The sequence below is a fragment of the Phoenix dactylifera genome, chromosome 13, assembly GCF_009389715.1.
Source record: "Phoenix dactylifera cultivar Barhee BC4 chromosome 13, palm_55x_up_171113_PBpolish2nd_filt_p, whole genome shotgun sequence".
Classification (NCBI taxonomy): domain Eukaryota; kingdom Viridiplantae; phylum Streptophyta; class Magnoliopsida; order Arecales; family Arecaceae; genus Phoenix; species Phoenix dactylifera.
Genome location: NC_052404.1, coordinates 10048132 through 10116378, shown reverse-complemented (window position 1 = coordinate 10116378; position 68247 = coordinate 10048132). Strand labels below are relative to the sequence as shown.

The 68247-nt window shown below is 40.9% G+C and overlaps 6 protein-coding genes across 8 annotated transcripts in view; all 6 read left to right on the top strand.

Moving 5' to 3' along the window:
- Nucleotides 1–774, top strand: part of LOC120112903 (protein transport protein Sec61 subunit beta-like) — a 904-nt gene extending 130 nt beyond the window's left edge. Inside the window, exon 1 of the mRNA XM_039133030.1 lies at nt 1–774. This exon is cut by the window's left edge and continues 130 nt beyond it. Coding sequence (XP_038988958.1) covers nt 108–437 — 330 coding nt within the window. The 5' untranslated portion in view covers nt 1–107 and the 3' untranslated portion in view covers nt 438–774.
- Nucleotides 775–10745: 9971 nt separating this feature from the next.
- LOC103706675 (dnaJ protein P58IPK homolog B-like) lies at nt 10746–20814 on the top strand. The gene is made up of 9 exons (XM_008790868.3): nt 10746–11080; nt 13844–14009; nt 14835–15036; nt 15139–15299; nt 15638–15731; nt 15822–16034; nt 18792–18872; nt 19250–19468; nt 20200–20814. Exons 1-9 carry the CDS (start codon nt 10981–10983, stop codon nt 20395–20397), a joined length of 1434 nt encoding a protein of 477 aa, XP_008789090.2. The 5' UTR covers nt 10746–10980; the 3' UTR covers nt 20398–20814.
- A 1349-nt stretch (nt 20815–22163) lies between these two features.
- Nucleotides 22164–23716, top strand: LOC103706676 (fasciclin-like arabinogalactan protein 12). The gene has a single exon (XM_008790870.4). The coding sequence runs from the start codon at nt 22801–22803 to the stop codon at nt 23524–23526; it is 726 nt and encodes a 241-aa protein (XP_008789092.2). The 5' UTR covers nt 22164–22800; the 3' UTR covers nt 23527–23716.
- Nucleotides 23717–31172: 7456 nt separating this feature from the next.
- LOC103706677 (phosphoinositide phospholipase C 2-like) lies at nt 31173–39543 on the top strand. 2 transcript variants are annotated; one of them, XM_008790872.4, is made up of 9 exons: nt 31173–31729; nt 34732–34928; nt 36473–36608; nt 36700–36945; nt 37037–37275; nt 37569–37686; nt 38484–38636; nt 38737–38823; nt 39058–39543. In XM_008790872.4, the coding sequence occupies exons 1-9, from the start codon at nt 31409–31411 to the stop codon at nt 39349–39351; spliced, it is 1791 nt and encodes a 596-aa protein (XP_008789094.2). In that variant the 5' UTR covers nt 31173–31408; the 3' UTR covers nt 39352–39543. The 2 variants fall into 2 exon arrangements, with proteins under 2 accessions (XP_008789094.2, XP_008789093.2); XM_008790871.4 differs by having other exon boundaries at nt 37034–37275.
- A 2581-nt stretch (nt 39544–42124) lies between these two features.
- Nucleotides 42125–59840, top strand: LOC103706678 (phosphoinositide phospholipase C 2-like). Of its 2 annotated transcripts, XM_039133028.1 has the most exons (10): nt 42125–42264; nt 42748–43182; nt 53621–53817; nt 55866–56001; nt 56074–56310; nt 56402–56637; nt 56900–57017; nt 58845–58994; nt 59085–59171; nt 59408–59840. In XM_039133028.1, the coding sequence occupies exons 2-10, from the start codon at nt 42862–42864 to the stop codon at nt 59699–59701; spliced, it is 1776 nt and encodes a 591-aa protein (XP_038988956.1). In that variant the 5' UTR covers nt 42125–42264; nt 42748–42861; the 3' UTR covers nt 59702–59840. The 2 variants fall into 2 exon arrangements, with proteins under 2 accessions (XP_038988956.1, XP_038988955.1); XM_039133027.1 differs by lacking the exons at nt 42125–42264; nt 42748–43182 and adding an exon at nt 51377–51935.
- A 5691-nt stretch (nt 59841–65531) lies between these two features.
- Nucleotides 65532–68247, top strand: part of LOC103706681 (putative serine/threonine-protein kinase-like protein CCR3) — a 3530-nt gene continuing 814 nt past the window's right edge. Inside the window, exon 1 of the mRNA XM_008790877.4 lies at nt 65532–68247. This exon is cut by the window's right edge and continues 814 nt beyond it. Within this exon, the coding sequence (XP_008789099.2) occupies nt 66536–68247 (1712 nt within the window). The 5' untranslated portion in view covers nt 65532–66535.

Here is a 68247-nt window from a genome sequence, read left to right as displayed (position 1 = left end):
GAAGCGGTAAAAGAAAGCTAAATCAAAACCATCTTCCGTTCTCTCTCAAATGTCAAAGCCATCTCCTTTTTCTCTCTCTTCCTGCCGTCATTCCAAGAAGCTCAACTATGGCGAGGGGTTCGCAGTCGCAGGCATCGTCGAACGCGGGGGGTGCGCGGCCGGTGACGGTGGGGCCGCGGGGGTCGGCGGCGGCGGCCGCGGGGATGCGGAGGAGGAGGCTGGGGGCCGGCGGCGGCGGCGGGGGAGGGGCCTCCGCTGGCGGGTTCTCCGGCGGAGGGAGCAACATGCTGAGGTTTTACACCGACGACGCCCCGGGGCTCAAGATGACGCCCACGGTCGTGCTGGTGATGAGTCTCTGCTTCATCGGCTTCGTTACGGCCCTCCACGTCTTCGGCAAGCTCTACCGCTATCGATCCACGGCTACCGGCGGTTCTTGATCCGCCCGCCGCCTGATCTGTCTGTAAAAGATCTAAGCTTTCTTGTTTTCGTTTCCTTCCTTTTTAGGTCAAGCTCAAGCTTTCCTTTTGGACGATCCTTCAAGACTGAAATTTTCTGTCCTAGAATAGATCGTTTCCAGTTCATGGTTCGATCTAGATCTTTCTTTATGCGATAAAGATTCTGTCTTTTTTTTGTGTCTATCATTTTGCTGATCGGCTTACGTTCTTGGATGGTGGATTTGCTTGCAATTTATGGATGAGATGATGATTAATAAATGTCAAAGGCTGTAGATATACCTGAATTCGGGCTTATGTATGTGTGGGAACGTTATGATGATATTTCTGCATATAGAAAATAAGCAATGAATTCATTAGAAGAGCATATTTGTTAATTTATCTATGAAGCAATAAACCAATACATTATTTTGCAGTCTTCATCATCTAGCATTTAATAAATCTCAACATTCATGATCCCCGTTTGCAGATCTGCTGGCTTTTATTATTATGGATCTGTTAATTTGACCTCCTTTATTTCTGCATTGATTTGTATATAACTTCGAATCTTAATGAACCAAAATCCTTTTATCATTTTCTTTCTCGTGATTCTGCTGCTCTCTTTGGGGGAGTTTGCATTTTTTTCCCCCCTCCAAAAGCCAAAAAATTATTAACTAGATATAGGTCAAGTAACAGCAGTTGCTATGCAAGTGATGAAATAATTTTGATGCAGTATTTGTTGTGAATGGTTCCCAGATTAGGAGTCCTGAATATTTAACCTATTGCTTATCAGCTTTAGATGCGAATGCGCTTTGCGACAGAGAGTGGTAGGCTTGCATTTTTGCATAAATTTGAATAAAGCAGAAATTATATGGGATTATTAAACTTCCCAATCTTTAGAGTGCAATGGCTTTTGAGTATCAAGGGCGAGGACATGCCAAAATGGGAGGCTTGCAAGGTTGTCACTGCCAGGTCACGTTTACCTATTGATATAAGAGTGTGATCTGAGAATCCCATCAAAGAGTAAAGAGTTTAGCTAAATGCCTATATCAGGAGGATAATCCCATGTAACAACCATAGGAGGTATCTATGTTGAAAGCAACAACTAGTAGAGTCAGGGGAATAGGAATTACTTCCTAATCATATGTAATTCGACCTAATCTATTGTCTGTATTCTATGGCTTGTAGGCTCTTCCTTCACTTACTGTGGTGAAGAATTGGTTTCTACAAGTGGATCTCCTACTACTCACTCCCGTATCCTAAACAGTTAAATGTATGGAAAGTGAGAAGAAAAGAATTTTACTTGCATGCAAGGCCCTCACATTTTTTCCCTTTTTACTTTTTATCTTCTTGCCGGCAGGTTTATATTAATGTTTTCTGCTTCCTCTCACCTGCTGGTGCATTGTTTTGCTCAATTTTTTTATTGATTTGTTTTCTCTTCTGTTGTTTAATATCTTTTGTCCTCTTCTGAGGTGCCCTTGCCTTATTATCCTCTTTCTAATTGGCATTTTGCTCCCTCTTTTCCATCTTATATAGATTTGTCTGTTCCCTTTTCTTTTTCTCTTTTAAAATAGAGTTTATCATTTTAAACAAGTAGTCCATTATTATGTTAATTTGAAGTATGTTACAGAGAAGAGTGTGAATGCATGCACAATGTATTCGGTAGAATTATGAATATTGAGATGGACGTTCTGTGAAATTGGGGAGAATAAAGAGTATGATGGAGGAGGAGGCTTATGGGCGGAGTTGCTGAGAACTTAGTTATGGAATCCATATATTGATGGTTTGGCCCCAACTACTGAGGGATTAAGTTAACATGGATAAGAGAGGAGGGGGGCTATAGAATAATGGACTAGAGTTGTCATGAATGCTTTTCAAAAGTCATTAAGTGGAAAGAGAAGGACTTATGCATCTAATCCTGTATAATTGGATAAGAATTGTTGCTAATTGTCATGGTATGCTTTCCTCTCAGACTTGTTCTTGACATGGTTTAGAGCTATTAAGTCAATGCAGGGGATCAGAATCCCAGATAGAAGGTTTCATCTAACATCTGTTGGAGTTTGCTTCTTGGTAGTGATTGATCTATATATAGAAGACCTATTGGTTCTAGATTACCAGGCCTTGAAAGAGTTTACAAAGAACAAGAAAGCAAAGTGCTTTACCAAAATTTTATAAGAAAGTCAATAGGACAGGAGATAGCATTCGTATGCTTCTGCTTTTCTATACACAATAAGAAAATCTCTTTAGGGAGACATAAGAATGAAATTTGGTAATGGATGCAAAATTGTTTTCTAAAAATGTCCGTGGACCAAGCTAGTTTCCATGCTTTAAATGAGTACCCGTAAAAGCAAATTAGACCTAATTGTTATGATGAAATTGCATTCAGTTCTCTGTTGACATTTTTGAACTATGTATGGATAAGTTCTTTGTTCAAGATGTAGATTGTCACAGTTTTTTTTGTCCCATTATCATCTTTGATTAAAAGAAAATGCTAATCACAAGTTCTTCCAGATTGCCTTTATGGAGTTCTGGAATTTCTTTTTGGTGCCGCTTTTCATTTCTTTAATCATATCAATTATTTCTTGCACACCCCCCTTCCTTCCACTCCCCCTCAAAGCATTTAAGTCTAGATTTTGACAATACTGTAAGTTTGTCAGAAGAAAAATATATCATATGATGGCAGTGGGAATAACTGCACTGTGCATGTGAATGTCTGGTTTGCTTGTACTCATAAGACTCGGACATGTACACAAAAGACAGAAACAGAAACATGCATGCACATCTACATTTTTATTTACTCTTATTGATGAGATCCTTAGAGATTTACCTGAGTATCATTTCTCCTGTTGAGGATGAAGGTGAGATCCTTGGGCTTTTATATTCAATTGTCATTTCTGTTGCCTGGAATAAAAGAGATATTAAAACAATTAATTGGAGCCATGTCCATTTTATTGATCATTGCCATAGATCTGTGACTCTATCGGCAAGGTTTGCCATGTGTGATGTGGAAATGAATGCTTAACCTGAGATCAGTAGGGTGAAGAGGAGGCAGAGAGTTCTTTTGCTTGGCAACTTATTTTTTTCCCCTAAAGTATTTTGTTTTGCAATTTTTCCCCTGGTAAGTCTGCAGTATCTTTCCCAACTTAAATTAGTCCTATTATCCAGTGTGGTCTTTTGCTTTCTATGTAGCTTTAATTTTCCACGTTTCGTCGTTGATCCCTCTTTGTGCATTTGGTATTTAAGTTTTGTCTGATCTCTGTTTTGTTATTTTACTTTTATCTATATAGCAGTTATGTTCGAAAACACTGATTCTCTATCTGGTTAAAATTCTTCTTTTGCCTATTCTGTAAAAAATGTTCGGATCAGATCGCTTAGGATTATCCTAATCTTTTTTTCCTGCCAAATCTGTCATCCTAGCCCAGATCCAATTTTTTTCCATCAAATCTTGGATTATCAATCAATCGATGGTATCATCAAATATACATCTCCTAGAAATAAAAAGAAAATCTGACCATTATATTCTCATACCAGGTATCATTTTTTTGGTTCCCATCACCTAGAATTGCCCTACTTTTAGTTTTGCTTTCATTGTATAAATGCTTTTTGAGGGAATTCATTTTATAAACGTGTTCTTTGAGTAGAAGCCTGACCTGCATATTATCTCAAGCACCCTTGCACTTGCACCTTCTTTGAATCCGCACCTTTCTCAGAAACTCAGGCATCCAGATCATTTTGCTCGGCAATTCCCTATGCTCTGAAAATTGAGGAACAGGCTCCTGAGATTCAAATACAGCGAAAGCCCAGGTGAGATTGTGATGCAGCACCAGTGCGGGGGAAGAGAAGAAGAAGGAAGAACAAGAGAGGAAGAAGGAAGAAGAGGTTCTAGAGACACAGGAAGAAGAGAAGGGGAGGAGGAGGAGGAAGAATAAGATCTGGGGGAAAAGAAATTCTTAATCATTCATTAAATCCTAATCATGAAAATAGTTCCCTATATATAGGGCCCAAATACACAACTTGCATAAACCCCCTTACACAGAAATAAATCCTAATGAACCCACAAATAACACAAATAAGCCCTAAAATGCAAATAAGCCCAGAAATAAAATAAACCACAAATAAACCCTAGAATGCAAATAAGCCCAAAAATAAAATAATAAAATAAATATGCAAATAAACGAGTCTGGCTCAATCCGGGGGCTCAGGATCATCTGGATGAAGGGCTCTGATGTCCCCATCAACTCCTCCCGGGTGAGAAAAACTCGACCCCGTCGAGTACAGGTCTGGCCGGCTGTCGTACCGCTCCAGAAGATCGGGGTCAATGCGCTGCAACTGTGCTTTGGAAATCCACGTCACATCAGACTTTGGTCGACCTTTCCACCGAACAAGGTAACGTTGGTAACCACCGTTCCTGCTTGAAATAACCTGCTCATCCAATATATGTTCTATTTGTTCTCTGCGTGCATGAAATTTGGGAGGTGGTGGCTCAACAGCAGGTAATAGGGCAGGGTATCCAACATAGGCAGGTATATCAATAAAGGGGTCAGAAGGCAGGGATATTATCTTTTTGTATGGGACTAAATCTTCAATATTAAATGTCGCACTAATTCCATAGTCATCAGGAAGATCCACAACATATGCATTCGAACTGGTTTTCTTTAAGATTTTGAACTGTTCTGCACTACAAATTTGCAATTTTTTAAACGTTTCCGAAGAAAGTCGTTTAAACCTAATTCTTATCATGATGTAATCTCTTTCACTTAACTCATTATAACGTCTGTGTAAATCAGCAAAGAATTTATATTTTAAGTTATTAAAGTGACTACAATTGCTGATTTCTCGATGCAATGAATGTGGATGTGATACAATTGATTGTCCAGACTCAAAGACTCTATACTGATGAGACATGAAAAACAGGTCTATGGGTTGCCTAAGTTTGTAATCATGCACTACTTCGAATGGACTCATACCTATGGACTTGTTAACCGAACTATTACATGCAAATTCAACTGTCGGTAACATTAAATTCCAGGTCCTAGCATATGCATTCGGTCTGAGCCTATGATGTAGAAGGTTGGGCAGAGATGCTCCGGGAACTAGATCGATTGCGCGTTGGATATCATGCATTGGAGAAAGTGCATCCGGAAGATCATCAGGGAGTGCATCATGAAACTCCTCTAGAAGGGAAACTACTACCGGGGAATGTTCAAGGTTGGACTCCGCATGGGTAACTTTAGCTACAAGTGCCAATTCAGATGATTGGCTCTCAATATCTGTCACTACCTCTTCCACAGTTGTGATGTGAAGTGGCTTGGTTGTACTTAGATCACTAGTCTCCCTTTGGGAATCATTTTGGACAAAGTCTAATTCTGTAGGTTCGTCTTCAAAGTCTTCTTCATAGTCTTCTATATTTGGTTCATAGACTTCTTCGACATATTCGGCCTCTTGGTTCCTAACTTCTGGTTCAGTAATCGAGTAGGTTTTAGTGGAACATTGGGGCGCTATGTGGCCGAATTGTTGACACCTAGAGTATTGGGTTTGGTGCCTAGGAGAGTGGGGAAGGACTACAGGTGGTGCGACAAATCGGTTGGGCTGTAACAGGGGTTGGCGATTTAGGGGTCCTAGAATGTTGCACGAGCTCACGGATCTCTTGTCTGAATTCTTTGTATCCAGCCCGTATGGCAACGATCTGTTCTAAGACAGACCTCAAAATGTCGGAATCTATGGTAGCTACAGGGGTTTTAGGTTGATTGAAATAGTACTCCATATCACTACAGGTTGGCATGCAATGATGACACTAGGTGAAGATGTGAAATGCAGTGTCACTAATGAAACCCTAATAAATATGATGCAAGATCAAATTTGATGCAGGACAACCTACTAATGCAATCTATTATGATTTCAGAAATCAGCAAGTCCTCACAATAATAACTTAAAATTTAAATGTTGCTGATTTTTACTTTAGTTATTCAGAATTAAGGATTAAGATTATTCAATTTAAGAAATTAGATTGCAATCAAGTAGTACAGTTGTTCTGATCCTAAATCAATCTGATCGAAGAATGTTGAGAAGCATCCAGTTGTTAGGGTGTGCTAATTTAATATTTAGATTTTAACAAGGCAAATAGGATGGGTTTGAAAGTAGGGGTTCTATGTTCTGAATTTTGACAACAATATAAATTTTCAAGTATATGGCTATCATGCAAGAGAACTAGAACATAATTAAATGAACAAGCCCAAGAAAAGCGGAAACCTTATTACCTGTCGCGAAGTAGGCGACCAGAATGTGTGCTCGTGGGCTGGGGCGACGATCGTTGCTTGGTTGCAGCTGATGGACCTTTTCAATTGGCTTAAATTGGCTTCTATTTGGATCTGATCACAGCACCTTGGCTAGTCTGCTGGGCTTGTAAAATGGAGGAGAGTAGACCTGCTGAGTTTGTGAGATGGGACCAGGCCTCTGTAGTGATGGCCTGCTGGTTTGGGCCTGTGAGGAGGCAGTGGGTGGCCAGGCCCAAAAGGAGCCTGTCTGGGGGTCGATGGAGAGGTGCTCGGGTGAGTTGCAGTGGCCAAATAAAAAAAAAAGATGAGGGGAAAGGGAGAGCGGCGAGCTGTGGGTGCGGAGGCGGTGGTGAGCGGTGGAGGGGTGCGGTGGTGAGCAGTGGAGAAGGTGGACAGTGGGGCCGTGAGGAAAAGAGGGCGGCGGAAGGAGGGCGGCGTGCGGCCTGTGGAGTCGACCGGTGGTGAGGGAAATGGGAGGGGATGTACGAGGAGGCCGGCGGCGTCGGCTCGGGCCCCGACGGGATGGTGGCGTCGACTGGAACGTCGGCGTAGGCGGTTGCGGAGGCGCAGACGGTGCAGCTCGGCGGGGAGTTCGGGGCGGGGCGGCACCGGCGGACGCGGCGGAGGCCTCGGCGGCGACAGAAGGCGGACGGCGGCTCGGGCTCTGGCGGCACGGCGGCCGGACTCAGGTGGCGAGGCCGGAGGGGCGATCGCTGCGGCGACTTGGGTGGAGCGGCGCGTCACGGGCGGCGGCGACGGCGGACGACCCGAGGGAGAAGATGAACAGAGGTAGGGTTTTTTTTTTTTTCCTTTTCTTTTTTTTTCTCTTTTTTTTTCTTTTTTTTTTTTTGGGCACGTGCGGTCACGTGCGTACTCCTCTTTTTTTTTTTTTTTTTTTAACTCGGATCCGTTAGGATCCGGGTTATCGGGTTTGAATCTTACCCGCTACGCTGGCCGTCTTCAATCTCCGACGGATTCGTTGGGGATGCGCCGGATTTCGTGGCGTTGGCTGCGAGGCGGGGCGGAGATCGCGGCAGCGGCTGCGGGCTTGCGGCGACCGACGGCGACCAACCGTGGGACTCCACGGCGGCGGTCCCCTCTGCGGACACGACGCAGGCGGCCGGTCTCAGGCTTCCGCGGGCGGCAACAGGGTGCCCGATGGTGGCGGAGTGCTCGGGGCGCGCGGCGACACTTCGGAGGGGGCGGCGCTCGGCCTGGCGGTGGCGTGATGCAGCGGCGGTGGAGCGTGGGAGTGGTGGCCGCGGGCTTGGCGGCCGGCGGGACGGGGCCGACGAACAGGGGTCTTCCCCTCTTTTTTTTTTTGTGTGTGAAGCTGACAGAGGGAAGGAGAGGAACCGAGAGAAGCTCGGTGAATCAGGGTTGATCCCTTTGTCCCCTTTGTCCTCTTTTTTTTTTTTTTTTTTTTTTCTCTGGTGAAAACCGAAAGAGGGGGGGGGGGGGGGTAGGGGCTGGTGAACACCGAGAGAGAAAGGAAGAGAGGAAACACTGGACCGTGGCTTTGGCAGCAGGGGCAAAACCAGCCTTGCTCTGATACCAAGTTGATGCAGCACCAGTGCGGGGGAAGAGAAGAAGAAGGAAGAACAAGAGAGGAAGAAGGAAGAAGAGGTTCTAGAGACACAGAAAGAAGAGAAGGGGAGGAGGAGGAGGAAGAATAAGATCTGGGGGAAAAGAAATTCTTAATCATTCATTAAACCCTAATCATGAAAATAGTTCCCTATATATAGGGCCCAAATACACAACTTGCATAAACCCCCCTTACACAGAAATAAATCCTAATGAACCCACAAATAACACAAATAAGCCCTAAAATGCAAATAAGCCCAGAAATAAAATAAACCACAAATAAACCCTAGAATGCAAATAAGCCCAAAAATAAAATAATAAAATAAATATGTAAATAAACGAGTCTGGCTCAATCCGGGGGCTCAGGATCATCTGGATGAAGGGCTCTGATGTCTCCATCAGATTGGCTGCCAATCACCAGCAATAAGGCTATCCGCTTTTGTAAGCTGCCAGCTAGCTTGATGGTAAGATCTTTTGGTGGTTATGCTTGAGACTTCGGAAGTGATTTTGGTCTGCCTTAAAAAAAAAAAGGAGCTGAGTAGCCAAAGATCATTAAGATTTAATGTTTCCTTTCTTTCTTTGCTGCTTTTTTCCCTGAGGGCTGCAGAAAAACTTTTTTGAGTATGTTGGAGGATTTAAGCCATCGATCATTGGATTCAGTGTTGCATGCATGCTAGCCTGTCAGCTGTAAAATCTTATAAAGATAACAGAAAATGGCTGCACCTGAAAAAGAAAAATCTTCACACAGAATGAAACTTTTATGAGTATGGATTGCCTGGATATTATGAAAGAGTTTGCATAAAGCTATTTCATGCGTAATTCTATGGAAGTCTGCTTTCTCTTTTCTTTGATAATAGTTTGATATGTCTACAAAGCTAATCTACGAGCTCTTTGCTTTTTTTCTATACTTTTGCCATATTTCTCCCATTGTCCAGTCATCTTTGATCTATTTTACATGGAATACTACTGTAAAGGCATTCCGGTAAAATATCCTCTCATTGCTTTCTGGTTTTCCAACCATCTGCGTTTCCACCAATAATAACACAGCGAGTCTCTATTACTGTATGATTTATAGTCTATTGATTCTCTGTTCTTTCACAGGATACCACGTTGATTGGGGTGGTTCTCTTTGACAAAAAAAAAAAAAAAAAAAAAAAGTGAAACTCTTAAATCATTTCAAGTATTTCTTCATCTCACCACCATTTGAGCAGTAGCACCACTTAAAATTTTGCAGGATTGTGCGCGGTGAACGTTGCGGGTCCACCGTCGCCAACTTGTGAGCCTCGACGTAAGCCGCAACTCCGTAAAGTGGAGGGAAACATCTAGCCGTTAACTTTCAACGTACCCTGGAAGTCCTCGTTGAACCTAATTGCCAATCGGTCTACTTACGAAAGCTTTTTGGTAGGTTGAGTACATGGTGGCTTCACGTCTCCGATCTGGATTGGCTTTGCCATTCTGGATGTCTTGGTCCCCAGCACTAATAGCGAGGTTGCTTGTAGGAGGTGAAGAGGTTTTCTTCTTCTTCTTCTCTTTCTTTTTTTGGGTGGAGGAAGAGGTTTTCTTGTTTCAAGAGTTTGTTAGGCCAAAGTTAAATATTTAATAACAAGAAAAACCTCATAGTCATAGATACTATTGTTAAATAACACATCTTTTCCTTATATAGAAGTCCGACTAAATATTGATCTTTCGTGCATCTTAGTGTTTATAAGCCTGGGGCAGGTTCCTCACCTGGTAGTTAAGTGTTCTCCATCATGAGTTTGCAATAAGTGGTATTAGAGCTGTGCTCAATGTCTGACACAATTATTATAAAATTGCAAGCTTATTTCTAGTTGGGAAGTGCCATGTTGGCTTGGTGGCTAGCTTAATTATAGTTTCGGGTTTTCACATTTGTATATTAACTAAAAACCACTCCAAAATCTAAATTTTATGATCTGCATTCTTGAATTGTATTATCGTCATTTTTAGCCAGTCTAGATGAAATCAACAGTTTCAAATCCCAATAAAATTAGCAATTTCAAATCCCAATTAGTCGAGGCTTTGGTTTCTGTATTGCAAAATCTTTATGATATTAATATATATAATTTTAGATTCCAATCACAATTAAGATTAGATAGATTAGAGCGTATGCATACCTAACGTGAACAAACCTTCCGATAGATTCAAGCAGCTAAAGACATGATCATACTCGACTCGACTGATTCTCAACCTTTCCATCATTTTGAATCATATAAATGAATCTTTAAGAATGACCATCATTTTGTTAACCTTACAATTTATCAACTACATCTACCAAGGCTTCTCATCCTTCAATCAACATCTTCCAAGATTTTTCAATGCCCCAACCGGGACTACTTGCTTCAAATCTATTTAAGTGGGCTGGTCTTGTGACAAGTGAACACCTGGTTTTCCCTGAATCCGGACAACACGGGGGAAGAGAAGCCGACCTTGTCCTATCTGAATCCACGTGGCACACAATCATTGGTGTCTGCGACGTGTAATGGTGAGAATCCGGAGTACTAACCAGGCGTATCAGCATCCGCCCGTCCGATTCCGAATCGGATCCCGAAGGTTGAAACAACAAGCCTTCAACGGCGGCATCCGGTCGCCGGGTGGGCGGGTCTTCCGAATCGTTTGGGGACTTGGATTTGGGGCTTCCTTCTTCTCTTCGCTTCGGAAACGGGAAGGAAAAGATGGCGGCGAAGTTCTCCGGCTCTGGGGGACTGGTCGTCGTGCCTCTTCTCCTCCTCTACTTGTGTTGTTCCTCCCAACCCCCCCTCGTCTCTGGCCAAGGTAGGCCCTTTCCACCCCCGTCTGATGAATCTATTGGGATTTCGTTTTCATGAGCTGATCCGGGATTGATATGGATGATCTTTATGTTAGATTGCTGTAACTAGGATGGTACTTTTCAGGAAACGATTCCGTCCAAGATGAGGGTGATATACCGCTTTGGATCTTTGAATTTTCACTGTTTTTTAGGTTTCTTTAAATCTGAAAGATAGAAGTTCAACAAAGATGAATCTTGATTCTTGAAACTCTGGATTCCTATTCTTGATTTTCTTGATTCAAGTCGATCTGGTCGATTCTTTACCATCATTGTTCCTCATTGGACAGTTTACGCAACTGCATTGGTTGTTCGTGGGTTAATATGGGACGATTTCAGTGTTCTGAACGTATTGGAATTGATGAGAAACCTTCGAGATTCGGAATTAAGGGCGTAGGTTGACCTTGTCTGCTGCCATCGGTTTTTCTTTTGATCGGAAAGGAAGGTATGCTGGTATTGGGAGGCGGATATCGCTGGATTTTGCTTTCTGGGCTGAGTTTTGGAATCTGTTTCCGTACTGGGATATTTCTGTGATAATGCAGTTTTCCGTCTTATCTTCTTGGATCTGATAGGGAACCATAGCAAGACTGATCTCTAGAGTCTTGCTTTCTATCCACTTTCTTGGTGCATAACTCTGTTACTCTTTCTCATTCTCAAATTCTCTTCCATACCTGTTCCTGATTCGAGTAACCTTCCATAGGCCTCTAACGTAATCCTAGAAGCTAGCTAGCATGGTTAAAAATGAAGCATTAGGTGTTTCTTGTCTTTACCTCCCTGAGACATATCTAACTGCATTGCAGCAAGAGGATACCGCTAGAAGCACTCAAAGATTTTATGTCAGCAATCCCCTTGGGCCAAAACTAGCTAACATGGTTAAATATGAAGTCTCAGGTATTTCGTCTTCCCCATCCCGAGACATATCTAACTGCCTTGCGGCAAGAGGATACTGCTAGAAGCACCCAAGAATTTCATGTCAGCAGACATGGTTAAATATGAAGCATCAGGGGTTGCCTGTCTTCACCTCCCCAGGTCATTTAACTGCCTCGCAGCCAGAGGATACTGTTAGAGCACCCAACAATTTCATTTCAGCGAACATGGTTACTATGAAGCCTCAGGGGTTGCATGTCTTCACCTCCCCAAGACATTTAACTGCCTCGCAGCAAGAGGATACCGCTAGAAGCACTCAAAAATTTCATGCCAGAAAACATGGTTAAATATGAAGCCTCAGGGTTTGCCTGTCTTCACCTCCCCAAGACATTTAACTGCCTCGCAGCAAGAGGATACTGGGTACCACTAGAAGCACTCAAAAATTTCATGCCAGAAAACATGGTTAAATATGAAGCCTCAGGGTTTGCCTGTCTTCGCCTCCACAAACATATCCAACTGCCTCTCAGCAAGAGGATAGCGCTAAAGGCACTCAAAGATTTCATGTCAGAAATTTCCTTGGGTGTCGCACATTTAGAATTTCATACACCTAGTTACCAACTTGAGGATGCTTTATGCAAGCAGTAGATACATATCATTAGCGACAAAAATCCAAACCACTTGCTTCCTCATAGTGCTACATCATTCCTGATACACATTATATAACTTCTATGTTTTCCCGAAACAACACCATCTGCATTTCCTCCCTCAGGGTTTTGTTTTATGCTTAAAAATGATGAGGTATTGTAATTAGCCACTCCCTTCTGCCTTTTTTAAGTTTTCTATTGCATCAATTCATTTTGCCAACTTCATGGCCTCTCTTTATCTTACCCGCCCAATGTTACCTGGACAGTTCAAATTCTGAGTTTTTGCTGTAATTGGACACTTAAGACACTTGGACACTTTGTTACCCTTCTTGACAGTTCAAATCAGTGCACCATTATATCATCATAATTACAACTCAACTTTTGGCACTTATACCTAGAAATTTATGAGCATGGTACACTGTACCAATCGGTATCGGTGCGTACTAAATATACTGTACTGTATTGGTGCCGAACCGGCATATGGTACAGAGGGCGTATCGAGTGTCCGTATGCCAAATGACCCTCATACACCGAGCATACTGACATTGTGCCAAGTTATTTTCAGTACAGAGTTCGGTGCCGAGACAGTAAATCTTGTATACAAGTCTAACATCATAGAAGCAAAATTTTACGAATTCTATTGTGCAAAATAATTGGTCCAACAAATTAGTCTTTATATGCATACATGTGTGCATATCCATAAACATATCTATATAGTATTGGATGTATCCAATTTTTTTTTTAAGATTCCATGTTCAATTGGGACAACCATGTCATGTATCCAGGTAACACTGAACCCCACCTAAGAAGCCTTGTAATAAGATTAGGAAGTCAGCCAGCAAAATCTGTTTCACGCACATAGAGCCTATCATGGAAGTGCCTTCTTTTGTTTTAATAATGCATTCTATCGAGTGAAGCAATCTTGCAAAAGGACACTCTCCATTTGCAGCATTGTGAACTTGAATCCATTATTCTATATTATATATGCATTTGAAAATAGTTTTAGGTTTTCATAACTTTTCTAATTAGATTATATGAATAATAATATAAAATGCCAGTTTCTGGACATTTTGTACCATTCTTTCCTCTTTAAAGATCAGTATATATACCTTATTACACAGAGTAATGTCAACGAACTTTTTCTTTAAGATGTTTTTTCAAATTTTGTGACGGATATGTTGATATCTATTTTGATATTATATTGGTTTGTCTAATATGCAGAAAGCCAAAAAGATGATGCTATGAGTTTATTGAAAAGAGCTTCTGACATGATAAAGGTGAAGCAGTATAATGATGCACTTGGACTTCTCAATGGCGCAATAGAAGCAAATCCATATCTTTCAGAAGCTTATTCACAGCATGCATCTGTTCTTCGTCACTTATGCAGGTGTTTTTCTGCTATATGTAATTTTTGACAACACTTGCATGTATTTGAAATGTCTGACTTTTTGTTTGCAATGTAGTATACATGGAAATTGGGGGGGGGGGGGGGTCTGTGCCTTCATTTGGTCTTTTTTTCCCTCCATTTTTCTACACCAGAGGCTTGAGGTCTTTAATATGAATTCAATGAACTTTGTCAATTCAGAAATTATCAGTCCAATAATAGTTTATGCATGTACAACATGATGTTATTTTGCTTGGGATCCTATGATAGGGGCATATAATTCTTAACCCATGGATTTGATAACTCCAGGTGTTGATACAAGTAGCTATACAGAAAAATCGAACTATCAATTTTACCTTCATTTAAAACCCGTGCATGTTGCCATTAATGCATAGAGCTGAAGAATATGACATTATTCTTTGTTTGAAAAGGTTTTAAGTCAACTTGAAGGTTTTCTGATGTCAAGCTACTAAATATGTTGAGTACATCGACAAAATACCATCACATAGCAAATATTGTTGATGTAAATTGTGGGTTGTAGCATGCTCTATGTGGTGTGCTTGATACAGTATAATGATATTACCCCCCCAAAAAAATAATAATTGACCCATTCTTCATGATTATATAGTTGACCATATGCAATTGACACTCTCATGTATACTAAAGTAAATGCATATTAATTGATAATATAAAGGACAATGTTATAAAGACAGAAATTGTTTACTTGGGAAGATTTAATCTGACAGAATTGTCTTAGGGAATGTCTCACTTGTGCAAAACACTATGATTTTAAAATAAATGCTATCTAACTCACGTATTCTGATGCAGATTTGAGGAATCTGAGAAAAACTATAAAAAATTTCTAGAGCTAAAACCTGGGATGTCTTCAGTGGAGAAGGAGCTCTCTCAGTTATTGCAGGCCCAAAGCGCATTGGACTCCGCATACAATCATTTTGAGTCTGGTGATTTTTCAAAAGCTTTGGATTATATTGACAAAATTGTCCTTGTCTTTTCTCCAGGATGCTTACGGGTACCATTTATGGATTACTGATGTTTGTCTGTGCTTGTTAAATTAGATAGAGATTGTAACAATAAGCTGCAATCTTACTTCAGTGAAGCATGTCCTTTGCAGGCAAAAATTCTCAAGGTGAAATTGTTGTTAGCACTGAAAGACTACTCAAGTGCTATTTCAGAGACTGGATACATACTTAAACAAGATGAAGATAATTTGGAGGCACTACTGCTTCGTGGCCGTTGTTATTATTATCTCTCAGACCATGATGTTGCTACAAGGTTTGATTCATGAAACTTCCTATACATATGTATGTTAAAAGTTTCAAACTTTGTGTTATATATGCACTCTTTTGCACTTTGCTGCAATGATGTTCTCCTTTTATTTAAGCTGCAGTTATTAGCTCAACTCTGCAGACTATCAATTCCAAACATTTGCAATGTCTAATGTCTACACATGTTTAATATTCTGTTGCATACTAGAGCTAATTTATTCTAGTGCTTTTGGTGTGTCAAGAAAAAGTGAACAAAAAGAACATGACAAGTTGTCCATTGTTCAGAAGAAAGCTTAAGATGCAGGCAGTACTATATCTATGTTGGTAACTATGCATATTGTTCAGGCACTTTCAGAAGGGACTCCGTCTAGATCCAGAACATAGTGAACTGAAGAAAGCATATTTTGGATTAAAAAATCTCCTAAAGAAGACTAAGAGTGTAAGGCTATTATTCTGGAGCTTCTATGTGAATCTGAATATTACCATTTATTGTATATTCATTAAATGTAAGTTGATGGGACTATTGCAGGCAGAAGACAATGTTGCGAAGGGTAAGCTACGATTGGCTGTTGAGGACTTCAAGGCTGCCCTTGCAATGGACCCCGGTCATAGTGCTTATAATGTACATCTTCATCTTGGTTTATGTAAGGTCTTGGTTAAACTTGGTAGAGGAAAGGATGCTATCAAAAGTTGCACAGATGCACTGGAGATTGATGGAGAGCTTGTTGAAGCATTGTCTCAGGTTTGCTATGGCGTTTCAAACTTCAGCATCTTCTTGGAATGCTTTGATCAGTCTTTCCGAACTAAATGCGTCCTGAGCCTTAACAGGATTTGGTTGGCTTTTGGATGGCCTGAGAACTTTGATGTCTAGATCCTAACATCATTAGGTAGCATTTTTGTGCTATACTAGTGCCTTCAGCTACGCTAGTGCCATTTGGTCCGGAAAATGAAGCCAGTCTTTGTTCAAGGTTGAAGCAGTAATCACCATAAATATCCATGTATTACATTGTGAATCTTCTGAAGACATTTCATAAAAGGTTAAGAAGTCCTGTTCTAAATAGTAATAGGTCTTGTTTAAGGACAGTTTGTTTATGAGATACGAACTTGTGCAGAGGGAACGTCAGGCCTTGGCATGCCAGCTCCTATCCCAGCTCTTCATTTTAGGGATGTGAGCATAGTGACTATAAGCTTATGTATCCATTATCTGCTGTAGATTCTGATTACCCTAATTCATCTGGAAAGTTGACCTAATTATTGCATACCCCTATTTATACTCACTATTATGCCTTGAGATGATTCTTTATTATTCACAACCACAAAACCTGCAGTGTTCCACTAAGTTTGACTGTCACAATCTGTTGTAATGAGTGTGCTTAAAAATAATGGAGCCTTCATTTAGTCGGTTGTGTTGGTGAGGCAACACCACGATAACTATAACCATTGAGCCTTTTCCCAACTATTTGGAGAAAAGTTATGGACATATTTTTATGACTGGCTGTCTAACCTGACGTTCACCCTCCTCCTTTCTCATCCAGGCTTGGGACTAGCCACGATGGTGGCAATTTTTTCTCCAACCTCCTAGCTGGGCATGCCTTTTGCTAAAGGTGGCTTTCCTACATCATTTTACTATCAGCACCCATCTGATTGTCCCTTTATAATAATCATTCCCCCTTTAGTCTAATTCTGTTTGTTTTGCTGCCAATATCCAGATAATTGTTTCAAATATATGGGTTTGAATCAATTTTACCATTCTGTTTACTTTTCTCAAATGTTGTTGCCCTGCTGCAATACTTCTGCTGGAAAAGGATAATGATGGTTCAGTAGATTTTGAGTTGAAAATGGGTGAGCCATTTCAGATGAGTATATTTGATATGAAGGGAAGCTCTTGACTATTTGCTACAGCATATTGTACTTACCCAAACCCCAGACTGCTCCTTCCCAAGGAAGAAAGTTTGTTTTTCCACATTTGAATCTATGTGCAATATTTTATGTGATTATGGTTTGGCCATCTAGTAAGCATGCTGCTATATATAGATAAATATTTGTGTCTATGCATCCCCATGTCATAACATAAAACCTATAGGTACATTCCCTAGTTATTATATATTTTTTCTTCTTTTCAACTTAACATATTAGAAAGAAATCATGCCAGCATGTAAAGGAAGCAATAGTCTTTATTCTATCAGTTTCAAAAAACACTGCAGCACCACCTACAAAAACAGCCTAAATCATTTCTGAGTACATTCTCAACGTGGTGCCTGCTCATCTAACTCTTCCATTTATTGATAAAAGTTTAAAACTTTCCACATGTAAATTTGGAGGAAAAAAAAAAAGCAAAACAGTAACATTCCAAATTTATAATGTTTTGCATGAGTCCTTGAGGTTCACATTTATAAATGCACTGTCCATTAGTTTGTGCTGCCATTTTCTTACTCTCTCCTGATAATGTTTAAAAGAAATAAGATCTCATCAATCAAAAGTGGTAGTGTACTCATCAATTGGCATTAATAAAAATCAAGGGAAAAAGTCTAGTCCTTAACATTTTACTGGCTGATGAGCTCTCGCATATCAATCAAGTAGTCCTTCCTTTTTGAGCCAGACATTTAAATATAAGTGTCAAGTGCTAGCACCAATCAACTTTGGTATGGAATGTGTAAATAGATTAATTGGAGTTTAAACTATCTGTTTGCTTTCGAAGAAATGAGGTAGTGAAGTTTTATCACAATTGACCTTTGTGGAGCCAGAGATGCAGAGTCAAGTGAGCTATATATGTTAAACTTGAAGTATCTGTCTGTTTTACTGCTCAACATTCAGGACACCAATACCACCTAGTTTAAATGATTTTCACTGTTGCAGAATTGAAATAAGGGCCTATACATTAATGGGCCCTTTTGCCTTCCAAATGTAGCAGTTTATGGTCTTGCATTTTTTAGAATATTGTTGCTTGAGAAGACCAATCTGTTGAATAGCAATCTAATGGCTTTTTTATAATTTTTTTATGGACATATATATCATGTAAGCAAAATAGGATTAGGACTCTCCACTATGTGAATCCACTACTAACCTAGTGGTTTAAACACCATGAACGTCTTTAGTTTTAACAAACTTAGATGATGAAAGTTCTGGAGGTTAAAGTTTTGTTGGTCCTTTGCCTTTCTGCTAACATTGAGTGCAGGCATCTTCTACTATTCCTTACAGATAATAACTGCTCCATGAGTCTGATCCTGTCCTTTCGGAGAAATTGTTTATGCATCTAAGAAGGATGAATTTGCGAAGATACAAAATACTTCTGTGATTAATTTTTAATTACTAGTTGGTGCCACAGTTCATAGTCTGTCTAATAGATGTGTTAATTGTGAAATGGTAGAGTTTGGATATGTCAGAATTGCCTAGCACATCATGAATACCTTGTCTTCCACAAGTTATACATCTACCATGACAATCTTTTGTGCTTGAAATTGGTGATATTTATCTGACAGGCCTAGCTGTCTCTCTGCAGAGAGGCGAGGCTAAACTTATAACAGAAGATTGGGAGGGAGCTGTAGAAGATTTAAAAATAGCTGCTCAAAAATCTCCACAGGTTCGTTATATAGTTCAAATTTTAATTGAGCATTATTGGAAATAATATAACTCTTTTTTTACTACTACTACTTTAGAAAAAAAAAAAAATCCCTTTTCCTCTTTTCTAATTGTTGGCTCCCTGAATACTTGACATTGTATTGATTAAAACTCTGTTGATTCATGTTGTGGTTACAATACTTTTCCTACTGCTTGATTTAGGAATTAGGGTATCTATAGCATGATTATTACGTGGATCTCGAGCTCTTCTTTATCTACTGATTGTTTCTCTCATTCTATATGCTCTCTCTATTTAAAGTTATTCTTTCCCCTGAATTTGTTTCAAACTAATTTGAATAGATGGACATTGTCAACTTGTAATAATTTACAATTTTTCAGGATATGAATATTCGAGAAGCACTTTTGAGGGCTGAAAAATCACTGAAGTTAAGTAAACGCAAGGACTGGTACAAAATCCTGGGGATTTCAAGAACTGCTTCTATTGCAGAGATTAGACGGGCCTACAAGAAACTTGCTTTACAGTGGCATCCAGATAAGAATGTTGATAACAGAGAGGAAGCAGAGGCCCAATTTCGAGAAATTGCTGCTGCCTATGAGGTAATATAAACATAATATGTTAGCAGTAGTCTTGTTTATTAGCTTTTTAGCGGCTGTACTAAAGATGAACGTCCCGTGTTTTATCATCCAACAATTAACCATCTTTATTTTAATGCATCATATTGAAATGCATGAAATTGACTGTGCTTGTATCTATGCCCAATATTGTAACAAAATCCAAAACAGCATTGTCTTTCATCTGTTTTGCAACAAAGAATGTTTAAACTTGTATATTGTAGTTGGGCCAGAATTTTCAATGTTCAAAATTATTCGAGAAATCTGTCCATATGCTGCCAATTCACTTTAGAAAATTAGATAAACCTTGAAAGAATGTAGAAAAGGCAGCAAGATCAGATAAAATACCTCTAGGAGTATGGGGTTATGGGGGGGAGTCGAATTTGGTCAAACAGCTAACCTGATATGAAGGATTGTTATGGTCTTTAAGCTTGTTGAACAAGTCCTATCTGAAGATATACGATAGTTTGTTATTTTCAAAATTCAAGCACTTGCAGTATCCAAGATGACGTTGTTTCATTTTATCTGGCATAAGCTATTGCCTGCCCCATTTTATTGAGGTGCTTAAGTTCGCCAATTGTTCTTGCTTCACTTGTCTTATGCAAAATTTGCTTTGAAGCCGTTCCTATCATATGCATCATATTTCTGTTTTATCTTTGTTTGATTCAGAATCTTTGCTTACCTGCTATTCCGACTCTTCTAATCTCCCTGCAAAGGTACTTGGTGATGAAGAAAAACGTACAAGATATGACCGAGGTGAGGATGTAGAGGACATGGGTATGGGAATGGGAGGTGGAGGTTTTAACCCTTTTGCTGGTGGAGGACAACAATTCACTTTTCACTTTGAAGGCGGATTCCCAGGTGGAGGATTCCCTGGGGGCGGTTTCCCTGGAGGATTTGAGTTCAATTTTTGATCACACCCATGTGTTATTTCATTCTTTACTCAAGTTTCTCAGATGTTTACTGACCCAAAGAGGTGCTGCAGAAGTCGGAGGTTGAGCAACGAAAGGAATTGAGACATAATCGAGACAATGGTTTATTTGAGTTGGGTGCTGACTGCTAACAGGTATGGGATTTTGGAGGAAAAACCCAAGTGAGGCTTGTTAGAAATGAGATTGGGTGGGAATTAAGTTAGAAGATGTTGCAACCCATGGTGCCAAAACCCATGTTGTTTATAATGTATTGATTTTTTTTTTGGAAGAAGGTCTCACTTTGTTATAATTACTTTCTGGGGATGTCCCAATGGAAATGCTGACTTGTATAGAATTTGCATCAGTAATCACATAACAGTTCTTATTCCAGAAGCATAATGGTAGTACATGCCTTTTTTCTTCTCTCTGTCTCCCATTGGATCATTTGTGTTCTCATGGTTATATATTTGATAGATCTTCGACTCGAGGCAGAAGGCAAACCAAGCAGCCTAACAACTGGAATTTTATCAACACCTTGTTTTTTACCTTGAGGGAATCAATTAGGACGGTGGATCACCTGCAGGTCGTCTTGCACTCCTGCGAGACCCACAGTAATAGGTATCCTCTGGCTGGGAAGAAATTCAGGAGTCAATTATAGTGTTAAACATCACAAATTGGTTCGCCCTTGGGTTGTTAAAGAGGGTTAGTAATAATAGTACGGTATTGCCATAAGGTGCTGTCACAAGACTCACAACAATTCTCATAAGAAAATAAGCCTTCTATCAGTCTTATGATGCCTCACCACCTCCCTCATCTGTAAAAGACCCCAAAAGATCATCACTTATAAACCAAAATACATTACAATATATCCTAATAATGGATAAGCCAAGCCATGCAAGAGGCTTGAGGAATGCTCTAATCCTTTAAGCTGCCGCTGCCTTTTCTTCTTCTGCTGCTGCTGCTGCTTCTTTTTTATAAATTAGTAGCAGTCAGAAGTCAGAACTCAATTTTCTAGTTCATGTTTCTTCCAAAGCAGGTTCTCAGAACAAACAAGAGTTACTGCTCTTCGACAAAATCCTGTATTTTAGGTGTCCTTTTTCCTAATGCTTCTCCTAAAAAAGATACACCGTCCAATTCTGTGTGGTGGAACAAAAGGATCCATTTAACTGTTCATGAACATGTAGTTTAACAGAGATCCGATAATTACATGTTTGACATTCATGAATATTATTTAGAAGGAAGACAGTAGCAAGGAAACATGCATTACTGTTAGCATAATCCATGGACGAGGAAGCAAGTTCATGCAAAACATCGAACATTATCGGAGCATTACTACACAACTTAATCACGATAGCATGCATCAAACCTCCCATATCATTCTTTCCGATTTATCACCCATCCATTGTATTCTCTCTCTTTTTTTTAAAAAAATTATTTTTAATCACCATTTAGCATTGCATCCTGTCAGAAGCGGCCTCGCAACTGTACATATTATTTTATGGGATCTTTCTGTAATTTTCATATACTTATAGCAAATTTGCACCATTAAAAATAAAGAACTCCACCGGAAACAACAGATATTAGAAAATAAATAGATCCCAAGAGAAACAAACCATTCTTGTGTTTATTTTCAACATTCTAGACTATATGAACTTGTTTAGATAAGAATTAGTAAATGAGAAACAATATAGAACATGATTCACTCGAAAAACTTTGCCAGCTTCTTGTTCCAGTATATACCTCAAACAAGACTCTTTCCAATTTGATGATGTTGTATTCTTGGATAAGCATGGTATCTAGCGTATAGACACAAGTCAGCAATTGAGCAGATGATGAACAGGACCACCCTTTTTTTGTGGAATATTAAGGAAAAAATAAACAGAAGAGGATGACCAACCATTGTTTACAAGACAGCCCAACAAACTAGGCTGCCTGCCTATTTCCATATTTAAAATCATATCAACAAATCTGTACAGTGAAAATATATAGAAGAAGAGGAGACAGAATAACTGAAGGGTAGAAGGCAATCCATCATCAAGAGCATTCAACCTCCCTCTGTTACTGCACTGATGCTTTTTGTGAAAGAATCCTTGCACCAATGTTAAGGCCATACCTCACTGTATTTGCTAACATTCTAAGCAAACCAGTTGCAGCATCTTATTAAGTTTGGTGCTGGAGACCACCCCACCACCAACCACCTGACCCCTCCACTCCCTCTTCCCATTACCATATAAGGCCGCCGTAGCTGCAGCCACCAATGCAGAAGAAGAAGAAGAAGAAGAGAGAGAGAGAGAGAGAGAGAGAGAGAGAGAGAGGATAAAGAGAACCTATCACAAAAAGCTGATATCTATAACCCTTCTTTATCCCCTCCCTCTTGAAGCCAGGAAGAAGAGAGCAAGAAAATCAATGGAACATATCACCATCTATGCCATTACCCTGCCCTTTCTCCTCTTCATGACTCAAACTTTAGCTCAGCCTGCAGCAGCTCCAGCTCCACCAGGCCCAACAAACATCACGAAAATACTTGAGAAGGCAGGGCAGTTCACTACATTCATGCGGCTGCTTAAGAGTACCCAAGTTGGTGACCAGATCAACCAGCAGCTCAACAACTCCAACTCCGGCCTCACTGTTTTTGCACCGTCTGACAATGCCTTCTCCAGCCTCTCTGCAGGCATTCTCAACTCCCTTACCGACCAGCAGAAGGTTGCACTAATCCAGTTCCATGTGCTTCCTTCCTTCATCTCGACGACTCAGTTCCAAACAGTGAGCAACCCACTCCGAACACAGGCTGGTGATGTAAACAACGGGCAGTTCCCACTCAATGTGACAACCACGGGGAACACGGTGAACATAACAACAGGGATTGTCAACACCACAGTGTCCAACACCATCTACTCAGATAACCAGCTGGCTGTGTACCAAGTTGATCAGGTGCTCCTCCCATTGGATATCTTCGGACCCCATGCCCCCGCTCCTGCACCTTCCATGCCTAAAAAGAAAAAGGCTGCTCCAATCGCTGAAGGGCCTTCAAGCACTTCAAAAGACTCTGCTGCTGTCAGTTTGAATTGGAGAGCATCCGCAGCTGCCATTGCCTTTGCCGCAGCTGTGACTTCTCTCTGGTGGAGTCTCTGAGTGTTACTGCTATTCTTTTCTATCTTTTGCTGAGTGGTGGTCTGTGTCGGGTATGAAGGCTTGCATTTTTCAGGTGTCCTTTTAACTTTGCCTTGTTTCATCACTGCCACAGATTTTGTAATGCTATTTCATTTATGTATGTGCTAAAATAAAGATGAGAGTAATAACGTAAACATCATGTGTTCGTATAGCCTATGAATATCAGAACTAATTTGGGTTATGAGATCTATTTGACAAAGTACAGGTAACTGATCTGCTTTTGGAAACTCAGTTGACAGCTTAACTCCAGTGAAAGACAAGAACATTTTGGTCAAACCTTGTAGAAAGTAGGTGTAGATTTAACCTGCAAACTCGATATGCTACCTAGTGTCAAGAGTATAACAAAGTTGTCAGCAGCCAAATGTAAAACATTCTAAAGTGCTGCCGGTATATAGAAATGGACGGCAGCAATATCAGCTCATTTTTTAATGTGTGCACCGTGTAAGAATCTACAAGGGTGAGATAAAGAGCTCTGACATGGGTATTTCGGATCTATAACTTTTGCAGTCTATAGATCATTTAACCCTCTAGTAGTTGGTTGGAACTTGCAATCAACATCCAACATCATCCCCTAATACCTGAGAGGTATCTACTGAAATCATTCATAGTGCCATTGCTCTCTCTCTCTCTCTCTCTCAATAATGTTCACATGAATTGAGCATTCAGGATATGATAATTTTAGTCTCATAAGGTGCATCTAGTAGTTCAATTGACATTTTTAGCGGCATTAGGTTCAATTTGAGGTCATCTTACTGTAAAAGCTAAATGAAAGCAAAGGTACTGCAATACAAGAAATTGGTGGTCATTCTCCTATATATTTTAAATATCTCGTAAGGATTTTGTATGGCTTGCTCTCTACTGGATCTTGGGAGTATTTTCACATAGATTTGAATATGAGAGCATAATGGTCATAATCTCTTTTAGCCGGGAAGGTATCATCAACATCAAATTTAATCAGCATTTGAGTATGTACAATGAATAACATCCATTTGATTGACATCAAAGTCTAAAAGGAGTGATATGACCTCCTTAAGATGCCAACTCAGAAATGATTTCATGTGTGCTCAAGTATACAATGTAATGGCCCAATTTCCCTTTAAAAAAATGTATAATATAATGAATTGCAATGGCGATTGCTAAATAATCAGGAATTTGTAGCATGTGTGGCTGATGCACAAACATAAAAAAAATTAGGCATGCCATTCCTAGTTTGAAGATGCCAGATTGCCGACACAGCCTGATGAAAAAACTGGAGGATTGATAATAAGCCATCCAAAGGGGTCAGACACCACCAATGCTTGTGCATTCATTATAACCAACACACCTCATTGTGAGCTGGTTATGGCAATTAATGCAATGAACTGTGATCGAAGACTTGAGATTTAATGAATGAGGAAAAGGACTCAGACCAACTCGAATAACATGAAGTCCTCATGTATATTACCATGAATCAACAAAAATATAAGGTTTCATGTCATTCCTCATGTCTTTCATTTTAATTATTAAGAGCAAAAGTTTATGCTGTGGAAAAGCTAAATCAATAATGATGAAAGTGCTGATCAAATGTTTCATGGTCAATAAAAAGCAAACAAGTTGGTATGAGTTGTCAAAAGTTGTCATTAAGATATCAGTTGTCAAATTCAAGTTGTTGACATGTCATCTCCAAATGAACTGATCACATGTACATGGTGTGCAGGTTGTCCTGCCTACCAATCAAGAAATCTGTCACAAGATGCCACTAAGGTCAATGAATTGCAGTTCAGAAAAACCTTTTAAGTGCAGACCTGTGACAGAAAAATCCACAGATTATCAACACTAACCTCTATAAGGTATAGATTCAGACCCCACAAGCTTAGGAAATATACAATCTTAGCAATGTCGTGTATGCGAGCAAGGGATAACAAATGAAAAACCCCATGTAAATCCATCATCTTGGACAAAAGCAACGCTGAGAAAGTTCAAGGCATAAAGATCTTATATCGACAAGTGACAACATGTGCTTTACAACATATAGGCTTGATTCATGCATACAAGTAACACCGTCTAAATAGTCTTGCTCTCAAAGCATGAGCAAAGTTGACCCAGGCAAGAACATCAATGCATTTAATAGTACAAGAAAATAATAGACATGCTTGTAGCGCATGTCTACAACATATGATATTTGATAAGTTTAACAGGTAGGATGAATAAACTAACAAGAAGTTGAGAATGTTGTATCAGATATGAATATGCTGTCTAGCTTGCTGGTGATAAATCACAACAATTGATAGCCTTGAAGTTTCTCTCCATAGATAATTTGCCCACACCTTTTTTTTTTAAAAAAAAAAAATTTTCTAGGTGTATTCCTCACCAAGTTATAACCACTACAACAATAACTGCCCAACTCTTGATTAAACATTGTAACTGCTCCACTCTTTATCTTTGTTGCCAATCTCAAGCTCGTTTTTCCACTTCTCAAGATCAATGTAACAAAATGTGAAAAAGATAAACTCCTGGACTTGGATTGGACCCATTTGTTACAAAATAACCAATGCTATTGGTCAGGAATTAGAATTCAAATCGCATCCACACCGAAAACAAAATACTGCTCTGTTGTATCCAAAAAATGAAATTGTAGAAGAACAGAAAACACTGAACAGCAAAACTAAATATGCCAATCATACTAAGAACTTTTTTCTTTTTTTTTTGTCATTGAAATCATCACGAGCACAAAATCAAAAGGCAGATTAAGACCACAACAGTAACCATTTATCCATAACGAATGCAATCGTACAAAGAGGTCTTAAAGAACTACAAAGAGAACAAAGCCTTTTGTTTACATCTTGCGTCCAAGTTTCTTTCTTTTTTGCTACAACCACTTCAAGAACCAACCTCCACATCATGTGCGAAGAGGAATACCTGACTCTTGGGCGGAGGAGGGCTTCAATGCATTAATCTTGATATGATACTTGCTCCAGCTCGTCCCCATTTCCAGAGCTTGAAACCGAGCTATCCGATCCAATGGGAGAAGCGCTGCCCATGAAATTCCCACAGTTTCGGCGGTGCAAGTTGGTCCTCCCGCCCGAACAGCCCCCACAAGTGCTTGGCGTTGCAGCAATCTGGCCTCGTCTACCGAGAAGAAAAATGTCATCTTTTTCACGATAACCCTCCCACTCTGCGTCGATGAATAATAGCCGATGATCTTAGCTCCCGAGCCCATCTATCTAAATATTTAGAATTTAAATAAATTCTTATCCTGGTATGAAGGTCCTTCTGTTGCTGGAAATTGGACCCGGGGGCGGCCGTCGGCTGAGGAGGAGGAGCTCCGGCGAACATTGGCGGGCGGCGATCCGTCGGCGAGCGGCATCCTCCGTGGGGGGCCTGCAAAAAGCCGGTGGCCGGAGTTTCCGTCGCCGGCCCTCCGATGCTTAAGTCAGAGGGGGGCTTAATTTTGGAGAAGGAGAGGGACTGTATTTTCAAGTCCGAAGCCTCTCTTTGGGAGGAAGAAGCCCTTTTTTTTATAGGAAGAGTGGTAGGGTTACCTGTGATGTGATTAGGCGAATTAATGGGTTACCGTCACGATTGGACGTGGGCGTGTGAAGTAATGAGTTGCCGTGGATGGCCCGTTCCCATCATGGGAGGAGATGGCGCGTAGCCAGAGCTTGCTTGTGGCGCGCAGTGCAGTACATTCTTGGGAATGGTGAGGCGTTGACAGTCGTAGCAGGGTATGGTTCCTGATTAATATGTCGTGGCGTGGCCGGCAAACAAAGCATGGTGCGGTAAGGCTGCTGCAGGGCATGGCCGCAGCATGTGGACGAGGTCGGCCTTTTGAGGTCAGCTCGGCCTTCTATGATTAGCCTTCTGTGCTCGGCGGCCTTCTGGATGAGCTCGGCAGCTTCTGTGCTCGGCCTTCTGGGCCTCGGTCTTCTGAGCTCGGCAGCATGGATGAGCTCGGCAGCCTTCTGAGCTCGGCCTGCATGATGAGCTCGGCCTGCATGATGAGCTCAGGCTTGTTGTCAGATTTGGGTGCTTTAATTGTGTGTGGGGTGGTCTATTTTTTCCCCCAACACTACCCCTCGACTTCCGAGTTCGAGCTGCTTTTTGGCTCGGGCGAAGGAAGTAGTCCAGTCGTCGATCATCTTGTAATATAGCCAAATATATATCGAGATGTGCGTACCAAGTAGGATGTACCTCTCATGCAGTTGGAGTCAAGTGCTTCAGGTCGACTTAGCAGCCTTTGGCTTGTGGTCGACTCAGCTCTCGAGAACATCGAGACGACGCGACAGATCTTCCGCGTCGCACTTCTCCCAGCTGACAAGGTAAAAATTCAGGCCATGAGCCCCTTTTTTTACTGTCGGAGTCGAGCGTCTCACGCCGAGGTCGGCAGCTTTGCTCCTCGACTAACTTTTGTAGACGCTCCTTTGTTCGGGGTCCGCTTTCTAGGGACGCCGGCACAATAGGAAAAATAGTTGCCATTGGAGATCTGTGTGGGCGTTGCTTTGTTGTTATCCACGAACATTTTGGGGGTGTTTTGTTGTCAATCACGAACGTTTTGGGGGGCCGCGAAAGTACTACCCCGTCATCCCGAGGTCGAGGGAGCTCGGGCTCACTATCGACTCGTCGGGGCATCTCGACCTTAGTCGAGGAGGCACTACGAGAGGCCGCGAAGGTACTATCCCGTTGTTGGTGTTGAGTGCCACGGAGGGCCGCGAAGGTACTACCCCGTCTTCCCGAAGTGTCGAGGGGTCTGGGCACGCACTGTCGACACTCGAGGCATCTCGACCTTAGTCGAGGAGGCGCTACGGGGGGCCGCGAAGGTACTACCCCGTTGTTGGTGTTGAGCGCCACGGAGGGCCGCGAAGGTACAACCCCGTCTTTTCGAAGTGTCGAGGGGTCTGGGCACGCACTGTCGACACTCGGGGCATCTCGACCTTAGTCGGGGCATATACAGGAGATGGACTTCGTTGGCGATCGTGCGCCCTTATTCGGAGCGGGGCGACGTTGAAGATAGGGATACCCGTAGGTCGTTTTTTGGATTCTCCGACTTAAAAATAGATGAAATATTGAAATTATTTGAAGCCAAAGTGGCGTCTTGTACCTTTTGGGGATATTTTGATGGCTCTCGAGCTTTGAAGTCCCTCAGGACTTGGCTCAGCACTGGCCTTCTTTGGCTCGATTTTCTGGAAGGTGTTCTGCGCTCGGGCTTCTAAGCTCGGCAGCCTGCTGAGCTCGGCCTTCTGAGCTCAGCGGGGGCTTCGGTGATGGCAACGCTCTGAAGGAGAGTAACGTCGCTGGCGCCGTCCCTTTGCCATAGAGGCCCACAATCCCATTTTAAAGCTCCATAACTCTCCTTCTCCAGACCTCAGCTTTTATTTCTCTTTTTCTCCAACTCATTGACGTGAGACTTGGGCTATTACTTCTCACTGGTTGCCCCCACATACGTCATTGGAGCGGGAGCCATGCCTGATTCGAGATGGCTCGAGAGAAAGTCTCTTCCTCTGCTTAACATGATCCCGTGGAGGCGGCACAGGAGGGGCCTCCACTTGTTGCAGGCTTTGGGCTGCAATGGCTAGCGCTTGGACTTGCTGCACTAGCGCATCGAAGTGTTCGAATTGGACTTGTGGAACTTGATCTACCGGAGATCTTGGTGGTGAATTCTGGACTGAGCGTTTGGGACTTGGAGCATGATGCTGAGAGGCATTAAAGACTCCTCTGCTCCTTAGTTTCATGGCCGCAACTCGGGCCCTTTCTCTAGCGCCAACTGTTGCTGGAAATTGGACCCGGGGGCGGCCGTCGGCTGAGGAGGAGGAGCTCCGGCGAACATTGGCGGGCGGCGATCCGTCGGCGAGCGGCGTCCTCCGTGGGGGGCCTGCAAAAAGCCGGTGGCCGGAGTTTCCGGCGCCGGCCCTCCGATGCTTAAGTCAGAGGGGGGCTTAATTTTGGAGAAGGAGAGGGACTGCATTTTCAAGTCCGAAGCCTCCCTTTGGGAGGAAGAAGCCCTTTTTTTATAGGAAGAGTGGTAGGGTTACCTGTGATGTGATTGGGCGAATTAATGGGTTACCGTCACGATTGGACGTGGGCATGTGAAGTAATGAGTTGCCGTGGATGGCCCGTTCCCATCATGGGAGGAGATGGCGCGTAGCCAGAGCTTGCTTGTGGCGCGCAGTGCAGTACATTCTTGGAAATGGTGAGGCGTTGACAGTCGTAGCAGGGTATGGTTCCTGATTAATATGTCGTGGCGTGGCCGGCAAGCAAAGCATGGTGCGGTAAGGTTGCTGCAGGGCATGGCCGCAGCATGTGGACGAGGTCGGCCTTTTGAGGTCAGCTCGGCCTTCTATGATTAACCTTCTGTGCTCGGCGGCCTTCTGGATGAGCTCGGCAGCTTCTGTGCTCGGCTTTCTGGGCCTCGGTCTTCTGAGCTCGGCAGCATGGATGAGCTCGGCAGCCTTCTGAGCTCGGCCTGCATGATGAGCTCGGCCTGCATGATGAGCTCAGGCTTGTTGTCAGATTTGGGTGCTTTAATTGTGTGTGGGGTGGTCTATTTTTTCCCCCAACACCTTCCATACTTTTTATCCACAAAAACTTCTGCATTATTAGTCCCGAAAAAAAATTTTTCTTACCGAAATATTAGTCCCAAAAGGCCGATGACTAAATAATTTTTATTTATTTAATTGACCATAAAAAAAATAGAATGATCCGTCGGGTATCTATTTTTAAAAAAATTCTATAAAATACCTGCTATATTTTTAATAAAGAAGAAAACTATTCATTATATTTAAAAGCTTAACAATATTTTTGGAAAAAATATCTTAATTTTTAATTGGAAAAAATTGAACATTTTTTATGTTCCACATAGTTTTTTTCCTTTATAGAATATGAGAATCTTATTTCTACATAAATTTTCTATTTTTTTTTTTAAACTCCAAGCAAATATGAAGCATTTCTCTGTTGTCCTTCTCTTTCTACAAGCCAAACGAGTCTTAAATGATCAGATTTTAAATGAGATCTTAACAAGTTGAATAGATGCCGGTGGTATTCGGTCGGAAGAGCTCAAGTTCAATGATAGAAACGGCAGAATTAAATCCTCCACCTTATACATATACCAAGTGGGGATAGAAACAATAAAGAAAAGTACATCTCGAAAAATTATTACGCGGATCGGATTTATGAAATGAATCCATTTAGGTTTAATTTTACCCTATTATAATTTTTATTAAGTGTTCATCTTATCGATCCACCATGGATAGACTGGCGGGTCCGGACACCGATATACAGCTAGACTGCCGCGTTTCATCGAAGCCCACGTCGACCTCCAGGCCCAGGGCTATCTCAAAGCTATGGCCCATGACAGCAACAGCATCGCTGTCATAAAATCGTCGATAATATCGAATTACATGCTCTATATTTCTATCATCACATGCTATGGGCCCCAATAATAATACAAAGAAGTTCTTCTGGTATACGGCACAAATAATTGGCATATTAACGGCGCTGATGCGAAGCATCAAGCTGTGAGCCTAACGTGTCAGGCGTTTAACCGTTGATATGCGTTCAGGAAGATAAATAAAAGGATAGCTTCGAACAAACTCTTCGAATATCGCGCCGGAGAAACATTCTCTCTTACCAAAATATAAAAGGCGAAAAAAGGAAAGAAGCTCTTCGGGCAGTTCGGGCAGTTATTGCACGTCCTTTCGACGCCGCTCTCCCTTCCTCTTTTCTCCCGTCCAGCTTCCTCCAAAGCAGTAGATAAGAAGAGAAACCGGAAGCAAACAGCAAGGGAATCGGAGGAGAAGAAGATAAAAAGAAAGCCGATAGAACGAACGAACGAAAGAAAGATAGGGAGGGATCGAGGTAGAGGAGGAGAATGGAAAGCTACAAGTACTGCTTGTGTTTCTCGAGGAAGTTCCGGTGGGTTGAGGCGCAGCCGCCGGAGGACGTGAAGGAGGCATTCACGGCGTACGCGGAGCGAGGGTCCCACATCAACGCCGAGCAGCTCCGGCGGTTCCTCGCCGACGCCCAGGGCGACGCCGGTGCCACCGCAGCCGACGCCGAGCGGGTGATGGAGCAGGCCTACCAGCTCCGCCATCGCCACACTCTCGTCAAGCTCTCCAAGCCCCTGCTTGCCCTCGAGGACTTCCACCAATTCCTCTTCTCCGAGGACCTCAACCCTCCTTTCCGATCCCAGGTCCCTCCTCCTTGCCCTTGATTGATAACTATGAAAGCTCGCACCTTTCCGAACGACTCCGGTCCGTCGTCGCTTGCTGGATCCGTGTTTGGATCTGGAGGTGTCGATGTTGGTTCTCGTCTCGTTGGAAGGGTTTCTACGAATCCAAATATTTTGGCCAATTTGATTGCTTTCCGTTATCTATTTCGTGTATAAGGTATCTAATTGCTAATCTATAGATCATAAATTTAATCTTATCAGAGTTTAATTTCTATATATTCTAATTAAGGAAGCAAGAGGGTGAGCCTTGGCACAATGACGAGGTTGCTCCATTATGTGCTGGAGGTCATGGGTTCAGAGCATGGAAATAGCCTCTCTACATACAGAGTTAAGGCTGCGTACATCTGACCATCTCCAGATCCTGCAATAGCGGGAGCCTAATGCACTAGGCCACCCTTTTTTTCCTCTAGTTAAGGAAGCAGCTTAGATGAATGAGTAAATGGAATTTAAAGCATACATTCGCAGTATTTAGTGCATATTAATATGTGAATTCATGATTGCTCTTGATTGCTTATTGGAATTTTTTTTTGCTCCTTCAAAATTTTTAACGATTTTGTTGGGACATATGAATATCTGTTCTTGAAATTTTTGATTTGAGAATCAAAGTGGAAGTCAACTGGCTGATGGTACGCCTATCAGTATTTATTTATTTGGTTTTTGGTTTTTACCTCAACTACAATGATAGTGAGTAGTAAACAGTGGTAGGCTGTTCATGAATTCTTAACAGTTCGAGAAACAAACAATCTGTGAATTAGGGAATAGAACACTTCTCATGATAGATATTTCCATCAAGATTAAGTTAGTTCATTACTGTAGATCCACATTGTCATGGCGTAACAGAGTTTGCCCTTGCCAACAACAAAGTTTAGAGGTGTAGGATTACTTAATTGACATTTATGTGCAGCTAAGTACAAGGAAGTCCATCATATTTAAGAGTCTTATGTCCTTGCTTCAGGTCATCTGTAAAGGCAGCAAGAATCATCCTGCAGATGCATGTATTTATGTTTATGCCTTTTGTGATTTGTTGGGCATTGTTCCATACTTCCTTGAAGAAGGGGGGAAGAATAAAAAGAGAGATGTGATGCGGGTTCCTAACTTTCAATTCAGAATATGATTAAAGACATGGTTGGGAGTATAGGGATGCCACGTTATAGAACTTGTTTCAAGATGAGATGATCTAGGAGGATCACCAGATCTGTGATGGACTACTTTGGCCACCTCGGGTAGGTTTGGGAGCAAAGCTGGCTAGATCCGAGGCTGAATTACGTATCAAAACTATCAAAAGTCATAACTTTACCATATGACATCCGATTGAAGTGTTTTTTTTTGAAAAAAAAATTGAGTTACTTTCCAAGATCTACAAGGGTGCGGCAACCATAAGAGATTAATGATACCTAGCTGATAAAAATGTTACTTCCAATTCAGGTAAAACTTTAAATAGGCATATCTTCCAATTCAGAAGGAATTGGATGATATGGCAATATATAAAGTTGATATAGAAGTCGAGATCTAGCTCCTAAAAAATTTTAACTTTTTGTGATTGGCTCTACCAATCACTTGCTATTTAGAGAAAATTGTAACATCTTCTAACTATAAGAGGAATTCGACCTGGATTCTATATGGCTGAACTCACTAGTATAAATAGCGGACACTGTAGCAATTTTATTTGTCTTTAATGAAAATAAAAGGCTTAAAACCATGTTTTTACAAATTCTTCTTATTATCTAATATTTTATTTTAAGAGATTCAAGTTGAGTGGGTTAAAAACAATTCTTTCTTCTTCCCAATCGGATCATAAGGTTGAAGGTGTTCTTTCTTCTCCCTGACTGGATCACAAGGTTGAAGGTGTTCTGTGTTTTGCTGAGGCCTAACATTGGTTGTAGCTATTTATGTGGTGCCTTTATAATCTTTTGTTTTTTTTGGGTTGATTTGGGGTGGGGGGGGGGGTCGTCTCTCTCTCTCTCTCTCTCTCTCTCTCTCTCTCTCTCTACATTCAAGCATTCTCATTTAGAGCATTTGTTTTGTGTAGACATGATTTAGGCTTGTTACGCATTGATTAAGCTAGGTATTTTTTCAAGATGTGGCTGATATTTGGTCATCTGTATGAATTAAAATATGTTGCATTTACCATCATTTTTGAATAATAGAGGTGGCAGTTTATGATGATCATAAACAACCTTTTAGTTGTATTACATTGCCATGTACATCTGTACCATGACAGCTGTAGAGGGGCATATATTATCTGATACGTGGCTGACCTACTCTTTTTTATTTGTCTCCTTTGGAAAATTTATGCAAATGCTCATTCTGGCTAGCATGTACTCATTTCCCCCTCCTGTTTCTTATTTGCGGGTAATTGTAGAAAGCTACCAATCATTTCAAAAGAAAAATGATGCAACAATTACTTGTATCAACTACTCAAGGAATATGTTTGAACGGAGAACCTCCATTCAACGAGGGGTGCAAACATTGAACTATAGCCCATTTTCTGGTTGGCATGGACAATTAATTAACGGACTTTTCTATATGTTATTCAGGATTGAAATACTTTCTCCTCTGTTTTTTATGTTTAATCCTTCAATTTTTTTCTTAATATATTCTGTGATAGAAATGAAATAAATCCATTATTTGAAATTTGAGATAATTAAGTAGACTAAAATTTCTCATTATTTTGTGAAAAACTTGCTTGCAGGTTCTATAACTTTATTAGACAAGCAGGATGTGTTGCTCATAGTATAATGTTAGTGGCATCATAAGATGATACAATGTATGCATGTGCACTGGACCACACGTGATATGACATTTTTCATGTTTATACATTCCCTTTTTCGCTAATTGACAATCCAACCTGTTTGCACAGATACAAAAGGCTAATATTACCTGCAAACATTTAACTAAGTAGGCCACACATAGAGATTGGTTTATATGTCAGATAATCCTTGACAGGAAATCATTTATCCCAGGTTCACCAAGAAATGACTGCTCCGTTATCCCATTATTACATATACACAGGCCATAATTCATATTTGACTGGGAACCAGCTCAGCAGTGATTGCAGCGATGTTCCGATTATAAAAGCACTGGAGAGAGGTGTTCGAGTGATTGAACTGGATATCTGGCCAAATTCTACAAAAGATGGCATTAATGTTCTTCATGGGAGGTATTTACGCAATGTCCATTACCGCATTCCTAAACCCTTTTTTTTTTGGTTAAAATTGGTTTGTCATCTTGAACAATGCAGTCCTGAGTGATCCTTGGATATATCTAAAGAAATATGTGAAACACTAATCAAGGCAATATAGATGTATTCTAGCCACTCAGTTTGGATAGAATCTCAAATGAAAACTATTCTTAACTTGGCAGTGGAATTAATTGAATACTGCAGTGCTTCAGTCTTTTGTCTTTTGTTGTTTCAAAGAGGACTCAAAGACCCTATCTCTTCTAGCGGTAGCTTGATATGTAATTAGCTACTATAGACAACCTTTTGTACATATTTTTATCCTTTCCTCGCTTATTAGAGAACTGTGACTTTTCAAATCCAGACTTCGGTCCCAAATGCTTGATGGTAAAGAATGAAGGATCCTAACAAGGATTGAAGTACCATACTGGTACTAGTTGGGGGCCAGGTTGGTATAATACCAGTTGGGGGACAGTTTGTGGTGCCAATACCCATAGTAGTACCCAATGTTTCTTTTGTTCCTTCTTTCTATCTGTCTGCCTGTTTCTCTGTCTTGCCTTTTGTCCTTCTTTGTTTTTTTTCCTTTTCTGTTGTTTTAATATAAATGTAAGAAAGAACTTCATATGGTTTGTTTGTGCACTTAAAATTGCATTAATAAATCACTGATGGGTGCGATTGTAGCACAACCATTAGCCTGAATCACTATGTAATTTAGACATATAAAAAAACATGATCTCTTGTAAAATACCTTCCCACTTAATCTCTTAAAAGATAAGCCTGCTTTCTTGCCATCATTTGTCTAGACCATATAAAACCAATTATTCCCAACCCTTTCAGGATTGTGGTAATACTAGGAAGCCTACCATTCAGAAAGTTCTCGTATGGAGATAGGACAAAAATTTTATTATCAAGCATCTGCAGTCCATATGAGATTAAGATGGGAATCATTGTCCATGTGGATTTTTTATGGAAAGGAGCTCTCTTGCTGAGTTTCTTGGTCTAATATGTATTATTGAAAATAAGTGAGACGGATGAATTAGATTGGTAATATTCATGCATATTGTTCTTCCGGTATTGTTCATTGGGTTGATTCTCTAGCTGGAACCAGTGTATAAATGCCACTTTCTTTTTCCCACAATGAATGATTGAAGAAACAATTTGTTAAAAGGTTGTGGACAAATAATACATTACCGAGCAATTTGTTTCACGCAAATATCCAAATGCTTTGAATTCTTTACCTAATATGGCGACTACTGCACATATAAACAATCCAATTTCCTCTGGTAGTTTACTCTAGTTTTTTCTTAACCAGATGAACTGGAATTCAGATGTAGACTATTACTGTATCCTTTTAAGGCTGTTTGGCATTTTGCTTTAGTTGCATCAATCTATTGATAAAAAACTACATATGAGATGTCGATAATACAAAGTACTGAAACTGTGCTTGTTATTACTCTGCAATCATGTTGCCAAATATTATCTTATTCAATCTGTTGTAATTTACAGTTGCATGTTTAACTTTGTAGGACATTGACTACTCCAGTGGAACTTATCAAATGTTTAAGGTCCATTAAAGAATATGCCTTTACTGCATCTCCATATCCTGTGATCATAACTCTAGAAGACCACCTTACTCCTGATCTTCAGGCTAAAGTAGCTGAGGTAAATCTTTTTTTTTTCTTTGCTAGAATTTTTTAGCAAATATTTTTTCCTCTGAATCGACATTTGATTAGATAATTGAAATTTTGTCTAGATGGTTACCGAAACATTTGGAGACATGCTGTATTACCCTGACAAGGATTCAATTGAAGAATTCCCTTCACCAGAAGCTCTGAAGAGAAGAATTATTCTTTCAACCAAACCACCAAAAGAGTACCTTGAAGCTAAGGATGATAAGGACAAAGATGGTGCACCTCAAAATGGGAAGGTTTCGAATGAAGAAGAAGCATGGGGAAAGGAGGTCCCTGATCTGCAATATGAGTTGGAATCTGCTGATAAGGTTATAAACTTCCAATGCGTTTCTTTAGTTGTTCTATTGCAGAACTAATGCCTAATAACAAACTAGTTCTTATATTATCATTCTGTAGCAGAATGAGAATGATCAGATTGAAGATGAGGAAGACGATGACGACGACAATGATGACGACGACCCCAAAGTGCACCAGAATTCAGCACCTGAGTACAAGCATCTGATCACTATCAGGGCTGGAAAACCTAAAGGTCGGTTAAGTGACTCATTAAAAGTGGATCCTGATAAAGTTAGACGTCTTAGTTTGAGTGAACAAGAACTTGCAAAGGCAGCAATAACTCATGGGGCTGATCTAGTAAGGTATTTTTTTTAATATTCAGAATAGTTTAATTATTGGAGATTAAAGTGTCTGGATTATTCAGATGGATGAGTTTCTTTGGTTGTCATGATATAAAGTCACCATATATCAAGATAATCCAAACTCTAGATTATCTTTAATATCAATGAGTTAGATGGTTGCTAGGTTTACTGTTTAAAATATCTTAGCCTATATAGTGATTGCATCTTTAACTGGATGTCAACTTACGGCTTTTCTTCTTAGAACAATCTCTGCAGTTGCTTAATATGCTTGGCTTTTTCTTCTATTTTTGTAGGTTTACTCAAAAAAATCTACTCAGGATATACCCAAAGGGGACACGCTTTAATTCTTCTAATTACAATCCATTTATTGGTTGGATGCATGGTGCTCAGATGGTTGCATTTAATATGCAGGTTGGCTTCTATGCTCAAGATATAGAATATAATACTAGTAAACATCTTGCTGTTGATTTAGCTGATAAATTCTTCTTGTCTAATGCATGCATCAGTTATTTTATGGGACTTATTTTATAATTTTTATTATGTAACAAGATATGATAAAATACCTTATATATCATACCATTGGTTCTAAGGAGGAAATGTATGCATTTGTTGAAAACAAATTTTGGAATCTGGTGGCTTCATAGCCGCTCCAAACATGCTAGTAGGTCAACATAAAAAAATAAAACAAAAGCTTAGCAGGCTTCTTAGATGTGATTCCATGCTTTTTATCACAAAGAGGAAATTTTGGGAAGAAATATGATTCAAGAATTCATGAGGAAACTGCTTTGGATGGAGAAAGAATTAGCCCAAACATCCATCTGGAATATTTCTAAAAAAAAAATTGTAGTTCATAAGTCAGCTCGTAGGTGTACAGATTCCGAAAATTTCATATATAATTTGAGATTTGGCCCTGTTCTAACTGAAATCTCTTCAAATAAGCCTTTCAACACATCAAACTAACAAATTCGAGTTCTGGACTATGACCGCTTATGCCATATTACAGAGTTGTGCTACAAATAGGATCTTACAGATAAGCAAATAGGATCTTACAGATAGCAAATTTAAGTTGTGCATAAGTTAACCGACTTTGCAAGATTATTCTTAGTTATTTCTCTCCCGTTTCCTTATAAGAGGAACTTTCATTTATGCAAGACTTTGACAATTCTTTTCTTAAAAGTCACACTCGATTTTTTATTCTCTTCTGAAAGGGATATGGAAGATCACTATGGTTGATGCATGGATTCTACAAAGCCAACGGGGGCTGTGGTTATGTAAAGAAACCTGATTTCTTGCTGAAGACTGGTCCGAACAGGGAGGTTTTTCATCCTACAGCAAATTTACCTGTGAAGAAAACTTTGAAGGTATGAATCATTTAAAGATTCAAACAAATTTTGAATATCAATCCACATCTTGTTTTCCCTTTTTCTGAAAGTCAAAGTTCGAATTTCTGTGGTCCGACAGGTCAAAGTGTACATGGGAGATGGTTGGCGTAAGGACTTTAGTCAGACCCATTTTGATGCATATTCCCCTCCAGACTTCTATACAAGGGTACTGAAACTAGATTCTCTATTTTGGTTCCATACATTTTCTACATCATATTCTTCTATATGTCCATTTTTAGCAATCCATTGCATCTCCATTGGATGAGATGTCGGGTGAGATAAACAACAGCGTCTTTTGCCACCAAACTTAGAGAGGGGGACATGCAAACTAAACCTGTCTAATGTTGCTTGTTCAAAAAAAAGAAAGAAAATTATGCAGCAGCTGATTGATTAATTACAGGTAGGGATAGCTGGGGTTCCAGCAGATGCTGTAATGAAGAAAACAAAGGCAATAGAGGACGACTGGACACCAGTTTGGAATGAGGAGTTTACTTTCCCATTGACCGTGCCCGAACTGGCTTTGCTTCGGATTGAAGTACATGAGTATGATATGTCTGAGAAGGATGACTTTGGTGGTCAGACCTGCTTGCCGGTATCAGAGTTGGGACCAGGGATCCGAGCTGTGCCTCTTTTTGATCGCAAAGGAATGAAGTTCAAGTCCGTAAAGCTGCTTGTGCGGTTCGAGTTTGTTTGATGTTTCTGTTGAATGTGTGGTTGTGCTATATCCTTGGAGAGGGTCGGATGTTGTATTATGGCTTACTATTTTGCAGATGGATTTCATACTCTGTGTAAACATAGAATGATGTTATCATGGTGAAGTGGTATCATTGCATTATTGATGTACATATGGTAATAAATATAGTAATACTATTTTTTTGGAACTTTATGCAGGGTTTTTAAATGGAATCTGGCCAATCCATTGTGCGACCACACCGAGATGAACTAGGACCATATTTATCTCGGATGAGACGGAAGGTGTGCAAAAATTGAAAACAAGCAAGACATTTCAAAATCTTGGTTTATACTTTGAAAGTCAACCAATACATTGGGATCAAGATTGACTATTATGTTTTAAGCATGAAATTTTGATACCTCAACAATTATGGGATTCATTTGAGATAATAAAATAAATATGAAAAAAAACTGAGTATAGCATCAACTGACATCTCAGGATATATGAGGTTGTACTGGCTGAGGTAATAGGTGTATGAGATTTTATCATGTATTTTATCGATGGCGGAGATGAAAGCCTTGACTTCAGGTGGAAAGCGTTTTGGTAATAATTTGATGAACTAATAGTTAGTCTCCATGTCTTTTTAGCTTTCCTCTGGTGGTGATCTAACCTTTTTTCTCTTGATAGATCCTTCAGCTTGGCTGCTCGACCCGGCTATATTTTTAGTGAACTGCCTGTGAAACAGTCTATAGGATAGTTTTGGCTATTGTAAAATAGACAATTTGCTGCAAGTAGATTTTTTATTCTAGTTTGCTGCAAGTATATTTTTGGAATCCTTTTATGCAAGTAGATCTGACAGTTATTCTAGTTTTCTTATTTTGTAGTGGCTATATGCTAATCTAAATTACACTTTGCAGCCGGAGTTTAATGGTTTTGAAAACTTTGAATTTTCAGAATTCTATAAGAAAACTCATACAAAGAAGAACAAAGAGTGGATTGATCCTATTTGCGCCGTGAAACATGTAGGTATCTAAAATTTCAATAATCATTTAAATCAGTTTCTACTTTTGCAAGGTTATATACATTTAATTCTGTTGTTACCTTTGCATTGACAGTCAAAGATGTTGAGCTTGCGAGAAGAATCTTCTCAATCCGGTGTGCAAAGCTTTTTGTTTACATCTTGCGTCCAAGTTTCTTTCTTTTTTGCTACAACCACTTCAAGAACCAACCTCCACATCATGTGCGAAGAGGAATACCTGACTCTTGGGCGGAGGAGGGCTTCAATGCATTAATCTTGATATGATACTTGCTCCAGCTCGTCCCCATTTCCAGAGCTTGAAACCGAGCTATCCGATCCAATGGGAGAAGCGCTGCCCATGAAATTCCCACAGTTTCGGCGGTGCAAGTTGGTCCTCCCGCCCGAACAGCCCCCACAAGTGCTCGGCGTTGCAGCAATCTGGCCTCGTCTACCGAGAAGAAAAATGTCATCTTTTTCACGATAACCCTCCCACTCTGCGTCGATGAACAATAGCCGATGATCTTAGCTCACGAGCCCATCTATCTAAATATTTAGAATTTAAATAAATTCTTATCCTGGTATGAAGGTCCTTCCATACTTTTTATCCACAAAAACTTCTGCATTATTAGTCCCGAAAAACATTTGGCTCATAGAAAAAAAATTTTCTTACCGAAATATTAGTCCCAAAAGGCCGATGACTAAATAATTTTTATTTATTTAATTGACCAAAAAAAAAAAGAATGATCGGTCGGGTATCTATTTTTTAAAAAATTCTATAAAATACCTACTATATTTTTAATAAAGAAGAAAACTATTCAAGCTTAACAATATTTTTGGAAAAAAATATCTTAATTTTTAATTGAAAAAAATTGAACTTCTTTTATGTTCCATATAGATTTTTTTTTATTAAATATGAAAATCTTATTTCTATATAAAATTTTTATTTTTTTTTTTAAACTCCAAGCAAATATAAAGCATTTCTCCGTTGTCCTTCTCTTTCTACAAGCCAAACGAGTCTTAAATGATTAGATTTTAAATGAGATCTTAACAAGTTGAATGGATGCCGGTGGTATTCGGTCGGAGGAGGAGCTCAAGTTCCATGATAGAAACGGCAGAATTAAATCCTCCACCTTATACATATACCAAGTGGGGATAGAAACAATAAAGAAGAGTACATCTCGAAAAATTATTACGCGGATCGGATTTATGAAATGAATCCATTTAGGGTTAATTTTACCCTATTATAATTTTTATTAAGTGTTCATCTTATAGATCCACCATGGATAGACTGGCGGGTCCGGACACCGATATACGGCTAGACTGCCGCGTTCTGCTCGCACCTATCCGCTGGTCCCGTCACCCCCCTCGTCTTACCCGACGACCCCGACCCTCTCGTATTTTCCTCTGGCAGCACCGAAGAAGCCGGCCCAAAACCCACACTATGGACATCATATCCATCATCGAAGCCCACGTCGACCTCCAGGCCCAGGGCTGTCTCAAAGCTATGGCCCATGACGGCAACAGCATCGCTGTCATAAAATCGTCGATAATATCGAATTCATGCTCTATATTTCTATCATAGATGCTGTGGGGCCCAATAACAATACCCAAGAAGTTCTTCTGGTATACGGCACAAATAATTGGCATATTAACGGCGCTGATGCGAAGCACCGAGCTGTGAGCCAAACGTGTCAGGCGCTTAACCGTTGATATGCGTTCATGGAAGATAAATAAGGGGGTAGCTTCGAACAAACTCTTCGAACATCGCGCCGGAGAAACATTCTCTCTTACCAAGATATAAAAGGCGAAAAAAGGAAAAAGCTCTTCGGGCAGTTCGGGCAGTTATTGCGCGTCCTTTCGACGCCGCTCTCCCTTCCTCTTTCACCCGTCCAGCTTCCTCCAAAGCAGTAGATTAGGGGCTCGTTTGGTTCGCGGAAAGCATTTTCCTTCCTAGGAATATGATTCCTGGGAAACAAATTCCTAGGAAGAGGATGCCTAGGAAAGTATTTTGGCATGTTTGGTTGACCACGGAAAAGTGACAAATTTCCAAGGTGCTTATGTTTGGTTGGCCATCCACTTTTCTAGGAAAGTTATATATAATTCCTATTATGCCCTTAATAAAAATTAGATTTTTAATGCCTCTTTAATGCTTCTTTAATGCTGAATGGACTTTTTGGGAAAAAGTAAAAATAGAGTGATTCCCGCCTCATGGGAAAGTAACTTTCCCATGTTTCTCATGGGAAAGACTTTTCCATGAAATGTGGGAATCACATTCCCATGGGAATATAACTTTCCCTTCTCTCTCTTTTGAAAACTCCAACCAAACAAGAGGCATCTCATTACTTTCCCGTTGACCACACTTTTCCCCCTTCTTTTCCCGCGAACCAAACGAGCCCTAGAAGAGAAACCGGAAGCAAACAGCAAGGGAATCGGAGGAGAAGAAGATAAAAAAGAAAGCCGATAGAACGAACGAACGAAAGAAAGATAGGGAGGGATCGAGGTAGAGGAGGAGAATGGGAAGCTACAAGTATTGCTTGGGTTTCTCGAGGAAGTTCCGGTTCGTTGAGGCGCAGCCGCCGCTGGACGTGAAGGAGGCGTTCACGGTGTACGCGGAGGGAGGGTCCCACATCAACGCCGAGCAGCTCCGGCGGTTCCTCGCCGACGCCCAGGGCGACGCCGGTGCCACCGCAGCCGACGCCGAGCGGGTGATGGAGCAGGCCTACCAGCTCCGCCATCGCCACACTCTCGGCAAGCTCTCCAAGCCCCTGCTTGCCCTCGAGGACTTCCACCAATTCCTCTTCTCCGAGGACCTCAACCCTCCTCTCCGATCCCAGGTCCCTCCTCCTTACCCTTGATTGATAACTATGAAAGCTCGCACCTTTCCGAACGACTCCGGTCCGTCGTCGCTTGCTGGATCCGTGTTTGGATCTGGAGGTGTCGATGTTGGTTCTCGTCTCGTTGGAAGGGTTTCTACGAATCCAAATATTTTGGCCAATTTGATTGCTTTCCGTTATCTATTTCGTGTATAAGGTATCTAATTGCTAATCTATAGATCATAAATTTAATCTTATCAGAGTTTAATTTCTGTATATTCTAATTAAGGAAGCAAGAGGGTGAGCCTTGGCACAATGACGAAGTTGCTCCATTATGTGCTGGAGGTCATGGGTTCAGAGCATGGAAATAGCCTCTCTACATACAGAGTGAAGGCTGCGTACATCTGACCATCTCCAGATCCTGCAATAGCGGGAGCCTAATGCACTAGGCCACCCTTTTTTTTCCCTTTAGTTAAGGAAGCAGCTTAGACGAATGAGTAAATGGAATTTAAAGCATACGTTCGCAGTATTTAGTGCATATTAATATGTGAATTCATGATTGCTCTTGATTGCTTATTGGATTTTTTTTTTGCTCCTTCAAAATTTTTAACGATTTTGTTGGGGCATATGAATATGTGTTTTTTCTTGAAATTTTTGATTTGAGAATCAAAGTGGAAGTCAAATGGCTGATGGTACGCCTATCAGTATTTATTTATTTGGTTTTTGGTTTTTACCTCAACTACAATGATTGTGAGTAGTAAACAGTGGTAGGCTGTTCATGAATTCTTAACAGTTCGAGAAACAAACAATCTGTGAATTATGGAATAGAACACTTCTCATGATAGATATTTCCATCAAGATTAAGTTAGTTCATTACTGTAGATCCACATTGTCATGGCGTAACAGAGTTTGCCCTTGCCAACAACAAAGTTTAGAGGTGTTGGATTACTTAATCGACATTTATGTGCAGCTAAGTACAAGGAAGTCCATCATATTTAAGAGTCTTATGTCCTTGCTTCAGGTCATCTGTAAAGGCAGCAAGCATCATCCTGCAGATGCATGTATTTATGTTTATGCCTTTTGTGATTTGTTGGGCATTGTTCCATACTTCCTTGAAGAAGGAGGGAAGAATAAAAAGAGAGATGTGATGCGGGTTCCTAACTTTCAATTCAGAATATGATTAAAGACATGGTTGGGAGTATAGGGATGCCACGTTATAGAACTTGTTTCAAGATGAGATGATCTAGGAGGATCACCAGATCTGTGATGGACTACTTTGGCCACCTCGGGTAGGTTTGGGAGCAAAGCTAGCTAGATCCGAGGCTGAATTACGTATCAAAACTATCAAAAGTCATAACTTTATCGTATGACATCTAAAGTGTTTTTTTTTTTTTTGAAGAAAAAAATTGGGTTACTTTCCAAGATCCACAAGGGTGCGGCAACCATAAGAGATTAATGATACCTAGCTGATAAAAATGTTACTTCCAATTCAGGTAAAACTTTAAATAGGCATATCTTCCAAGTCAGAAGGAATTGGATGATATGGCAATATATAAAGCTGATATAGAAGTCGAGATCTAGCTCCTAAAACAATTTAACTTTTTGTGATTAGCTCTACCAATCACTTGCTATTTAGAGAAAATTGTAACATCTTCTAACTATAAGAGGAATTCGACCTGGATTCTATATGGCTGAACTCACTAGTATAAATAGCGGACACTGTAGCAATTTTATTTGTCTTTAATGAAAATAAAAGGCTTAAAACCATGTTTTTACAAATTCTTCTTATTATCTAATATTTTATTTTAAGAGATTCAAGTTGAGTGGGTTAAAAGAAATTCTTTCTTCTTCCCAATCGGATCATAAGGTTGAAGGTGTTCTTTCTTCTCCCTGACTGGATCACAAGGTTGAAGGTGTTCTGTGTTTTGCTGAGGCCTAACATTGGTTGTAGCTATTTATGTGGTGCTTTTATAATCTTTTGTTTTTTTTGGGTTGATTTGGGGTGGGTGGGTGGGTTGGGGGGGGGGGATCGTCTCTCTCTCTCTCTCTACATTCAAGCATTCTCACGTATTTAGAGCATTTGTTTTGTGTAGACATGATTTAGGCTTGTTACGCATGGATTAAGCTAGGTATTTTTTCAAGATGTGGCTGATATTTGGTCATCTGTATGAATTAAAATATGTTGCATTTACCATCATTTTTGAATAATAGCGGTGGCAGTTTATGATGATCATAAACAACCTTTTAGTTGTATTACATTGCCATGTGCATCTGTACCATGACAGCTGTAGAGGGGCATATTATTATCTGATACGTGGCTGACCTAGTCTTTTTTATGTGTCTCCTTTGGAAAATTTATGCAAATGCTCATTCTGGCTAGCATGTACTCATTTCCCCCTCCTGTTTCTTATTTGCGGGTAATTATGGAAAGCTACCAATCATTTCAAAAGAAAAATGATGCAACAATTACTTGTATCAACTACTCAAGGAATATGTTTGAACGGAGAACCTCCATTCAACGAGGGGTGCAAACATTGGACTATAGCCCATTTTCTGGTTGTCATGGACAATTAATTAACGGACTTTTCTATATGTTATTCAGGATTGAAATACTTTCTCCTCTGTTTTTTATGTTTAATCCTTCAATTTTTTTCTTAATATATTCTGTGATAGAAATGAAATAAATCCATTATTTGAAATTTGAGATAATTAAGTAGACTGAAATTTCTCATTATTTTGTGAAAAACTTGCTTGCAAGTTCTATAACTTTATTAGACAAGCAGGATGTGTTGCTCATAGTATAATGTTAGTGGCATCATAAGATGATACAACGTATGCATGTGCACCGGACCACACGTGATATGACATTTTTCATGTTTATACATTCCTTTTTTTGCTAATTGACAATCCAACCTGTTTGCACAGATACAAAAGGCTAATATTACCTGCAAACATTTAACTAAGTAGCCCACACATAGAGATTGGTTTATATGTCAGATAATCCTTGACAGGAAATCATTTATCCCAGGTTCACCAAGAAATGACTGCTCCGTTATCCCATTATTACATATACACAGGCCATAAATCATATTTGACTGGGAACCAGCTCAGCAGTGATTGCAGCGATGTTCCGATTATAAAAGCACTGGAGAGAGGTGTTCGAGTGATTGAACTGGATATCTGGCCAAATTCTACAAAAGATGGCATTAATGTTCTTCATGGGAGGTATTTACGCAATGTCCATTACTGCATTCCTAAACCCTTTTTTTTTGGGTTAAAATTGGTTTGTCATCTTGAACAGTGCAGTCCTGAGTGATCCTTGGATGTATCTAAAGAAATATGTGAAACACTAATCAAGGCAATATAGATGTATTCTAGCCACGCAGTTTGGATAGAATCTCAAATGAAAACTATTCTTAACTTGGCAGTGGAATTAATTGAATACTGCAGTGCTTCAGTCTTTTGGCTTTTGTTGTTTCAAAGAGGACTCAAAGACCCTATCTCTTCTAGCGGTAGCTTGATATGTAATTAGCTACTATAGACAACCTTTTGTACATATTTTTATCCTTTCCTCGCTTATTAGAGAACTGTGACTTTTCAAATCTAGACTTCGGTCCCAAATGCTTGATGGTAAAGAATCTGAAGGATCCTAACAAGGATTGAAGTACCATACTGGTACTAGTTGGGGGCCAGGTTGGTATAATGCCAGTTGGGGGACAGTTTGTGGTGCCAATACCATAGTAGTACCCAATGTTTCTTTCGTTCCTTCTTTCTATCTGTCTGCCTGTTTCTCTGTCTTGCTTTTTGTCCTTCTTTGTTTTTTTCCTTTTCTGTTGTTTTAATATAAATGTAAGAAAGAACTTCGTATGGTTTGTTTGTGCACTTAAAATTGCATTAATAAATCACTGATGGGTACATTGGGATCAAGATTGACTATTATGTTTTAAGCATGAAATTTTGATACCTCAACAATTATGGAATTCATTTGAGACAATAAAATAAATATGAAAAAAAACTGAGTATAGCGTCAACTGACATCTCAGATATATGAGGTTGTACTGGCTGAGGTGATAGGTGTATGAGATTTTATCATGTATTTTATGGATGGCGGAGATGAAAGCCTTGACTTCAGGTGGAAAGCGTTTTGGTAATAATTTGATGAACTAATAGTTATTCTCCATGTCTTTTTAGCTTTCCTCTGGTGGTGATCTAACCTTCTCTCTCTTGACAGAGCATTCAGCTTGGCTGCTCGACCTGGCATCCAAGTGTTCCCGTTTTGACTCGCCTTCGCCTCTCTGACCATGATCTTGAGCTGCATCATACCGGCGAAAAGTAAGATTTGGGATAGCTATTCCTATTCTCAAGTATTCTTATTGTTCAAGAAATAGTAAGATAAGTTGGAATTCTGTTCATTCAAAGATGATATGACATATAATTTAGAAGGTGCAATGGAATTAAATACTGCTCCTCTCAAGGAGCAAATCATTTTCCACCCCTTCTCATGGTGCACTTAATTTTATTTCTAATCTCAAATAATTTTGAATTGATGGATGATGTTTGGCACAGCTAGGTGCCATCCTCCTCGGCTCCTCTCCAACCAACCAAACAAGGTCTTACCATGAACTGAATCAATGAAAAAAATTAATTTATTTGATGCTGATGGCAACTGATTACCTAGCAGCAGCACAAGCCATTCTCATTGTGCTGCCACGTTTCCACTGTGACAACTACCTGAATTAATTAATATTATTTTGTTTACTTCCATGGATGAACACAGGATCAGAGTCATGAAATTATACTGCAGTGGGTCCTCTATCATCTATATGCAGAGATATTCCATGGAGCAAGATTTAGGTTCTTCTACACTAGGTGCCCGTCGAATTTATGTCCTTGTCGTGGCCACAAGTGCGTCTCCACCATCCGCGCACGTCCATATCGAAGATTTTATAGCAGGCATGGAGACTGCCACGTATAACTAATCAGTCTTGACTTGAACTACCATGAGGTATGTGACACCTGTTGTTGTGATTGTAGAAATGCTTCTTGTTTTTTATTTTTAAACAGGCACTAACCTTGACCTTTGAGGCTTTACTGTGAGGAAGAGAGTTGATTGCTAGTTCAGCCCTTTTCATAGGAACTGCAATTCTGATGGCCAGGGCTTTCCTCCTTAATCTCAAACAAGACTTCGGACCGATGGGAAGCAGTTCATTTAGATCATCCTATGATCATCAGTGTCTCTCTCTCTCTCTCTCTTTTGATGGAAAAGGAGGCTAAGCAAGTAGCCACCCGGCCTTTATTATTACGTATAGATAAAAAAGCTGTAAAAGGAGGAGGTGATCAGTTCACCAGTTGCAAGTACAGAGGGGCAAGAGAACATAAACAAAATGGAAGCAATTTGACGGAGGGCTACCAAAACCAATCAAAGTGCAGACTAGCCTAACCTCCACAACCAGTTTATTAGATCAGATTTTCTGAACATCAGAAATCCTGAAAGCAGGGAACATTTGAAGCCGGTCAATCTTCGACAAACAAGAAAACCAGATAGATTCAAATCAGAATCAGCACTACAGAAGCTCAAAATTGGGACATGAATCGTTCAAATCTGATAGCTCTTCATCCAGAGAATAAGATAAAAATGGTGCAGTAGAACCATCGTACCATATTAAAAAAAATCGACACTCTGAAGCTAGCATCGGACGAACATAGCCCTTAGCCTATGATCCCCATTGTTGCAGGTGCGCTCTAGCAAATCTAACTATTTGGTCACATGATTCACGACAGCCATAGGAGTTGCAAGTAATTTGCCACCAGATGCAACTGCGTTTATGTTTGTAGTCATTGGATTGTCAGCCATTTTACATCCATGACGACATTAATTCCAGGCTATCGTGACCTAAGCAGCCTCCTTGCATTGGATGGTTTATCAAGGGCAATGTTGTGCTTTTTCCAAGCTTTCTTATGAATTTCTAAAGGAATATTAAGTTGGAAGATTGGGACTTGGGAGTCCATGGTGCTAGTGTAGTTCATTCCCATTATTGGAGGCAAAAATATCAAGGTATTCACACTAAATGTGACTCATGTTTTGATTAAAGTGTAGGCAGGAAATCTTACATCCGGAATGTGTTCCACGCGCTGTTTTGTTGGATAGCAAACTGATCATGATGTGATTAATTAACATTGCATTAGTTGACAGCACATTGTTTTGTTCTACTTTTCTAAAGCTTTGACTCTTCATTGCTTTAGGGGGAAGTATCTTCCTCCTTTACACCTCACAAAAAACAATAAAAAAAGACTTCTCATTGCTTTATTTATCAAGGCAAGAAGATGTAAGCATCAAAACATGTCTCACAGGGATAAGCCTAGCCTACTATAAATTATGCAGTCTTTTATTATTGTCTTGTTGTTCTTTCTTTGATTCGCCTATCTTCCAATGCGTAACAAGCTAAGGAAAGTGATTCCGGGTAGGTCATTATTGGAATGTGGATGGTAACGCAAGAAATTTGAAAAAAAGTCAGATGCTCCGTGGAAAGTAGATTGAAGCAAGGTTGCAAAAACAATATTCCTTTCTATCCATGCTTGGAATCCTTTTTTCCACTGAAGCTGGTACTTCTTTAACCTTTCTAAGATTAATTTTATACGTTTAGTTTTTGATATGATTAATTAATTATATCACTTCCAATCAGATGAAATTTAGACTCCCCATCTTTACTGTATTTAATTTTGAACTCTAGAATCAATCTTGTTTAGAACAGTCAAACAAAAGTTTATCAACTTATGCAAAATTAATCTTCATGGATGTTTAAACTCTGCACCAACTTTTTGAGAGGAGTGCGAAACGTAAACTTCTACGTGTACGTACATGCCGAAGCCACTTGCATGCGGCATAAGCCGCACTGATGGAGGCTCCAACTTTTCTGCAGGAAAAGTTTGTACTTCGCATTGAGAGCGAGGTGACTTTCTCCAACACAAGCATCTAAGTTCGGCATCTTCTTTTTGTGATTACCACTCCTACGGTCGTCGGATGAGAGAATAAAGGCCTTCGTAGATCATGGATGTACGGTAGTATATTAGCCAATCCATCGTATGGGATAAAGCTTTATTCTGTATGGCCCACATGGAAGGTTCCATATCAGCTCTAAGTTTACCACCTGCCCTCCCTCAAACACAGTACATCTACATCCATATCTTTACTCCTGTAATAAAATAGATAAATGACAAATATGAGGAATGATTTCTTAAGTTTTCTAGGAGTAAAACTAAGAGATAATGTTGTCACGCTGTCACAAAAGGTGGCACTTGTGCATTGGATGCGTTATCCGTTGTCTGTATTTTAATTTTCTCATGCCATCACTCTGAGTTGTCCTTTCCGAAGCTGTCGGTCGATGACTAGGCATAATAAGTCATCAATGTTCTGAGCTCAGCTATTACGTATAACAACAATACATTAGTAGATAACCATAAAAAAATATCTATATTCAATATTGTCGCTCTTTATAAAATAAAAAAGTTAACACAGAAATAACAAAATAATATTTGTCTTGAATCATAAAAGAGATTAACTAATTATCATTATTTGTACGCTAGAAGATTACAACAATCGTCACGTGGTAACTCAAAAAAATTACTTGGAAAAATCATTCAACTCTCTTGCACCAATCACTTTGCTTCATTACGTGTTCATGATAAGAATACAAAAGGAACATTGCGGATAAACCAATTACTAAGTCAAACTAAAGAAAGCAGTGATTAAAATTTGAGTAGGTTCAGCTTGGAGATGATTTTAATGTTGCAATTTTTTGTATTAATACATTAATACCATCAAAATGTACAGCAACTTATGTCTGCCGTGAAGCTAATTAGATGATGAATTGAATTGCCGAACATGCATGGATAAGAATATTGGCATGAATTCCGCAACCGCAAATCTACAAAGCTTTCGGGAGATGCCATGGACTTCAGTTTACGAGAAAGATTATTTTGGATTTTTTTTTTCTAAAGTGTTGCCTCCTAATGCAACACGCGCGCACAAAAAAAAGAAAAAGCCATGCAAGAAATTGCGCTCCGGCCTCAAACGACCGTTAACAGCAAAAGTAAACAACGACAAAACGCCAACGGAGGAGCAGAAGCGAATGGCGAATAAAAACAGTACCAGAAGCATTGATGGCTGCTCACCGAAAGGAAGAAAAAAAGGGTAATATCTGCTGGTCTCAAGCCCCAAAGTCCGGATTCCGGGCCCGGAGCAGCGACAGCGACGGCCGGCCGAGCACGGCAGACGTGACCGTCCGCGGAGGGAAAGGCATCCTCTGGAACCCACCCTTCATGAAAAAAAAAGAGAAAAAAAGAAAAGAAAACCAAAGTAGTCCACCTGCCACTCAACGCTCCGATACCCGTCCCCCTTTATTTAAACCGTCCTAACCAGCTCCCACAATGTGACGGCTGCTTGATATCCCACATTGGGGATGACGACGTATTATAGAGTTTGCTTCTGCTTCCGGCGACGGTTCCTGCCGGCGACGAACGAGCCGCCGGCGGGGGTGAAGGAGGTGTTCCAGAAGTACTCGGAGGGTGGGGTGATGGGGGCGGAGCAGCTGCAGCGGTTCCTGGTAGAGGTCCAGGGGGAGCCCAAGGCCACCAGGGAGGCCGCGCAGGCCGTGATCGACGGCATGAGGGAGCTGAAGCACCTCGGTGTTTTCCAGAAGAAGGGGCTCTCCCTCGACGCCTTCTTCCGGTACCTCACCGGCGACGATAATTCCGCTCTCTCCCATTCTCTTGGAGTACGTGCGCCTTTCCCTTCTCCGGACTGGATCCTAATTCTATACGTGTTTTGCTTTTGTTAATTAGGGCTTGGTTCTTTCCTTTTGCCGAGAAAAGATCGAATCTTGGATGGTTGCTAACTGCATGAGACCCGGCAGGGTTTTAGAATGCTACCTGCGAGTCTAACTAAGATTCGAGGACTATATGTTTTTACTTTGTTCTTATTAACAAAAAAGAAAACCAGTTCGTTTTCTTAAAAGAATATGGTTTTGGATGCCTTCTTGGCTAAAGTTTGTACTTTGGTGCCTGCCGGGTACCACATGGCACGGGACAAGGAAGGGTGCAAAACTGGGCTGGATAAAGGATATTGGTGGGTTGGGATGAGCCTCTGGGCCCAGCTTCAAGCTATAGCTTGATCTGGGGCATAAACTTGGTACTTCTGAACTGGTTCTGCATGCATGGATGTGTATCTCAGAGTTCCAAATGTAAATTGTGAGAGATTAAAGGATGCACTTACTAGCTGAAACTTAGAACAACTTGATCATCAACGGGGGGAAAAAAAGAAGAAGGAAAAACAAAACAGAGAAGCAATTAGAATAGCTAAAAGCGATTTATATTGCATCTTGGTATGGTGATGAGGAACAGGACAGGACCTTGTCTCTTTAGGCGTGTTTTGGTTGCCTGGCAATGAGAAGACCATATATTGGAGCTCAGCGGCTGCACAGGTGATTTAATTTACTAAGACTGCCTTCCCATTACCTGGCAAGTTTAGTTTATTATGGTATTCCATGTACAAGATAAAATCAACATCTTTCTAGATATAGATGGATGTGCTGAAATAACACATATTTGTGATGAAGAAGATAAGAGCTACTGTGACAAAAATAATGAGTTTATTAGTGCTTTGTTATGTTCGGTCTACTCCAGGAAGATCAACAGGCAATATGTTGGTGTTCTCATAGGGTCGTGCTAGACCTATTCTTTAACAGAACCTGCCTTGCGAAGCATGCCAGCTGTTGAAAACCCCTTGCAGACATTATTTTATCAGCTGTCTGATGCATAATTAAAGGGCAAAGTTTGCCAGTGGAAGACTAGACTTGGTTGTTTGTGATGTATTTGCAGCAACAAGCCAAAGATCATTCACGGGAGTAGAGTTTATAGGGAGCCATTTACGCATCAAGCGGTTCACTCTGGCAAAGATTAAGCAATCTGATGATAGTCTTTTGTAAAATTGTGATGAGAATTAAGCCCAGGCCACTGCTGCAAGAAGACATTTATTTCTTATAGATAGAAGATGATCGGATGATCTAGATGATTGAGATGAGTGCTGTTTGGAATGTTTCAAAACAAAGACTAGATGCCATGATTAGAATAACTTAACCTTGAAACAAGCTAAATTCAAGGGGGAAATGATGATGTGCCCACAAGGATTTCAGTGTGTGAATAAGTATTCTATTTTGAGACACATAAATAGGTAGTCTTTGTACTCTGGATGTGAGATCTTTTCAAAATTGCAAGACCACTGTCTGTCTACTGTAGAGATTTCTGTTTCTCGCAAATTTAATTGTAGAAACTATTACATATGAACTTTATTCTGTTCATATATCTATCAACTCATGCATGTCAAACCAGCTTCTTTTTTTTTTTTCAAGTTTTTCGAACTATTCAGCATTCAATAGCTTGGGCATATATATTTTTGTTTCAGGTTCACCAAGATATGAGGGCTCCCTTATCCCACTATTTCATATATACAGGCCATAACTCTTATTTAACAGGGAACCAACTCAGTAGTGACTGCAGTGACATCCCCATCATAAAAGCACTGCAAAGAGGAGTGAGAGTAATTGAATTGGATATATGGCCAAACTCTACAAAAGATGATGTGGAAGTCCATCATGGGGGGTACGTGATCTGTCCAGAAAACTTTTATTTATCTGCGACTCTACTTGTATTGATCGAACTTTTCATATTGCATCCATGCTGCGACTAATTTGTGTAAAACCTATGAAGTACTTTAGATACACTCAAGATGCCATGGTTTGCCATACTGACCCATACCACCCAATAACGGGTGTGTCATACGTACTAGTAAGGTACCAATATAGTACCAAGGTTCGATACTGCGTAAGGACCAAACAGGCCTATACGAGTGTAACAGATTGATTCCACCTAGTTTCATATTGTACTGATCGGTACTGTTCAGTTTCGAGTGGTACCGACTGCATGTGAGAAAAGGGTCTTGCAATCCCATGCTAGTATGGGGGTGTAACCTACCGCACCTTTGCATACATGTGCGTATAGATTATATACAAATACGGTGTTGGGAGTATAGATATTCTTATCCATCAGTTATCTTTTATAATATGTAGTGGTGAAAAAAAAACACATTCCAATGCACAGGCTCCCACCACTATAGGACCTGGGAAGAGTCAAATATACATAGACTTGCTCTCATGTGCCAAGTGCTTGTTTCTGTGTTTCGAGTCCGTGACACCGAATTCACAATAGATCAACCTTATCGTTGCGACAAGGCCCACCCTCTCACAATATACAGTTGTAAGATAATCTGTAATCAGTACCAATAATATATATGTATAAAGTTTTTGAAAGAGTGTGCAAAGGGTTGATCTCCTTCTGCCTTCCCTTGTTCTTCTATGCAGCCATTCTAAACCCAGCTCAAACTCTTTACTAGGTTTGTCAAATTGACCAATTTGATGATTCTATCCGGGAATTAAAGTCTTTGGGGGCCAAGGCTCATGCGACCAAAGATCAGCCGCTATAGGGGTTTTAAATCCCTCATGACCTTCTTAACCTTTTTTCTGTAGTCTTGAATGCTTAGAAAGCAAGGAAACCTCAAGCCATTCAAGAAAATTGTTTTGGTTTTTTTTTCCATGATTTTGGTGTGCTAGACTTTTTGATTGGGACTATGCACTTCGGTGCCCCAACATAATCATGTAATGGCCTTGTTTTCCTACATTTTACTAAAATGTCCTGTTATCAATCATCTTAATGTTTTTGCTTCAATTTTCATGTTGGAACCCACATGTTGGCAAGCTATCTTAGCAATTCCTAGGAAAGATGTCAGTATCATGCCTTGAGCTTGTAATGGACCTCAATGCCCTTTTACCCATATGAATTCCTTAAATGGTAATCAAATGAATAAAGATTTCCTTTAACTTGTATTTCCGATCCTTTGACTTGACCTATTGGTTTCTATAACGGCCACACTTCTTTTTTCTGTGGACCAACCGGCTATCTATAAGTCTTGTCATTCGTTACACCGAAGAATTGATCTATGGACATGTTTTGTGCACCAGAAAGCCAACCTAGTTCAGTGTATGAGATAATGTCAACATAGGCCACTATGTGAATGCTATTGAAACACTTACAGTAAGTGTCAGAATGATGTGAACCTGATGAGGGCAGGTACCTTCCATCAGAATGTAATCACTCTCTAGACACCTGCGACCTGATTTGCAGCCAATTCAATATAGCAGAAGAAGAAGCCATGTTACCCATTTCATCCCCAATGAAATGTGTGGTTGTCTCTCCCACCTTTTTGCTCAAAAAATTAGAACAAAAGGCAGAAGCAGACAACTACTTTGTGGAGAAGGCTTGACAGCCTTCTTGAGCTCAATCCTTTTGTTCTGTTTGGTGAGCAAATCTAAAGCATATAAGCTATAAATTTTGATTTTGAATTCCCTGATTGAGTTAGTTACTTAACCTTTCAGCATACATACATATACTCAAACTTTGCTTGCATATGGCATGGAATTGATTCAAAAATCGTTATATTTGCATTATTTGTTTGTTCTTCATCTGTTGTACCAATGTTGACTATGGAAAAATTTAACCATGGCATGGAGGTATAATATGCTTAACTGTTGCAAGAATAATGGAGGTTTTTTGATGATTCAATTTGTTGTGACTTTATTTATTTGTGACTGTAGGACACTGACCACTCCTGTAGAACTTCTCAAATGCTTGCAGTCCATTAAGGAGCATGCCTTTAGCGTATCTCCATACCCAGTCATAATTACTCTTGAGGATCATTTGACTCCAAAACTTCAGGCTAAAGTAGCTGAGGTAGATGATAATTTTTTTGTCAGGCCTTTATGTGTCAAAAATCCCCTCTGATCTTTCTTTTTTTCAATATAGATGATAACCGATACTTACGGAGACATGCTGTTTACGGCAAAAGCAGAATTTTTGGAAGAACTCCCTTCACCTGAGGCATTACAGATGAAGATCCTAATATCAACCAAACCACCAAAAGAATACCTTGAATCCAAGATCATCAAGGAAGAAGACCAAGCAATACAAAAAGGAACTGAAGATGAAGCATGGGGTACAGAAGTCCCAGATCTTAAAGCTGAAATCAGTGATATAATAAAGGTCCAATAAGAAAGCAAATTGTTTGCTTAGTTGCTACTCAATTTTTTGTCTGTAATTTTGCAACTTTGATGGATTCCTGATTTACTTGCAGGTTGAGCATGTGCATAGTGAACACCACCATGAAGAAGAAGATCCTGATGAAGGTGATAAAAAACCACATCAGATAGTTGCACCTGAGTACAAGCATCTAATAGCAATTGCTGCCAAAAAAAGAAAGGGAGAACTAAGTGATGCATTTAAGGTTGATCCTGATAAAGCAACTCGTCTTAGCCTAAGTGAGCTAGTGTTTGAGAAGGCTGTAATTTCTCATGGAACTGAAATTATCAGGTATCTTGGAAAGAGAAAGGGTGTTTTTAGGTGGTATTTCAGATCTTCTTTTTCTTGTATCTTGGTGTGAGAATGCATGGGCCATCGGTTGCATACCTTCCATTTAAGTCAAATAGTTAAAAAGTGAAGAGACTGCAGGTTATCTTAATTATTGCATGTTTCAGTTTTTTTATCTCATGGAACTAAATTTTGCCTTATAAATTTCTGCATATATGCCACATGGAAGCAAAAATTCCTGAGCTGCATAAATCTTTTTTTCTAGGTTCACTCGAAAGAATCTATTGAGGATTTACCCAAAGGGTACACGTATCACCTCCTCTAATTACAACCCATTGCCTGGTTGGATGCATGGAGCTCAGATGGTTGCATTGAATATGCAGGTATTAATTCTTCTCTAGTGATCCAGATTTTTTTAGGAAAAGAAATAGTGCATCAGGATAACCATTTTTTTATGTTCATATATAGGTTTTGTTCATGTTTGTTCTCAAGATTCATTATGCTATAAATATGAAAATACCATACCAGGGCTACAGATGGTCCTCCTAGGTGTATATGGTGGGATGGCCACGTTTTGCATGAGGATGAACTCTAGTACTTACATGGCTACTTTTCAGGAAACTGTATGTGAAATCTTTTTGGATCTCAGCAGTTTTCTGGCTGGACCATCTTTCCATGAAAACATTAATTCCTTCATTGCATTGAGGAACTGGGTTTGATGGTAGCCATATTTAGAGCGTTTGCTGATGATTGCAGAACAAAACAGAGGTCTAGGAGATTTTCAAGGCCATTTTAAATAAGTTTACTTTTATGAGCTTATGATAGAACTCAGTTTTATGGACCAAAGGATGGTGACTATTCATGCTGCTTAGATGCTTTTAGGAGCCAGAGTCAGCCTTTCACATAGATGGAGGTACTGAAACCTTGAAGACAGAGAGATATAAATTTGATGGCAAAGTGACACTTCTTTTGGCTTTTCAATCACCTATTATGATTCTGATGATCAATCTTCTGTATATAGATATTTATTGATATTATATTAGATTGCTGGAAGTCTGTGATATTGGAGAGCTTTCAATAAAATAACTACTGTTGAGATGACCACATCAATTTGCCATAAAAAGGCATATCTTTCTGAGTCTGATATCTGAACCTTAATGGGGATTTTACTGTGTTGGTCTTTCACATTTAAGAATTATGATCCCTTAGCTTGATGTATCAGGGTGGACTTGGTGCATATTTTTTATTTGAATTATAAGGGAGAGAAGTAGAGTTTCTTTAAAACATTTTATTAGCTGAATAAGATATATTTTGAAGAAAAAAAATCTGTCGAGAAGACAACTATGATACTCTACATAGTGCAGAGTAACATATAAGCTATGAAAGTAGAATGACCAAAGATGAAACACGCCAGTTCTGAACCAAATCAGTTGATGTGCATGCTAATATGCTATTATTCTTTTTCCTAAGAAAATATGTCATGATATTTGACATCTCATAGAGCACCCTAACTTGAGCATCTTTTCCAAATTTTACACCATCCAAACTTTCTGTTGTAATGAAAATTTGATTCATTTCCTATGTATCAGTGTAGAGCTTGCATGGAGGCCTTTAAGCCTAGTGGTTTTCTCTACGGTGCCTCTGAATTGATTCCAAGTTGCTCATATCTGGACCTGCTTATGGTTAACTTTGGCAGAGTTAACTTTGATTTGTAGGTCTAACGCAAGCATTGCTTTTGAATTATTAACTGCGGTCCAAGTCTCTCTCTCTCTCTCATGCGCGCACGCAGCATGTATGGACAGCAGAATCTTTTGCTTTCACTGGCTGATACTACTAATTCTCATCCCTTTTGCAAAGTCATCATTGCATTGCTGCAGTAAATTTTAATTAGCACCACATTGGGTGGAACCTCCAAACAATGAAGTTTGTGAGGTTTTTATATCCATCATAAGTCTCTTTTATTGATTGCTTGAGGAGGTCTCTTGCAGAAGAAATCTACACCATTTGCATCCGAGTGGTGTAGCTATTTGCTTCTCTAAAAATTCTTTGATTCAGTGCTGGGTTCTTCAATTTAATCTTCAACCTTTCTGAATTAACTAATCAAGTTTACCAACAAAACTGATATTGGTGCAAATCAAGCTAATTGCATGCAAAAAATTGACTTCAATATTCACTTTGTTTACTTGATCATGTGTTCTATTATCTGATAGGGGTATGGGAGGGCACTCTGGTTGGTGCATGGTATGTTTAGAGCTAATGGAGGGTGTGGTTATGTAAAGAAACCAGATTTTCTGTTCGATAATGTTCCATATCATATCTTTGATCCTAAAGTTGCATTGCCAGTCAAGAAAACATTGAAGGTGAACCCTTGTCACTGCTTGTAAGTTTTGTAAGTTCTTATTTACGTTTTCTTGTTCATTCACATCCCAGTTAATGCCACCATGAAACAGGTGAAGGTATATATGGGAGATGGGTGGCGCTTCGATTTTCATCAGACACATTTCGATACATACTCACCACCTGACTTCTACACAAGGGTAAGATTTGGAAAATAAATAATGTTATATCAATAGATCTCAGGTAAGATAACATACCATCCCTTGTGATCAAGATCACAGTTTACCTGATTTAGCCAACTTGCAATCTGCATGATGTGATAAACACAAAGGGTTTGAACATGAAGGAGAACTTATACCATAAGTTGGTCATATTTTCAATTATAAATGTTGTAAATGAAAGCTGATGGACAAGCAATCCATCCTTGTGCATGTAGGTTGGCATAGCCGGAGTCCCAGCTGATACAGTAATGAAAAGAACAAAAGCAGTAGAGGACAACTGGACACCAGTTTGGGATGAGGAGTTTCAATTCCCTTTGACTGTTCCAGAACTCGCCTTGCTTCGAATCGAAGTTCATGAGTATGATATGTCTGAGAAGGATGACTTTGCTGGCCAGACTTGTTTGCCTGTGTGGGAGTTGAGGCCGGGGATTCGGTCTGTCCCGCTCTGTGACCGCGAGGGAGAGGCTCTGAAGTCTGTAAAGCTGCTAATGCATTTCGAATTCCTTTGAGATCTTTGTGGATCCTTCTATCTGTAGTAATGAAGACCGATGTGTATATACGAATGCAAGGCTTTCGACCTCCTGTTCTTGTACTTGAACTATTGTGCTATTTATTCTTAATGAAGATCATCTTCTTCAGAAAGTCTAATTTTGGATTACGAGTCTATTTTTAGAGGCAATCAGCTACTGATTCAGTCGCTCTCAGTGGTACATTTCTGCAGTAGGGTGCCATGTTTTCTATTTGAAATTAGTAATGCTTCTGTGCTTTTCTGAGACAGCTTGATACTACAACACTTTTATCTTGCAGATGGTGGTTAGAAAAGTTTTGGTCTTCATCATTGAGCCCATCAACCATTCGCACAAGCCATTATTGTTTGATGTGCCGATACTCGAACTCATAGCCATGTCTCAGGAAAAGATATGATTTCGGCAAATCTGTACATATGCCGGCTTCGTGTAACGCCGAGTCGCCAACTTCTTTTCACCTTGTGCATTCTTTTTCTCTATTCGATAAATTCTGCAGGGGCGGTTCCTCACTTCCTCCAGTTTACGGTAAAAAAAAAATTTAAAAAAAAAAGAAAGCAAGAAACCCTGGGAGGGAGCGCTCGTTAAGGGCATCAATCTCTCGTCGCCGGTGTTCTCATCGTCGTGAGAGAGAACCAGCGAGTTTTTTTTCCCTCACAATGGCCGCCGCCACCTCCGGCACGGCGGTGATGAGGACTCGATCTTCGCCGGCTACCTCCAGATATCCGGCCGCTTCGCCTCGGGCCTCTCCAAGATCCGATCTTTCCTGGCCTCCGCCTCCGGCCGTGGCCCCTTCCTCTCTCCTGCGTCATCGGCCTCTCCGACCCCGCCTGGTCCTGCTCCTTCGGCTGCGCTATGCCCTCTTCCACGTCCTCTTCATCCCGAGCTGGGCCCACCAGCCCTCCGGCCGGCCCCCCCTCCGCCATCCAGCCCGCCGCCGCCTCAACCGGCTGGCCCTGTCCCAAATGCCTACCTCTGCTTCTGGGCCATGTGTCGAACATGTACGGCTTTTGTCGTCAAGTCTTGCTGCTGTGGGAGCTCGAAGGAGGAGGTTCGTCTTGGTTGCCCATGATCTTATTATGAATTCAAAGTTTTAGTCTTTTGTTCATTGCGTTCAAGGAAATCATATGGGATCTCTGCCCCTTATACGAGCTCTCGCAGAAGTATGCTCAGGTTGAAGTCACCACTTTCATGAAAAAATGAGTTAAACAAAGAAGGTTAAGGTGTACGGCTAAGCATTCGTCTTATAGGATGAAAGCCATAAATGAGATGGTGAGAGTTTCTCAAGTTCATCCAATTGTTGAGTTGGAGAGATTTTTACAAGGATGAGTTGGAGGGATGAGAACATTGAATAGAATTTACTCATTTGCAATGAAAGATGGAGACAAACTAGAGATTTTTTGTGAAGTTCATCTACATGATAAGTCTAAAAAAATTGAGGAGTGCAGGCTAGCATATGAAAATTAAATAGAGAAATTAGGTTTCCATATGCTAATGGACCATGGAGCTCGTAAATAATTTAGGCCTTTTGAACTTAGGGAGCTTGCACTGGCTTAGGATCATGGGATTTAATTTGGAAATGTGAGAAAGAGAAAAAAAATGAAGTAAAGTGTGTCCAATGATTAGGGTCCTTTGGTTTGTAAGGCCCAAATGATATGAGGTGGATCATGCTAACCTCAATTGAGCTTGGAGCTGGGCTTGGGTAGGGGTAATGGGTTGGACTGCTTACCTAGATTGGTTATTTATCTTGGATAAATTATGGGTTGGGCTTCAATTGGTTACCAGGATTGACTTTGGGTTAAGTTGAAGGGAGATGTAGGTCAAGGAGAAGCGCAAGGATACTTCAGTGCTGATCATGATTCTTAAGATTTAAGATATTATTAAAAGACAATGGAGGTCGGTCTGCTTCAATGTTGTGGAGCTGGTGAGATCAAGGTATCTGTTGTTATTTGTTGCAGTAAGTTTACTTCCTCATAATTTCCTTTAATCCATCCATTTTTGCTGGATTAAGTACTAGCACTTGGAAAGACTTGAATACTGTTAAGCCATAGGGTTTTTTTTCACTATTTCCCAACAGTGAATGAGGAAAAGGAGGATGACAAAACCTTGGAGGTGGTTGATTTTACACTTCCAGAAAGGAGTCAGAAACTTCATTAGCATTGGCAATCCTGGAATTGAGTTAAAAATGCAGATCCTATAACCACACCGAACTGAAGAGCTCCATGAACCTGCCTAATTAACCATCTGAGGACCCTGAATTGGTGGAATTGGGTATGAGGTACTGGCTTGAATCGGACGGCATGCGCAGAACACTTTATTTGGTGACCTTTGTCCTTATAAGATGGCGGTGTTTGAACTCGACTGGATTGCATTCAGGCTCATGCATGCTTCTTTGCTCATTTCAGTCATGCAAGCTCGATGATGATCAATCTTGGCTAAGACCCCCTCATCTTTCTGTATGTATGTATGTTTGTATGTGCTAAGATAGACGTACATCTAAGAGAGTAAGAGAGTCAGAAAGCAGCAAGTTCCTAAAAGCTCTAAGAGCAAGTATCACATCAATTCAAAGCGCTTCACGAGAGTGGTCAGCTACGAAAGAGACTACCCAATCTACAATCCTATTCGTCTTCTGGCAAAGGCGGCGCTCTTTCTCACCGAAGTCTTAAGCCCGCTTGTTTTGATATTTTCTCAATAGGGAACATCTCTAGCTGTGTGAAGTGAGGAGCATGATTGCTATCCTATGTGGCTGTGCTACAAAGGTATCCTGTGCTCACTTTTCGGCACAATGTTTAAACATTGGGAGCAAAGCATATGTACATGTGCCGGCCAACTACATAGATTTGTTTATGTAAAAGAGCTGGGAGCCGCCTCTTCCCAGAGGAGGTTAGTGATGCCGTCACATGTGAGTATGCGATAGCCTCTGATTTGTCGATGGTCAGGATTCGGATTCACATCCGATAAATTCTTTTGAGTTAGAAATTTAAAGTTATGTACGTCAAAGTTATCTTCCGAACATGAGCTCTATAATGGCTACTTGTGTCCTGCAGCAAGAATCAAGAAGGTATCGATTTAACTCATCAGCTAAATTTCTTGATGGTTGTACCAGTACTTTGGTTTTCAAATTCCACCTGTACGATAGTGTACGATAGTGGAAGTATTTTTTTTCTAGAAATATGATTCCTGAAAAGGAGATTTTTAGGAAGAGAATGCTTGGAAAAGTACTTTTGACATATTTGGTTGACCATGGAAAAGTAACAGATTTTCAGAGTGCTTATGTTTAGTTGACCATCCACTTTTCTGAAAAAGTTATGTATAATTCCTATTATATTCTTAATAAAAATTAGGTCTTTAATACCTTTTTAATGCTAATGGGACTTTTTGGAAAAAAAAAATAAAAATGGAGTGATTTTCGACTCATGGCAAAGTAACTTTCCTATATTTCTTATGGAAAAAACTTTTTCATGAAATGTGAGAATCATATTTCTATGGGAATACAAATTTTTCGTCTCTCTCCTTTAAAAACTCCAACCAAATAAGAGGCATCTCATTACTTTTCTGTTGATCATATTTTTCTCTATTTTTTTTTCCAGCAAGCCCTTAAGGGAGAGCTGCCTCTATTGTGTAGCCCATTTTCTATGGGCTTTTGTTACCAACCAAGAGAAGTCAAACGTTCAGGCTATCTCGTGGACTCGTGTGCATGGTCTCCATGATATAACTAAGATTTGAACAATGATTGCTTGTGATTCGGACTGTGAGATCCATGCGGCAAGGATCGCACCTCATTGATGATGGGAAAGACTCGAGGCTCTCCGGCAACGTAGAAGAAGGGAGTACAGAGAAAGATACGGCTTGCATCCTTAGTTCCCGGTTTCTGGGTACTTTCCTTTGGACCATTGTGCGATGCAGCATCAACTAGCCATCCCATCCAAGCAGTGGGACGTATGGTAGAACTTACAGCACCGTGCACATCTTGAAGTCAACATGGACATCTCGCCGTATGATCCAACAAAGGATCCAACCGTGTCTTGACTCAGTCTTCAATTCATTGCTGCAGCAGGCACATATGGAAGCCCCTATATTTAGGATCTGTTTATTTCTCACTTTTATTTCCATTTTTCTTTTTTCAGATATTTTCTGCCAACAGCTCTGAAAACTTTACATACAAGTTCTTAGAGAAAGCAGAAAAACATGCTCAGGTAGTTAATTTTTCTTGGACTTTTTAAAATGAGAACAGAAGACAAAGGCAGTACCGAAGGGAGCTTTGTTCTTAGTGCTTTTTTTTTTTTACTATATTAGTTGCTTATATTAATCTTGCGTGAGTACGATCAGCTGAATTCATAAAAAGAAGATTACATAGTGACAGAGGAATAAATTTTTTTTTCAAAATATTAGGGAGTAAATAAAGCGATTCAATCAGTAGTTTTATTTATCTCAGTCCGAAAAATATAATACTTCTTCAGTACTTCGGATGTCACGTAGAAGCAGATGCTCTGCTTTTTTTAAGCTACATGTTGCATGTCATATTTGAATTACCGGGTGCGTTCTAAGCTGGTGGGAGCTCGAGTAGGTTGACTCGGTTGCTGCACCCCGGGTGGACTAACCTCCCTTCTGCTCAGAAAAAATTAAAAAAAAAACTTGGTTTCTGCAAACTTTTCCATGTCTTTCATGTGAAAAACTTTTCCATGAAATGTGAGAATCATATTTTTATGGGAATACAAGTTTTCTGTCTTTTTTCTTTGAAATCTCCAACCAAATAAGAGGCATTTCATTACTTTTTTATTGATCATACTTTTTTTCTTTTTTTTTTTTTCGCGAATCAAACAAGCTCTTGAGGGAGGGCTGCCTCTGTTTTGTAGCCCATTTTTACCAACCAAGAGAAGTCAAACGTTCAGGCTATCTCGTGGACTCGTGTGCATGGTCTCCATGATATAACTAAGATTTGAACAATGATTGCTTGTGATTCGGACTGTGAGATCCATGCGGCAAGGATCGCACCTCATTGATGATGGGAAAGACTCGAGGCTCTCCGGCAACGTAGAAGAAGGGAGTACAGAGAAAGATACGGCTTGCATCCTTAGTTCCCGGTTTCTGGGTACTTTCCTTTGGACCATTGTGCGATGCAGCATCAACTAGCCATCCCATCCAAGCAGTGGGACGTATGGTAGAACTTACAGCACCGTGCACATCTTGAAGTCAACATGGACATCTCGCCGTATGATCCAACAAAGAATCCAACCGTGTTTTGACTCAGTCTTCAATTCATTGCTGCAGAAGGCACATATGGAAGCCCCTATATTTAGGATCTGTTTATTTCTCACTTTTATTTCCATTTTTCTTTTTTCAGATCTTTTCTGCCAGCAGCTCTGAAAACTTTACATACAAGTTCTTAGAGAAAGCAGAAAAACATGCTCAGGTAGTTAATTTTTCTTGGACTCTTTAAAATGAGAACAGAAGACAAAGACAGTACCGAAGGGAGCTTTATTCTTTGTTTTTTTTTTACTATATTAGTTGCTCATACTAATTTTGTGCGAGCACGACCAATTAAATTCATAAAAAGAAAGTTACATAGTGATAGAGGAACAAAAAAAATTTCTTCTAAATATTAGATAATAAATAAAGCGATTCAATCAATAGCTTTGTTTATCTCGGTCCGAAAAATATAATATTTCTTCGGTACCTCGGATGTCACGTAGGAGTAGATGCTCCGTCTTTTTAAGCTACATGTTGCATGTCATCTTTGAATTACCTGGTGCGTCCTAAGCTGGTGGGAGCTCGAGTAGGTTAACTCGGTTTCTGCACCCCGGGTGGACTAACCTCCCTCGTGCTCAGAAAAAATTAAAACAAACTTGGTTTCTTCACCTTTTACCAGGTCCAATACGAGTAACCGCGGGAGGCAGGACCGACGGATTGGGTGGCGGCGGCGACGAGTTCGGCGAGCGGGCTGGACGTCGCATCCACGTGTCGCACAAATTATCCTCCACCAATTCCATCACCTATCAATAACTGCAAGTAGCTTCCGGAACCAGAGAGCACGATGCCGTCACCGCCCGGTTTTTAATAGCCTTATCCCATACCATTCCCACTCTATGCGGTACTTGCACTTGGTCGCCCCCGCTGATCCCTTCTCGGCTTTGACCCAATGGAAGCAGCCACTTTGACTATTGACCGGGCCAGACAACAATAAGGATTAGTCCGAGTCCACGCGAGAATATTATCTGATCGTAGAACCGGACAGTCTTGTAGCAGTTGGTCAGTCCCCCACTCTTGGTCGCGCTCGACGCTTCTCTAAGACCAGATAGCGATTTTATTAAAAGTTTAAAACTTTTTATAAAATCAAATGAAAACGAATTAGATGGTACGCTGCTTGGACGGTAGGGATATATATGATCGAGTCTCAAGATATGTGCCGCGCGTACCAATTAATTGGGGCAATGAAGGCCGGTGGACCTGGTAGCTTGTTTCCTGCCTCCATACCACCGTTTCTCATAAATTCAAAGAGAAAAGTAAAATACCAGTGGTGGGCTCCAACTTTTCTCAACTCTTTTATGCCTTCCCCTCCGTTGATTTGGCTCTCATGCCCAAATCTTTTCCTTTTTCTAATCCCTTTCCTCCCGTCCGTTTACGAGTTTTCTAAATCAACCCCCGCGTTTCCTTATACCTCGTTAAATTTTAAAATTTCTCTCTCTCTTTCTCTCAAGAATATTTGGTTCTTAAAGGCTATCCCTCTGTCGACCCTCTCCTCTCGTATGCTTTCCTGATGAGGGAACAACGAAGGGAAGGGTTGCGTGGTCTCTCCCCTGGCCTCATCAGGACCGTCTGATGAGGCTCGCCGTCACCGCAGCGGCGGTGACGATAGCTGCAGTCATGCTCGCCCTCTTCTGCACCGCCGCGGATGGGCTGGGCTCCGCCGCCACCCTTGCCATCAGCTCCGGCACCGGCACCGTCTGTGGCGTCCTCGCCGATGCCGCACCGCGGAGCATCCAGTGTGCCCGCGGGACGCGGCCGGCCTTCTCGATACCGCCGAGCGTCTCCTTCGACTCCGTCTCTGGCGGCCGGGACTTCCTCTGCGGGCTCAAGACCGGCGGCGACGCCTTATTCTGCTGGGACGCCAGCAACGCCTCCTCCACCGACCTTCCCCAGAAGCGCGTCTACAAAGGGCCCCCCGCGTTGACGAACCTCACCGTCGGCGAGGACCAGATCGCCGCCGTCGACCGGAATGGCACGGCGATCCAGTGGTGGCGGGGCGACGGCAGCTTCCCCCCCTCCGGCGTCAACGGGTCCTACCAGTCGCTTACCTCGGGACGCGGCTTCTCCTGCGCCATTCACGCCAACAACACCGTCCAATGTTGGGGAAGGCGCGGCACGGAGATCCAAAGAGATTTTTTGAACATGTCCATGGCGAGCATCGTCGCAGGGGACTCCCACGTCTGCGGTCTAAACACCACAGGTTTCTTGCTCTGCAGGGGAAATAATAGTTTTGGGCAATCGGACGCGCCCTCCGGCCCGGCATTCGAGTTCTCCAGCCTCGCTTTGGGGGAGAGCCAGTCGTGCGCGGTTCGGCAAAGCAACGGCACGGTAGTCTGCTGGGGCGGCGACGGCGGTGGGAGCGGGAGCTACTCTCCGGTAAACACTACTGCGTTCGTGTTCGTTGTGGCCGGGGACAATCTCACCTGCGGCCTCACCACGTCGAACTTTTCGGTGGTGTGCTGGGGGACGAACCGGAGTAATCCGGCGGTGACCACGCTTCAACTGCCGAGAATTCTTCCGGGTATTTGTACTGCTGATCAGGGTTCCTGCAAATGTAACACCTTTCCGGATTCGGCGAGTCTCTGCTCTGGTTCTGGAGTTATTTGCAATCCCTGCCCAGTTCCGTCGCCACCGCCCCCACCGCCGGCACCACCTTCGCCGCCGGCACCACCGTCGAGAAAGACTAGCAAGGGATGGCTGGTTTTCGCGATCGTGGGATCAGTCGGCACCTTCGCCGGAGTTTGTACAATAGTCTACTGGCTATGGAGACGGGTGTGCCGGAACAAAAAGGTCTACAACTCAGTACAGCCCACCATCTCCGCCGCCGGAAATGGAGGAGCCAATGCGGCGGCAACTTCGGGTGCCGGAGCTGGAGCATCGACCCTTTCAGGCCCTTTCATCTCCCCTTCGGGGTCCAGGTCCCGAATATTCCGGCGGCAGGGTTCGCGGGTCATGCGGCGGCAGAGGAGCGGTCCGTCGTCGTTCAAGGACAGGGCGGAGGAGTTCACCTTCGCGGAGCTCGACGCCGCCACTAAAAGTTTCTCCTGGGAAACCAAGATCGGCGCCGGGAGCTTCGGGACGGTGTACAAAGGCAAGCTCTCCGACGGGCGCGAGGTGGCGATCAAAAGAAGCGAGTCCGGTCCGAGAACCAAGAAGTTCCAAGAGAAAGAGAGCGCCTTTCAGTCGGAACTGGCCTTCCTCTCGCGACTCCATCACAAACACCTGGTGGGCCTGGTGGGATACTGCGAGGAGGAGGAGGAGAGGCTCCTGGTCTACGAGTACAT

Excerpts from the sequence above, each read along its gene's own strand:
- LOC103706675 (XM_008790868.3), top strand. The coding sequence starts at position 10,981 with ATGGCGGCGAAGTTCTCCGGCTCTGGGGGACTGGTCGTCGTGCCTCTT. Across the intron at positions 11,081-13,843 it reads CCCCCTCGTCTCTGGCCAAG|AAAGCCAAAAAGATGATGCT; the intron begins GTAGGCCCTTTC and ends TCTAATATGCAG. Across the intron at positions 15,037-15,138 it reads TTTCTCCAGGATGCTTACGG|GCAAAAATTCTCAAGGTGAA; the intron begins GTACCATTTATG and ends TGTCCTTTGCAG.
- LOC103706676 (XM_008790870.4), top strand. The coding sequence starts at position 22,801 with ATGGAACATATCACCATCTATGCCATTACCCTGCCCTTTCTCCTCTTC.
- LOC103706677 (XM_008790871.4), top strand. The coding sequence starts at position 31,409 with ATGGAAAGCTACAAGTACTGCTTGTGTTTCTCGAGGAAGTTCCGGTGG. Across the intron at positions 31,730-34,731 it reads ACCCTCCTTTCCGATCCCAG|GTTCACCAAGAAATGACTGC; the intron begins GTCCCTCCTCCT and ends CATTTATCCCAG. Across the intron at positions 36,946-37,033 it reads AGTTGGAATCTGCTGATAAG|CAGAATGAGAATGATCAGAT; the intron begins GTTATAAACTTC and ends ATCATTCTGTAG.
- LOC103706678 (XM_039133028.1), top strand. The coding sequence starts at position 42,862 with ATGGGAAGCTACAAGTATTGCTTGGGTTTCTCGAGGAAGTTCCGGTTC. Across the intron at positions 56,002-56,073 it reads TTCAGGCTAAAGTAGCTGAG|ATGATAACCGATACTTACGG; the intron begins GTAGATGATAAT and ends TTTTCAATATAG. Across the intron at positions 56,311-56,401 it reads AAATCAGTGATATAATAAAG|GTTGAGCATGTGCATAGTGA; the intron begins GTCCAATAAGAA and ends ATTTACTTGCAG.